Source organism: Pseudopodoces humilis, chromosome 14 (assembly GCF_049639895.1).
Source record: "Pseudopodoces humilis isolate 2021_Gansu_Grassland_sample_001 chromosome 14, ASM4963989v1, whole genome shotgun sequence".
Taxonomy (NCBI): Eukaryota; Metazoa; Chordata; class Aves; order Passeriformes; family Paridae; genus Pseudopodoces; species Pseudopodoces humilis.
Window position 1 is genome coordinate 2,784,170 of NC_142213.1, and position 72,089 is coordinate 2,856,258.

The following is a 72,089-nucleotide window of genomic DNA, read 5'->3' on the forward strand; positions in this document are numbered from 1 at the left end:
CCCTTAAATTACTTTTTTTTTTTTTTTTCTTTTGTCTGCCTAAATCTCCTTTACCCTTTTTAGTTTATTAATATACCCCACCTAGATACAAACCATTCTTGTCTTATTAGATACCCTGATTTCCTTTTCCCACAGTATGGGACAATTTTACTTTACAACACATATTTCTGCTATTATAGACAGCATTAGATCCTACAAAGATTCATGGGAACTTGAAGCAGGAACTGAGGCAGAAATCAATATTGTCCCAGCGAATTCTTTATCCCTCATATTTAGCCTAAAACAATCCCAGAGATTTAAGAGTCTCAAATGCAAAAAGCTTTTTCTGCAACACATCATCTCCATGTTTCCTCAATAAATTAAAAAGCTGAATGATATTTTATAGGGGGTTATTTGGTAGAAATACAGGGATGTTCCTTGATTTGCCTCTTTCCATGATTTTAAGGAGGAGCAAATGTCCCATATCCTAGGACAAGAATAAACTCTTTTCATAAATTACAAATAAATAGCTGGGTCACATTCTGAATAGATTTCTGAGGCTGAAATCCCTGCTTGAGAAACAGATTCCAAGATCATTCACCAAATGGTTGGAGCTTCACACATCTGGAATTTAAAGGTTTTAATGTCTCTTCTCCATAAATTTTAGCCACCTCAAGGTTTTTCCACCACAAGTACAACTTTCCTGACATGTTTTAGTGCTTGAGGTTAAAAATCACACTTTGGCTCTGCTCTGTCAGGGTCAGATTTGTGGAGGGTAATTGTGTTGGACAAGATATCTTTGAGATTGCTTCAAAATCTGTCACTTGGGGGGAAGAAATAAGACTTTTCCACAGGGCCTTTGAAGAGGAAGCTTTTCAAGTGAGCAAAAAGGGCTGGCTCAGCTTGCAACAGGGGGAAGAAAAAGTGAGGCTAAATGACCTAAACAGCATCTCAGCCCTTTGCAATACGGCACTTTCTGCAGCCAGATTAAGTGAGCAGATTAAAGTCCTTGCCAGGGTTAAGACCAGTCACCTCAAGAATCGAGCAAAAAATCTGTGGGTGAGCCAATTTTCTCAGAAATCTCCAGAGATTTGCTTTAGGAATGATTTTTCCATTCCTCTTAGCACTCCGTGGCAGTTTCACAAAGCTCCTCAGACCTTTCAACATCCAGCTTTAAAGGGTGGTATTTCCTATTTTGGCTGGTCGAGAGCTCATCTATGCATCTCTGAACACGTGCAAAAGGTCTTTTGCCAAATCTTCCTTTTCTCTGCCTCTCCCTTCACGGGGTTTAATGGACAGAAGGAATGGCCGTGCTCCATTTGCCACCTTTGCTTTTTTCAGCACTTTTTGTGCTCATCCTGTGAGGCTGCAGCCACTTCAGTCAAAGCAAGAAGGGGAACCACTGGCATCTTAGCCCATGGTTCCAACACCTGAGCTCTTGGCAGGAAATAAAAATCCAGGTTTTGCCTCTAAAGAGCAGGATTGCTCTTAGTGGAACTGGGTTCCAAGAAAAACCTGAGGTATGGTCTTTCTGGAGGGAAGCATTCCAGAATTATTGTCTCTGAGTCTGTTTAGGGTCAAATTAAGAGCTGTCATAAAATACAGAGTTGGCAGGGAGATACCCAGTGCCTTGTGCTTCCAGCCTGTCTCACAGGTGGGATGAGCTCAGAGATGCTTCTTGAAATAACTTTATTAAATATATATATATATATATATATAAAAACCCTATGATTATCTCCTGGCTGTGTGGGGTTTTTAAAGCTCTCTCCTCCCTTTGCTGTGCTGTGGGATGCTCGTGAGCTGCAGCTGCTTTTGCCTTTGCACGCTGGTGTCCCTGCCATGCTCTCGTGTCTGAAGGTGAGCTATCCCAGGCAGATGCTCAGTGTCAGGAGGAGTGACAGCTCCGTGGCAGGAGCCCAAGAGCCCTGGGCTGAGCAGAAAGAGCCCCTCTGTTTGTTTATTTGGTTCTGGCACGTCGCTGAACACGGATCAGATCCCGCTCCATTGTGCTCCTCCTGGCCTTGGCTCGCAGGATTTGGATGTGATGGCCCAGGCCAGGAGGTTTCAGAGAAGCTCCCTGCGTGTCTCCTCAGCTCAGAGAGATCCTCAGCTGCTCCTGCAGTCCTTGTGAAGCTGTGATGTTAACCTCCATGTCCTGGCCACGTCCCAATGTAAGTAATTACAAACTGCCTATCTTATTTCAGCCTCCTATGTCAACTCCATGGAGTGTTCTTTGGCTCTGATGATTTTTTCTCCATTTTTCCTAAGCTCTTGCATAGCACTGCTTTGTTGAATTACCCTTCTTCCACCTGTGGTGGTTGTCCAGTATGGGATCCAAACTTTGCCCCAGAAAGAAATGAAGGGCAGATAAGTTTCCCAAAATCCTCCCTGCACATAATGCTCTCCAGACAGTGGAAACATGAATTCTGCATGAGGCCTGTGCCTCCTGACAGGGGATGGATGGGAGCAGGAAGCTGGCTGCCCTGTTCCATCTATTTCCAGTTGATGGATGGCTCTGCAGCACCGTTGGCAAAAGCCATCCTTCAGGGTGTGTCACAGCCCAGAGCTGTCCCAGACCTGCACACATCTCACAGGGGGTAAAACCTCTCCCCTCCCCTGTGGTGAAACCCACAGAGCTCCTGGCAGAAAGGGAGCAGGAGGACACTCAAATGAGTTGTGTTTTATCACCAGCTGCTTCTCACCATCCACAGAGGTACAACGTGGCAGTGGAGGTAAACTGTCTTCTGAGTCACCCAAAAATCAGGATAAACACCCCTGTTTGCTGACAAAGGAACTTTCCACTGCCCTTTCTGCCCTGCAAACTGAATTCTGCCTTCCCAGCCCGCCAGTCTGCCTTATCAGCCCCCGATCACACAGTGCTCTCAACTCCAGATTTCCCCCAGGACTTAACATCCCTGACCCTTGGCCAGACAGTGCAGGAAACACGCCATAAAAAAGTTTAGTGGGTCTAGGAGCAAGCCCAGTAAATGCAGGGACATTTGTGCACCCTGAGAAAAACCACAGGCGCAGCTGCCCAAAGCCAAGACATTTACTCACCTTGGGATATTTATTATTCCTTTCTTCCAACCTGCTTCCTCGCTGCCATCTGTCTCTGAGGACAGGAGGAGCGCATTCCAGATTATCCCTGATGCTTAAAACGTGGGAAGGCAATGATATAAATGGCAAACTAGGTGCTCAGAGGTCATGGGCTCTGCTGCACATCTCTGCTGGCCTCTCTGCCTCCCACTGACTCCTAGCTTTGGAGCATTTCCATTGGATTTATTTTGAAATGAAGGAATGCTACTTCAGACACATATTTAATGAAAAAAAAAAACCTCCTGCATTTCTTATGTTATAGGAGAAGGGCTTGAGGTGGGTGATGTGGCAGGATTCAGAGCTCCTGGGGATTTGCAGCCCTGCTGTGACAATTTACATCCAAGTACATCAAAATCCTTGGGAGGTTTCTGTGACTGCAGATCTTGTGTCTGCTTCATTCACTTCTCTGCTCTTTTTTTCTGATTGCTGTGAATCAGAGCCCCTAACACAGTGTTAGAGCAGATTTGCTTGAAGAAAAGGGTGAATTTCTATTTTGAGTTTCTGTTTTTAAAAATGCATCCTGAGCAGTTGAACACATCTACCACAGGTGTGAAAATAGGCAAATGCACAACACATAAAGGGTGAATAAAGAGTTTTGCAGTCAGAACAGGCAGCTGTAATCTTTTGGGGAATAAAAGATTCCTCTGAACCCCCTTGCCTTGCTGTGACCCTTTGAACTAGGACAGAGTGTCATTTGTGGGAGATCCTACAGCCAGAGCAGGCTGCCCATTAATAACTCTGAAGCTTCAACACTGGAGGGACAAATGTTGCAAGCTTGATTTTTTTTTGCAGTTGCACATTTTTGTCGTGTAAGGCGCTGTGAAAAAGCAGTAAGTGCCCATGTTTAGCACCAGAGGGAATGAGGAGTCTGAATCCTTCCTGTCCCCCAGGCAGGCCCCTCTCCACCCCCTGTCCCCGTCCACCAAAGGCCATCCACGTGAAATCTTACACTGAACCCGTTTCCTTTTTCCACCGCCACGGCCCTTGCCACATCAATGCAGCTCCCACCCTAGGATCTGGAAATTCTGTATCCCTTTTCAGTGATGGCCCCTTTGATTTTTCTTGGACCTGGCTGTGTTTTTAAGCCTTTCTAAGATAGCTGCCCAGGAGCAGGAAATTCTGTAGACCCCACTCTGTCTCAGGAAGAGGAGATGGAGCCAAACTCCTATTAGCTCTTCCTTTTCGTTTGTGACTGTTTGGAGGAGGGGAAAAAAAAAAAAAAATGAAAAAATCATCAGACACAAAAGATCACCAGGCCCAGGCATTTTTATGGAACTTCTTTATTCCTTTTCCTTTTCTTCCAGTGTTTAGCACAAAATGTTTCCACGCATGGCCCGTGCCCAGGTCGAGGGTATCTCTGTGGGAAAGCAGAGCAGTTGTTGGTTCTAGAGGAGTTTTCAGCCTCAGCAAGTGAATCAAATACCTGAATCAAATTATTATGTGCAGCTGTGAAAATTGTGATCCTGAAACCTGATTACAATCGCCCCCCTCCCTCCAAAGGTCAGTGACAATATACAAAAGACTTTCCCTTCTCCAATGTAAATATTTCATGAAACAAAGATGACTTTCTCCCTGAGCCTTGTGTTTCTCAGGGAATGGGGCTGGACGGTGCCAGCAGAGTTCAGAGCTCACGGGAGGTCAGGACAGAGATGCGCTGTTCTCTTGGTGATTGGTCACTGGTTTTTGGAAACATTTTTTTTTTTCCCTTGGCTGCTTGTCTCCCTCACCTCACAAACCATTTCAAGACAACGGGTGCTAATCCCTAAAGGGCTGTGAGATGTTTTGTTTTCTAACAAACAAACATTTCATTTGACCATGGCCCTCTCCGCAGCCGTTTTCCATGCAGTGAAAGCCACACGAGCCTCTAACTTCTGAGATTTTCACTTTTGTGTAGACAGGCACTGTTTTTTCCCTAAGCAAGGTACACTGTAGTGACATATATAGAGAATAAAGAGATCTACTCATTCTTTGACTGGTTGAAATTTTGTTTCTCCAGCCAACAACCCAGTGAAGAGGATGCAGAAAGAACCCAGGTCTCAAGGCTCCTCACAGTGAGATCCAACCTCGGTTTGCATCTGAAATCTTATTTCCCCATTTTCTGGAGTGGATGGATCTCCTTGTTGGAGTAGAAGTGATTCACACCAGTAAAGCACCACAGACTCAGCTTTTAAACCATGCAAGGGGCTATAAAAGGCAGTGGATGCAAATGTTTTCCGTCTGCAGAACATCTGCAGCAGCTGTGCTTTCCAGGCGGGCTTTGCTGACAAAATGTCAGCCTGGGCTCCTGCTCAGGCTGCCCCACAGGGAGTTTGGAGACCTGGGTTCAACCCTGTGCAAGGCACAGCCTCCCCAGGAGCCTCGGGGAACTGTCTGCGAGGACAGGAGTGGCGGATGGGGACACGGAGAGCCTGGCAGGGTGGGACCTGCTGGACGTGCTGGGTGTCCTCCCTGCCCTCCTTTGTCCCAGCTGCTGCCTGGGAGCGGCAGGATCTGGTGGGACACAGCAGGAACATGAGAGGGGCACGGTCAGCGTGGGCGAGCTGGGACGGACAGGATGAGGATCCTCCTGTCCTCTCCCACGGAGCTGTGGAGCACACAGGTAGCAGCAGCAGCACCTCCCCTGCCCTCAAGGCTTGCTTGTGCATGGGATGAAAGCCCCAAAGCTGCCTGTGAACTTGGGCCTTGGGATTGGCAATTTGCTGGGCTCCCTGCCAAGCCACGGGGCCAGATGTTCCCAGCGTCTTTGAAAACCACTGTCTCAGTCAGTAAACATCACATCAGCCCAAGCTCAAACCTGATTAAAGGAAACTTTGGATTTTCCACTTAATGAAGAAGGGGTGAAAGGTAGGAATGTACAAGGGATTGCTCTTAGCCAAAAATGAATCAAGCAAGTCAGTGTCTTTATTTGACTGACTACAACTACTGTGTAACTTCAGCCTCGGTGCAGCTTCAGTGTAACGTGGAGAGCCTAAAAAAATCTTGGGTTTCAGTCAGAGGATCCTCCCAGGGTTCATCTGGTTCCTGAGGCTTATAAATACCCACATTTCTTCAGGTAAGAATCCTAGGCTGGAAAATTGCACCAGAACAAGCTGTTTGTGGGAAATTCCTGCTCCTTATTGCGTCCATGGCTGATGATTGCTGGTGGTGTGACATTTCCACAATGCCCAAATGCATCCAAAGAAAGGTAACCAGGGATTTCAGAGTGGCACAAAGATCAACTGCTGCTCTCTTCTGAAAACCTGAATAAACCTGCAGATTGTTGGAGTTTTCTGCCCCCTGACTGTTCATGCTCTGCCTGTAACAGAACAAGACAAGCTGGACATCTTTTTGTGTCAGCACTGCACTAAGATGATGCTGTTGAGGCAGCAGGCTCCAAATTGTGGCTTTCTCATCTTTATTCCACAAAGTCTTCTAGAGATGCTGTGTTCCTGAAACACTCCCAGCAGCAGTAAACCAGAGTGCTTGCAAATAACACAGATTTAAGCTCATCTGAGCAGCTTTCTGCAATGATATTCCAAGTTTTAGGTTCCTAAAGGGAATTTTCTGGTGGTGTTTTGAAATGTATTTACAAATATATCCCAGACTTGGCAGTCTCTGTTTCTGAGAAGATCAAGAGAATTTCCTAGCTTTTTCCTGGGATGACAGCAAGTGGAAAGGAAGTGGATTTTGATGTTAATACTGCATGAACTCTCTGGGTGGATTTTGGTGTATGATAAGATGTAGGGCTTGGATGTGGATTTATGGTAACTGATCCCAGAGCACCCTGGCTTTGCACAGCCCAGGCTGTGGAGCAGCTCCTGTGGTGGTGAAGCTGATTTGATTTGAGAAGTTCCAGTACAAATCTTTATTTGCACAGCTCTAAGGGGACTCTGCTGCTAAGGGAGCTCTGGAATCATCCCGGCAAAAAAAATCCCCAAAACTCAGAAGTGTCTCTGTTAAAGCCAGACCTTCTCACTGATTTTTCAGTGCAAGGGATACCACTGAGGAAAATACGTGTGGTGTCCCACCTGTTGGCAGGTACCAGATTTATTTGGGAATTGCTCCGCCGGGAAAGTGCAAGAACTGGGAAGAGAAAAGGTTGGGGATTACAGCTGTTTTATTTCTTTATAGAGATCATTGTATAGATTTGTGCTAGAAATGGGTGTTCAGTGTTGAATGGGGAGCAGGGGCAGCAGGGCTGGTGTAGAAAGGGCTTGGGAGGGGCAGTCACACTCCTCTGGCCGCTGGAGAAATCCCAGTGCCCAGCTGCAGGTTGTGTGCACAACAGCCAAGATCACGTCTGAACAGGGACTTAAAGCATAAAAAAATGTGAGGAATTTGCAACCATTTTCAAAGCTGGAGAAGTGGCCAAGTGGGTGTGTGTGTGTGCACAACCATTCAGACAGCGTTACCTACTGTTGTTATTGCTAGTTTTCAAAATATTTCTTCCTTTGGAAAAAAGGTATTCTCCAATAAAAGGAACCCAGGAATGGAGATATTGGGTAAATTGCAGAAGTGAGGAGTTAGGAACTCTACCAAATCTCATGGAAGCTGTAGGGGACTCCAGGGGGAGAATCCACATCCCCATGTCAGATAGTCCAGTGTGATACCCACCCCTATTAACTACTTCAATAGTAGAGCACGGCTGTAATTTATTTTACTGCAAGCAATAAGAAAAAAACATTCTGAGCCCTAAACAAAGTTTAAAGCAGATGAAGATCAGCTACTTGGTGAGAGTTAAAAATGACCGTAGGAGCATTCAGAGACATTCAACAAACCATTAAATGCTTTTGTTCCTGGCAGCCTGGACTGGCCAAGCCGATGGTAGAGGAGTAATTTATTGAACCACTTTGTCCTCCACATGCACATGTGTGATGTAAACAGAGAGATAATAAACAGCAGCTGGGGATCCCTTTTTCAGGCAAAAGGGAACTTGTTTGAAATTTTTCTTGCTCCCAACTGTAAAAATGTTTACTTTTTTTCAGGCTGGGACAATGGCCTGGGTATGGCAGAGCAGCGTTAATCACCCTGAGTGACAGAGATGAGAAAAGGGTGGGAGCTCCAGCGCTTTGTGATGGTTGAAAGCAATCCCTGGAAATCAGACAATGTCAGTGCAGTTTACTGCACGTTTTTATGTAAGTAGTCAACGCTGCTATTAACAGCTGGACTTCAAAGTTCAGATGGAGCAGGAGCCTCGAGGTCTGGGCAATGTTACTTTTCCCCCCTCCCCATCCTTGTAGTCATTAAGGAGAGCTGGTTTACACGAACATCAAGTGCTGATAAGGATGTCTGAGTATTGACACCAAAATTGCTCAGTAAAGAGAGCAATTTATAGGAAAGCCAAGTGTAAGACATTAGTCATGCACTATTAGGGGACAGCAAGGCTTTGCAGGAGGAGCTTTTGAACTCCATTGGACTTGAACTTAATAAAAAGCAAATTCCAAAGGAGAGGTTTGATTTGTGTTGACTAAACATGTTAAACCAATATTGCTCTGCAGGTAATAATAGCATTTCAATTAGCCTAATTCTGCTTTAATTGGAAATACAATTATTCTGAACAATCAGAGCTTAATTGCAGGCTTATAACCAGTAAGGAAGGCTGAAGGTTGAAAAGGGGTTATTCCCTAATATTTTATGTTCTGATAAATGAAAAATTGCAAAAGATTGCTGTGATTGCAGCAAGAAAATTGTGGTGTAATAGAAGTTGTAATATCACAGATTGTAATAGAAGTAATCATATAAAAATAGAAATTGTATGATAATAAAAATATTTTACAATTTTAGTTGGCATGTCAAGGCAAAGAATCCAATCCCGGGAACTGTGTCTGACTGACACTTCCTGATTTGCATGGTGCTGGCAATCCCATGGAAAATTTATTTTAAAATAACCTTCTACTGAGGACAAAAAAAGACAGCATAGAATTAAAGTCACATTTAATATTGAGATTTAAACCAACTCTGAGTACTTTTCACAGAACACACTATTAACTTGTAGAACTCATTGCCACGGGATTTTATGGAGACCAGAAGTAAAAATTAATTGAAAATGAAGAAACAACATCCATCACTGACTATTAAAGTCCAGATACAGACTCCAGAGCAGGAAACCTCATACCTGCTGATTGCCAGGAGTTGAGAAAGTCCAGAAGGGAAAGATCATTTAATATATCCTGCCCATTACAATTTTTTTGGGAAGGTATCTGCTAGTTCCTGGTAGAGCTGAGGCGACAACACAGCCAGGAATTTATTCTGACATGGAAAACCAGGTTACAATTTTCTATCTCTCGTGAGGGTTGGATTTGCCTCTTCCAGGCTGTGAAAGACAAGAGTGGAGTTTGTGTGTGATATAAATACAAGAGCCTGGACCAGCTCCTGTGGTAACATATATTCATGCAAACAGCAAAATCATCACTGAGTGCCTTAAATAGAATAAAAATCTTCTTGAGTCCATGTCTGGGTGTGGGAACACAGATGAATTTCGGCATGTGAGGGACTTTGGGCTGGGTACCACAGTGCTGGTGGTGGATGTCCCCGTCCCCAAGGTGCAGCCACAGAGCCAGGCTTGGATTCTCAGTGTGACAGCACCTGTTAATTGTCCAGTCAGGTATTACCTATTAAACATTTACTGCCTATTTCCTGTACATGTCTGGTGAGGCTCGCAGGAAATTTAGAACAAATTAAGCAGCAGCTGTAATCCCTCACACTCCCCGCAGCCCCAGAGATGATAAAATATTAGAAATCGATGTCACGAGCAGCAGCCACTCTTGAGGCAGCAAACTTCCACCACGTCCCCAGCCTGGGCTGCCCAGGAGGTGAAATTACTCAGCTGGTATCTCTCCTCTTGCGCTGCCTGTCTCTCCACCCACACTTTTGGTATGTTTGATGGGGCTCTTTCATCCCCCCCACTGTTCCCACACAATTTCACATGTGGTCTGAGCGGGGCACTTCCTGCCGTTAAAAAAAGCAAACCCAAGCCCCCTGCAGGAACAGCCTGCGTGCAGAACACCCAAGTTGACAGAGTGTGAGAGAGAAGGACTAATCCATACCAGATGAGCCCCAGCAATAGCCCTGCTGAGCCAGGCCAAACACAGAGCAGAAGACAGAACAATCCTTTTCTTTCCCCCCCCCTCCCCACCTCCTCCCTGCTCCCTCTTCAAGTGGACACTTCAAAACACTAGGAAAATATTCCAAGGAGCATGGCCCTAACTTTAAACCGATATTGTTTGGGTTAAGTTGCCTACCATGCAATGTTCTTTCTTCACTTTCAAAATAAACCCTAGGAAGCATTAATGCAAATACTGTATAAACACACATTCATTCCTACATTTTAAAATCTGCCCCAGCGCTCGGGCTTGGGTTGCTGTTTAATTTGATGCGAGAACCAGATGTATCTCGAAATTGCAGATCTTCACAACCTTCTTACATGTAAACAGGAGGAAATGTGATCCATATCTGAGACAGAGACCTCCAGAAAGCAGCCCCTGGAACCCAAGTGCTTGTCCTGCCTTTGGATGTGCTTATCACAGCTTCCATTCCATTCCAGCTTCCAAATATCAGATCAAAGAAAGGAAGTGCACCAGAGTCAGATTTTTGGACAAAGCTCAATAAGAGCCTTTGGATTTTAATTTTTTTTTCTCTACTTAATTAGTTTGGACCTCTTAAATAATTTATTTTTTAACGTTAGAATAGGCATATTGTAAGTTAACCCATATTTTCAGTCAAAGAAGGGAAAAAGAAAAATCTGATATTTAAATCTTACTGTGATGTGATTTTTAAATAGCATCAAATGGGTTTTGAATAAATACAAACACAAAATCTAAATACAAGCACATAAAATCTATATATTATATTTTGGCATTCAAATATCAAATCAAATATCAATATCAATATAAAATTATTCTTTCAACTTTCTTCTGGAGGACACTGCCCAAAGAAATTTAAGTTTATTAAAATAAATATGGTTTTGTCAAAACATTCTGGTTTTTAGGAATTCACTTTTAACCTAAATCTTCAAGCCTGGACTTTTTTTTTTTTTTGCAGACCCAAAGTGATGTATTTTGGGTATAAGACTTTATGAAAAAAGAATCACACCCACAAATGCAGTGGAAAGTGATCATTGGAAATTTTTTGGTTAAAAGGCATTTTTTTTATTGGAAGAAATCTCAAAAAAATCCCACTACCTTCCCATAATATGTTATAAATTAAATGCTCAGTTGGGCACTTGAAAATGCAATTTTTCAGCTGGTGGCTGAGGTGTGGTTTCCAAACCATTCCTCCCCACAGGCACCGTGGATGAGCTGGGTCCCCCTGGATGCCTTTGGGCACCCAGAGCTCCCCAGGGGAACATCTCAGGGTCTCATCTGGACCCTGCTGTGCTCACAAAGGAGCATTTTGGACCTCCCCAGGATATTTCCCTTTTTGAAGCCTCCATGTAAAGCAAATTCAGGGCTGTCAATAATACCTCAGAGAGCAGAGAGGGCTTTGAAGGATGCACCATCCCCTCGTGCCGGTACCTTGAGCATCGAGGGGAAAATTTAACCCACTCTGAAGAAAAACAGCTCCCAATTTCTGTAGTTCAGGAATTTCCCCTGTCTTGAGTACAGCTCCAACCTCTGGAAGAGGGATTTATTTCTCTCCATCCCTGGCAGGTCCTTGCTCCTACAGGCCTGACTCAGACTCCTTTTGGCCATGCCAAAAGTGATGCAGTCCCACTGATACCCTGAGGAGCTGGAACAGAGGCTAGGCGGAGTTAAGAGGAATAAAGGATATTTATTCAGGCTTTCAAAACCCCACCCTGGCACTACCGGTGCTGCAATCCTTGCCCTGCCTGGATGGCTCCGAGGTGGAAGCAAAAGGAGAGCCTGGTCATGAGATCTCATATTTTTATGAGATTTTACTCCATCTGCACACAGGAGTCCTGCTTGCCCACCCTCCTTTTCACGTTGTTTATACTTTGAGCCTGAAGTTTGAAAAAATTGTTCTTGAGTCCCCAACTGGAATAGGATTGTTGTGTCTTCATCCCCGCCTGGAAACATCCTGGTAACCCTGAATAAAAGCCGCACACCAAAGAGCAGAAAAAACAAAAATTTAAGGCATCACCACGGTGGCCAGAAGGAGCTAAATGCAGCCTGTTGGGTCACAGATCCACTTCCATAAGGAGTGCCTGGATATATATTTACACAATCCCACACCCGATGACAGCTCCAGGGCTATTACACCCCGACGAGCAAACAGCTCCCGTTAGAGCTCGGCTTCGCTCCCCGTTCCTCACAACAGGCACAGCAACCATCCAAAAGCTGCTTGCCTTTCCCTTTCACATCCCTTCTGTGCTCATGGCCAAAAGGAGGAGGAAAATTCCCCAAAGGAAGAGCAGAAGCAGAGAGAAATAGCATTAATCATGTGTGAGGACGCCTGGGAGATGATGTCAGCAGGCTCCCTCCTCCCTGAGAGGACGGGACACAAATCCACTCTCCGGTGCTGTTCATGGCAGAGAGATTTAATTCCTATTCTTGCTGTTTCAGTGCTGGTGACTCTCAGAGCAACCCTCCATCATCACTCCTTTCCTCCACTGGGACCTTTTCTCCCTCCTCTGGGCCCTCCTGGGCATGGGGGATGTCCACAGGGACAGGAGTGTCCCCGCTCACAGCCCCATCAAAGCCCTGCCGCTGGCACAGCAGAGGTTACCAAGGTCTGTCCCCAACAGGTGGCCTCTGTGGGTGACTGCTCATCCAGTTCTGCCTCAGCCAGGGTTTGGAGGTGAGGGAACAGCTGGGACGGGGAGGTTAAACAGAGGAGCTGGAGAAGATGGGACTGGCCCTTGTGTGAAGGAAAGCAATGATTTCAGTTTCACACCCAAAGGAAACAGGGTGATTCTGTTTCTTGCCCATCACGTCAAGGTGATAAAAAGACTGACAGACCCTAGGGATGATCTCCAGAAAGCTCAGGAAAGACATGAAAGATGTTGGTGCAGGATTCATCTCTGGATACCAAAGCACTGCTCCAAAAAATGATGTATTAAAGAGTAAAACCATGCAGACATTTACCTAAAAATACTTCCAATCATGAAAGTCCACTGGGGTTGTCCCAGGAAAAGTGTCTCAGTTGGAGTGGAAGAGGAGACAAACCTACGCCTACCCTTCCCACAAAATTGATCCACATGGGAGAACAGCCAAAAAATCTCAGTGGTTGCTGATTCTAGGAATAATGCCTCACAAGAAATCATGGACGAAACTTCCAGACAGGCATTATCACTGATTTTTTTTTCCACTTGTGATTAAAATGACTGGTTCCTGTATCTTCTTTCCCATCTCCTCTTTTTTACCCCCAAATCTGGGCATGCTCTTGCTCCTGAAAGCCCTGAAGACAGCAGTGCGGTCACTGTATGTGACTCACCACAACATGAGCCATACCTATGGCCAGATCTCTCACTGCCCAAGTTTCGAGATTATGAGAGGACATAAATCACTCAAACAAACAGGAGCAGATTTGTACCCTGAAATTTGGGCACTGAAAAACCAGTCAGCTAAAAAATATTACATATATGTATACATACCTTGGGTCCCACTTCTCTTACCATTGTTTATTGTGCTATCCCACTTTTATGTAAAGAAGGAAAAAGGTCACTGGCAGTAGCTCTTTCCTCTGAACAAAACCCCTATTCTCCATTTTTAAAGCCTGCAGCTGAATAAACGAGAGAACCTGGCCTTTCTTTCCAGGCAGGGGCTGTCAATATTATATGATGCTGGAGAAGTGAGGCAAGGAATGAAACACCAAGATTTTCTGTTTCAAATACCAAATGTCTGAAGCCAGTGTTAGGCTGTGCCAACACACTGAGGAATGAGTGAAATGTGAAATATGATCTCCCTAAGACGCTGCAAGACACAGAGGCTGGATTCTCAGAGCGTTGCTATTAAAAGCCCATTTGAAACTCTGGGTTCTCCTCTGGGAGGATAACAAGAAAAAGAAGAATTTGCTGGTAAAAATTATGTTTAATTCCATGGTTAGGCTGCCCGGGCAAGAATATCAGGAACAATAATATATTCTTGGGGTTTCTCCCTTGTGGGGCTTTCTGCAAGACTTTTGTTGTTATTGGTTCTTGGGGCAGGGGTTGCCTTTCTCCCTTGGGTGCATGAATGGCCGAAATGTCATTAGTTGCAATAATTAATCTTTGCTTCTGTGCAGTTTGGAGAAGCAGAGGCTTTATTGAATAGCCTTCTATTTAAATGTAAGCCAGATGCCGCTCTTGTAGCCATCACAAACACAAACTATTAGTTTTAGTTCAGGTCACGGCCAGTTGAGTTATTTGAACTTCTGTAAATGGTTGTGCCTCCCAGCTCTCTTGCTGGGGCACCGAGTCTAAATAAGGCAGAAAATGGTCATTTTTAAACCAAACTTTAAAGCCAGTGCAGAGCTGTGTTATTAAAACTGGAGTAAAATTTTCAGTTCCATAGCAGTAAGATATAAGTTTCTTTTATTAACTTCTCATGTTTTCTCTCAGCACCGGTGTCTGCAGCACGTTTGTATCCATGGGCAGGTGGAGCCAGCCTTTGTGGTACAAATATTCCCTCTGGAGGCAGGAGAACATTTTTTGGGAGCTGATACTCATCATGAGCAAAGCCCACTCAGCTGCAGACCTGGCAGGTCCCTCACTGCATTTACACTCACATTTTACACAGGCATTGTTTAAAATCCTTATTTCTGACATTCGCAGACCCAACTCTAATTAATAAAACCACTTTTGCTGGTCAAAGACCTGCTCCAACTGCTCTGGGTGGAGCTTGGGAAGACTCTGAGTCTCTGCCACTCCTCTGAGAGCTTCAGTGAGAAGCAAACTTGGTCTGCAAAGAGCAGCAGCTCCAGCCAGACGCAGACAAGTGGTGGGAGATGTTTGCAGGACAACCACTGTGCGCAAACATGATCCGTGGTGCGTCCACAAAAATATTCAGGGTCCACCAGGCTGGAGCTGAGCTCAGCAACCCAGATTGAATAAAGCAGATGCCTCATGTCCAGAACTCTATCCATATCCATGTATCTGGATATTGTCATCTCAGGAATGACATAAAGGAACCTCTTCCTGGCTGGTTCTGCCAGCAGTGACACAGCGTGCGCGGAGGATCTGGCTCTGCCATCGGCGGGGCTCAAAGCAGCTCCAGTATTTTCCAATTTCCTGATGGATTCCATGGAACGCCAGCGGAGTTTAACTTTCTAAGGAGATCATTAAAAGTGCTGGCAAGGCGGTGTCGATCATGTCACTGGGTTAGTTGCTGCATCACTGTAATTGCTATTAATCAAGAGCATCTTGAAGCCGTTGTGCTCAGCTAACAGGTTCCAAATGGCTTCACACTGAAGTGAAAACAGAGACTTCTTTTCCCCCTCCTCTTCTCCTTTTCTCACTTTATTCTACATATTAAAAGATCTGCTTTCTGGATCCTGATATCAGATAATCTGGGTGTAATTAATGCCTGAGAACATTTGTTCCCTGCTTTACTTTTATAAAAAGGAAGTGTGATATTCAGATTGCTCCTGTTAGAAAGAAAATATATAAAATTTTAAAGTCAATACTTGGTGGAGTAGAACCTGTATGGGTGTGAAATTCTATGAAGGATGGTAAGAAAAAGAAGCCCAGGGACTTTATCCCAAAAGCAGATCAAAATCCTAGTGTTCAAACAGCAACTTAATTACTGTAACCCATTATTGAGATGAAGTGATTTCATCCTTGCTGTCCCGTGAAACAAGACCCCCAGCTACTGCACGGAGAGGAACAGATGGAGGGGTGTCAGGAATGATAAAAAGTCCCAGAGTATAAATGTAACAAATAGGTTTAGGGCAAGGAATGGCGCCGTGCGTATCATAAAACCCTGCCAGGCTTCTCATGTTCCGATAAATCTTGATTTTGTAACGGGATAACTTTGGAGCCCCCTGCCTTGGGTTTCACAAGTGATTAGATCACTGATGTATGGGGCAGGGGACGGCAGAAAGGAGGAAGGGACACCACTGGGAGGCCTTAAATGACCTCTGCTCGCTGCTGTTGGATACAGGAGAAAAGCCCATGGTGCAGGATTGTCATGATTTCATTGTTCATTTCGGGGTGGCCTCGTTCCAAGAAGAGTTTAACGGGAAACAAATTTGCTTCAGCAAGGGGACCTGTGGAGGAGCTGGAGGGGTGAGGAGCCCATCAGGAGGGTGGAGCAGCAGCTCTCATCTGCTGATTTCCCCCAAAATCATGCAGTTCACCCCCAAGCATGGCAGGGTGAGAAAAAGACTCGGACAGACCCAGGGGATGATCCCGAGGAAGCTCAGAAAAGACATGAAGGGTCCTCCAGCGGTGTGGTTGAATGCCAAAATGACTTTCCCATCATTCCTCGTAGGAATAACAGCATCTTCCCACATTCCTGGTGAGAGGAACACCATCCCAGCTCCACATTTGCAGTACCATTTATTCACTTTTACATCCCACTTTCAGCACCATGATTTTCCCATGCATTGCAAGAGTGAAACCTTTTCTCCAGCAAAAAAAAAAACCAACCTCTTGAGACAGTGATGTATAAACAAGAGAGGCCTCATTTTAACAAGCAAGAAAAACATTAAGATTCATTTTGGGCACAGCACACACCTATTCACCTTTCTTCCTGCTGCTTCTTTTAGCACAGAAAATACCCCCAGGCTCTTGAAATCCTCAAGGTATATTGGCATTGCCGAGGTCAGTAACTCGATCTGGGCGCTAAAAAGACACTAACAGTTCTGCAGGGTAAATGAAAGCTCATTAATGATTTTAGCAGATGAACCAGAGGACGAGGGGGAGGGTCAGCTGGTAAATCCCATACTACCCTACAAAAGATAACCTTTGACTTCTCCTGACTCTCTGAACTGCACTGCCAGCAAGCCCCAGAGTCCTTTTGGGACCAATAAATCCTGGGGTGCTCATATCAGAGATCCTTTACCCCGGCTGTAAAACATGAGAATCCAACACAACAGTTAAAAGTCATTGCTGATAAACTCTCTAGGCTTTGTTTACCACCAGGCTGGGATGTGGCACTGAACTCCTTTCCTTCAGAGGGGAAAAAATCCATTTCTGTGCTGGAATGGCAAAATAACCAAAACAGCACATCCGCAGGCCAAGCTCTGCCCTCAGATATGCAGCTTGGGAAGTCAGTGAGGATGAGGACAGGGTTTGACCCGAAGCCCCCTCAATCCATTTGTCCCTGGGACACTCTGCCAAAGGAAACTGTCCCCAGCCAGGCCTGAACATCCCACAGACAATGAATTCCTTCTAAAGGAAAAATAAAGACCTCAAGGAAGATGGGTTTGAGTTAGGCAAATCAAAAGATACTGATATCTTTATTCTGAGGAGCAGTCCACAGAGAGCATGGGATGGTGCTGTTTGGAAATTTGTGTTAAAAATGCATTTCTCTTCCCAGAACAACACTGGGATGTGATGCAACTCTTCAGACCAGTGGGTGCTTTCACAGCAGTAGCACAACCTTTGTCTGACAGGATGGTGAAAATGCTTCTTCAGGCTCTGGGTGGTTTTTGGCGGGAGCAGAAAAGATGCTTTGGGCTGAAGAGCCACCTCTTGTTCCTGGTCACCCTTCTCCCAAACTGCTCGTGCCTTTGAGGGCTGAACTCTTTCCCTGGCTTCTCTTCAAACAAACCAACAATCACTTCCCTTTCAGAACTGCCAGCTGCCATTCCCTGGGGTTTGGTGGACAGCACACAAAAAAATGCAAGGACAGTTCCATGTTCATGTCTGTGGTGATTGTCCAGGGCTGCTGTCCAGCTGTGTCCAGAGGAGCAGGGAATGTGGAACCAAACTCTGGCTGGGTTCAGGAGGGAGCACCACAAGACTGCTGTGGGAAGCTTTGGGAGCAGGCAGCTGGATTTAGCAACAAGATTACTTCAGCCTTGAGTCTTCTGCTCACATTTGGGGTTTTACAGTTATTTAATTGAATTGGAAACAGACACAAACACAAACCCAGATTCACACATGGCAGAGAGATTTTGCGATGGGTCATGCAAGGAATATTTCATTAATTGCTCCAGAATTCCTCTCCTTCCTCTTTCAAACACATTATTATAAGAGTGAAATAATTACTGCTGTGGAGGATGTTCTTTGTAGCTCTTTTATTTCACCCTTGCTGAAGAGTGATACACCTACTCCACTCAAACTAATATTTAAATGTTAAGAATGATGTTTGGCAAAGGCAAATAAGAGGTCAACAGCAGTAATTTCAGAGGTCTTGGCTGCTTTACATCATAATGTGCTTTTACAACTACTTCTGGCCTCAGTTTCCCCAAATTAGTGTTACCAGATCACCAGGGGCACTGCTCATGGAACAGGGGAAATAAAAATTTTGTTCAATATTACGCTGCTCAGTAATGATGGTAATGAAGAATTCTGGTTTATATCATATAAATATGCCAGAGTCTTGTCCGAATAATATTTTCCAATCGTTTTTCTTTCCATCTTCCTGCTGATTATGAACATATGCACCAAAATGGAATGAAGACATTATAGAAGAAAGTAAGTAGTAAGATCAAGGGTCATGAGTATTTGCTCTTGCACTGAACCTGAAAGGAAATCTTCCATAAAGAAGTTTTTCCTGAAAGGCCAGCGAGAAGCTAACAGGAGCATTAAGATGGAAGATAGGATACCTATAAAAAGTTATGTTACAAAAGAAGGATGTGGGAAGAAAGGAAAGTAGGGAAGGAAATGGCATTTTAAACCATATTAAAGTAAGAAGCGGGTTTCCTAATCCTGAAAGCCTTAATTAGCCCCTTTTAAAAAGTGAAGCAAAATAGATTAATCCCCAAACATTGCATTAAATTCACCACAGTTCCTGCCCTTCTATTTGTGTGGGTAGGAGCTTCACAAAAGAGCTCAGCAATAATAATCATAAAACAAGGACAGCAGCCCAAGACGCAGCGAGCAGCCCATCAGTAATAAAGTGGAGTGTGGAGCTCAGAGCAACACTCCAAAAACAAATTAGTTGGTGTGCACAGCCCAGCGCCGAAGGACAACCCAACAATAACAAACCAGTGTGTGCAACCCAAAGCACTCTGGAGCAACCCAACAAAAACAAACCAGCCTGAATGCCTGATGGGAGAGGAGAAATTCCACAAGGAAGTGGATTTCGGGCTGAATTTTCCAAGGGGTTATTATTATTAACAACAGGGAGTTAAATTGTTAATGTTTAAATTAAGAATAATACCAGAAGCTATTACCAGAATAATACTCAACCTTGCTGCCGCTGGCTTTGATGACTCTAGGAATGGGCCCAAAGTACCTTTAAGGGATTTAGCCAGTGAGGAGAACAAATTTTACCTGGAACTAATGAGCCCACCATGGAAAATGGAAATTCTGTTCATCTCTGCTGGATAATGTGAACTGGTCTTTACGGGGAGATGGAAACTGTTCAAGTCCTGGCACCAGGACTGCGCTCCCAGATGCTGCTGAGCTGGACCAGGGTGGGATCACCTAAAGTGAGGATGTTCTTCCACCTCGCTCTTTTCCTACTGTGATGAAATTCCCAGACTTCTCTTCAGATGGCATAAAAGGAGGATAAATCCTCTGTGGAGCTAACATAAATCATGCCCTAATGCATGTACCCCCCAGCCAGCATTCCCTCACAAACACACCCCATTCTGTGCATTATGGTGTAAATATATTATGGCTCCTTTTTCAAGCCCAAATCCATCATCAAGGTCTCCCTGGGCAGAACTCTCTGTGTCAAAGCCTGTTCCTGAGCAGAATCTGACTCCTGAGGTCCTGAGCACAGCCCCAAGGCTCAGACACAGCCAGGCCCTTCAAACTTCACAGCTTGAGCTCCTCTCTGACAGAGTTTACACCTCCCAAAAGCAAGTTTTGGACAGCAGGCATCCCTCAGAAGGGATCCTTGGGAGAGCACATGGTTAACTGGACACCAGGTGATATCCAGCCAGGAATATACTTTAATAAGAAAATATGTCAATTTTTCCCTTTCTGTCCTGTTTTGGTGAGAATAAGAAGTCCAGATCCATGACTTTCCCCAGAGCAGGTCTATAAAATAACCCCTGTTGTCAGTCTGGGCTTGATGGGGAAGAGGTTGGACGGTGTCACTCGAAGATGAGACCCAAAATCCCCTGACTGTCCACACAACACAGGCATTCTCCTCTTTTTGTCTCCTCTGACCAAGGGGTTTGGGAAAACATCCCTATACAGAGAACCTTCTGCTGATGGGAAAGACAAGTTTTGGATTATGAAGGCAAGGCAAATTTTACAGAGATTTTGTGGGAACTTTCTTTTTCCCTTGGAAAGACATAATCCCTAATGTTGTAATCTGTGGTTTGGCTCCCACGTCCATTTTGCCCAGTGATTGCTGCAGAGTGAGCCTTGATTCAGACCAGTTTAGCTGGAACCAGAATACAGCTGAAGGTGTTTGGAAGTTACTTTCTATCTTCAACACTCCAGAGACCTGGCTGGGAATGTTGCAAATAGATCAAGGAAATTAAAAAGAACATTGGGGTCACTACTAGAGGTCAAGAGAGAAAAGGAAGAGTTGACCCTGATTAATCAGAAACACGATGCTGTTGAGAAGAGAAAATATTTTGGGGTTTAGACTCCTGGCAAACAACAGCAAAATATCAACAACTGCCATTGGATGGATTTTTTTCCTTCCAACCAAACCAGAGGAAATTCCTGAACTGACAATGAACAGGAACAATGAGTGAGTCAGTACCCCCAGTGCCAGAAATTCTCTGGATTTCCTAGCCAGACTGATGTCTTTGGAAGGTCAGAGAGATACATTTCTATAAAACTTGGGGGTTGAGTATAAGCCAAGTCAAGACAGAGATAATGAAGGCAGAAATACTCCAGCTACCCATAAAACATCAGATCTTTGGGGAGAGAGAGAAGACACACTTTCTCCCTCACTCTTTCCCAAATTTTTTGCTCATTTATAACATTATGTTGCTTTCAGTTTTATTTGAAAGATGCTCAGATGCTGTCTCTGATGACAACCTTGTAAAACCACCTAAAAAGAGCTGTGGGAGGATAATGCTAAGAAATCCTATTAGTATTTTAATCCTGTCTATTCTGATTCCAAGATTTTTTTTTAAATTTTGTAGAATGGGGCCCTGGCAATACCTGACACCAAAGAGCCAGAAGTAATGTAATATTGCTTTTTTTTTTTTCCAGGAGTGTTTATGCCTTGCCATGGTACATCCTAGATCTATTCATGTTTATCTCTAATCTTCATCAACATAATTGTGGAAAAAAATCCCAGAATGTAGCGTTATTCTCAAAACCAGACCAGGTACAACCACATATTGAAATAAGTCTAATCAGCATAATTGGCATCAGGGTCCAAATTTCATCCATCTGGTGGCTGATGCTGAGTTTGGGTGGGCCAGTTTCTGTTCTGCACCCAAAGATGCCACAGATCCGTGGTGACACGCTGCCACCGGCTCAGGAAGTGCTCCATAAATGATGTAAGCCCAGAGATGATGGAAGCGAGGGAGAAATGAGCAGCCAGAGGAGAATGTGATTTTTAAATCCTAATGGGATCCTGTGCTCTTCGCAGAACATTCCTGCCATACGTTACTCATCTGTTTACTTGCTAGTAATTTAAATGCAAAACTGTGAACAATATCTCTGGGACTTTTTTCCCCCCTGGTAGCTGTAAAGTTCCTAAAATCCCAGTTCCCAGTCCCAATGTCACACTGTTAATATTATTACTAGGCACTCACACGATAGATAGAAGCTCTGAAGATATCCAGACGCACCAAACAGATACAAAATGTGATATTATTACTGGCATGCTCCAGATCTCATTATTTTCAGCAAGTATCAATGGAGAAGTGACCTGCTTGCAATGTGAACACGACCAGAAACCACAGCCCCAGGCCCTCTTTTCAAACTGTAATTTCCTAATCTCACACTACCGAACCCAAACACGCAAATATGCAACAATGGATGGAAAGAGAAGAAGGTTTCGCTGTATAAGTGTTGGATTAGGAAAGGAATGGCTGGAAAACCTAAATTGTAGTAGGAGAACATTCCAGCTGAGGGATCTGATGACACTGGAGCTGCTCTCTGCTCCTGTGGTTTGCAGTACCACCAGATGGATAACCCTGGGCTGGAACCCAACCCGTGGCTTGTTTTCCCCCAGCACAATCAGCACAGCCGCTGTTCTGCTTAGATAAAGATGAAAAGTGTAACCTGGGAAAAACAAGGGGGGTTTTTATTGTTATTATTTGTTTCTCTCTGCAGTTTCAAAGGCTGCAGCGGGAGCAGAAGGCATCCTCTGGACCACGCCGCCAGGAACTGCGAGTTGATACAGATGTATTGATTTAATCAGCCTGGATGACAGCATTTATTTATGCAAAACATCTGTGACACAAACGTGGCACTTTGAAGGTACGGTGATATGTGCTTGGTCCTGCCTGGCACGTTAAAATGTCTGATAAGGGCACCCAGCCAGCTTGGAAGAGCCGATTTTAGGGTGTTATTTGCTTTATGTGTCACCTATATTCATGTTATGCAGGATAACTCACAGGCCAGGAGGCTCTAAAAGCTTTTTTGCAGTAAATTTTAGATAATTAACTCAAAATTGCCTCCCAGCACACCAGACTGACATGGGCAAACAAGCCAGAAAGAACAAATATTATAGGAAAAAATAAGAGGAAATATTAAAGCATGTGTTCTCTGGTCTCCATTAGACAGAAATTAAAACATTTTTAATCCGTGGGAAGGCAAAATTTGTCTGCAAATTGGAGAGATTACATGATGGAAGACAATGTGAGATTGTCATCTCTTCAGCAGCAGCATGAGAAAATATTTGGAGTTCCTACGTACACCAGCAAAAGTTTACATGATAAATCAGTAGCTTGAGTGCTTCCAGAATCCTGGTACAGATGAATGTGTTGAAACTATTGTTTCTGTTGTCTTTTTAATGCTACTGGGAAGCTTTTTGTGGTAAAGCAACAGTTATTGCCAGCTACATTATTACAGTCTCAGTCTAACATCTGCAATTACTAGGGAGTAAACGGTTCGCATCCCATATGAAATATAAAAAAAAATGAGGAACAGATTTCGCTATTATTCTCCCTCTCTGCGAATTCTGTGACATTTTTTACTGTTTAATCGTGCCTGGGCAGTTGAAAGGTCTGGGAGCAAAGGAAGCCAAAGGGCTCATTTACAATTAGTGATGGCTAAGCATAAAAAAAAAAGAAAAGAAGAAAAGAAAAAAAAAGAAAAGAAGAAAATTTAAAAAAAGGAAAAAAAAAGAAGGAGGCGGGTGGGAGAATTTGGTGGTTCAGAAAAATTTGAGATGATAATCAGGAATCTATGGAAAATCTCTCTAGATGTCACATGTTATTGGTTTCATCTTCTGTATCCTGCTGATCCCAAGGTGCTGCTTCTCCCTGTCCATGTGGATCTCCCTCTCCACCCTCTCAACTGCACCATCCACCACCCCACACTGCATGTTTTCTCCCTCACACAGAGCTGGAAGGAGATCCCACCATAAAGATCCACCCAGTTTGCTCATTTCCTTGTTTCAAAGCTCTCCTTTAACATTTTCTTCTGCCACAGTGCCTACAAGGAACAATAAATTCCATAAAAAGTTGCATTTCCTGGCATGAGGAAATAATTTTGCCAATATTTATGAGCAGTATTGACTTTGGTGTGCAAAGGGCACCAGCTACGCCAAAATTTGATCTCTTGCCCCATTTTAGGTGCTTTTAGGATGAATTCTGCTACGCAAGATGTCCAAGAAAATGGTCCTTGTAATCCCTTATCCTTGCTGGGATGTTTTGGGCATTCCAACGAGGCACATGGAGCTTGCTCCCAGTTCTCCTGGCACAGCACGTCCTTGAGGCAAGGCTTCATTTGTGGGGAAGCCCAAGCCAAGCAGGGTGGATTCCAGCCCTTAAAAAATATATGAAAAAACTACTTTTATGGAGCTGCCAAGATGTGTTGCTTCTGTGTTTCCATGGCAACCTTGGGCAGGCGTTGGCCGACGCGCCCTTGCTGCGATGCTGCGAGCCCCGATTCCATCCTGGATATTTCCAGTGCCAAAAGCTACTCCAGAAGTAGCCAGTGCAGGCCTTAACACACACTGGATTTCCAAAATGCTTTCATGTCTTCAAAACACCATGCAAACAGGAGCTAATTAGACTTTAATTAATCTCTTGACAGGTAAAAGGTATCTCATTTTGCTTTTTGCTCATTCATGGCCAATGGCAATCATCTGAGACCCCAACCAAAACACTTTCAGGGTAAACAGACTCTGATTTGCTGCATACATTTAGCTAAGAGCTGAGTGAACACTTTTTTTTGTAAATGTATTTACTTATATATTTTTTTTTTTTAAAAAAAATAAGGTTTCCCCCTTTTTTATTTTTTTCTTCCCTGCACAAAGATAAATAAATAGCAAGCTGGAACGAAATGAGAGAATATATGTAAAACAGAGGGGAAAGGTTAAATACCAAAGTGTAATTGGGCATTAAAACAAAAGTCCATTCTTGGGGTGTAAACGAAGTGTCCAACCCTTTCATCAAAAGTGTTTACAGCTTATTTTTGTAATGTGAGTCTAAGTGGATAATGTAGCACACAGCAAGGGGCTGTGCATAAATACCGCCCTGTTTGTGATTTTAAAAATCATAACAGCCTTTGAAATATGAAAATCCTGAGTCTTGATACAATCCATATTATTGAACTGATGCCAGCCTCCTCCATGGATTTGATTAGCTTGCAGCAATCCAGGGATTTGATAGAGACCTGATTTAAAGCACAGCCTTCGTAGGGTGGTGATGAAGTGACACAAACTGTGCAAAGATGAAAAAAGGTGAGAATTGCTCCCTCATTCTCTGCTGTAGCTTCCATGGAAGTGCTCAGTCTTCCAGTTCATTGGAGAATCAGCTCGTTTAAGACCAAAGAGATGATTCCAGAACCAAGATGGGTCTGAGAAACTGGATTTTCAAATTCAAAACTTCATCTTGCAAGATGAGCAAGAAAACATCCTGGTGGCTGTAGGAGATCTGAGCTCTCACCTGCCTGCCTGCTTTTTTAGTTTTAATCCAACAAGTTAAAAGCTGCTTTCCCTTTTTTATGGCCAAACCCAAATCATGGCACAACAGCTTTGTCAAAGACCTCTTCTTGCTCTGCCCTTGGAAACATCCAGGGTCAGGTCCAGCTGAAGATGCCAGGTTGGATGGGGCTTGGAGCAACCTGCTCTAGTGGAAGGTGTCCCTGCCCACTGTGGTGGGGTTGGGACAAAGTGATCTTTATGGTCCCTTGCAATCCAAACCATTCTGTGATGCTCTGTCCCTGCTTGTTGCATGGGGTTTGGGCTAGATGACCTTTAAGGTCCCTTCCAAATCAAGCTTTTCCATAATTCTAGGACTCTGGGATTCTAGGATTCCATCTGCTGCATGATTCCTGTTTGAAAAAAACCACCAAGGACACCTCAATTAGATTTCACACTGGAGCATAGGACTTGCTCTCAGCCCCCACCGATGGAAGTGGTTTTGTGAAGGGAACGTGGATCCCAGTGCCAGGGAGGAATTCCAAGTTACACTGCCTCTGCCAGCTCTAAACATCTCCCAGCAGGAGAGCTGGGCCTTTTGGTGGTGTGGACATTCCCCAGTCCGTATGGACTCCACCTGTGGTTTGGGTGTACCACAAAGACAACACGGGAATTCTCGCCCACATTTGGGCACCTCGCTGGGAATTCTGGTCAAAAACCACTTCAAGAAAGCTGGGCCTGGCTCAGCTGGTCCTCCATGGGCAGCTGTTTGTGCTGGGAATGTAAATGACGCTCCTTCCCCCTTTATCACACCTTGTGCTCTCCGGGCTGCAGCACGTCGGGGGGGGCTGTTCTGGCAGGGCTTGCTGAGAAATATTTTGAAAACCTGGAAAGATGGAAGACTCGGCCCTAAGCCTTCAGAAACCCATGTTCTTTTGTGACTGAGCTTTCTGGATGCACTCACTGCATTTTTAACAACGAGACTGCTGGCAGAGCTTTCTAAAATCGTTGGTTTCCTGCACCAGAAAACAAAGAGAGCCAAACCCTTTCCATTGAGCTCAATTGTTCTTGTTCCTTGCTTTGCTGCAGGAAGCACAAGGAGCCAATATCTTTAATAACTGGGATCCAAGCAGCTTTCTCACATCTCCTTGATGTTTTTTTCAGATCAATTTATATAAAACATTTTGCAAATTCTGGTCAAATTTACCATTAGGAACAATTCCCGTTATTCATTCAACATTTTCCTTTGTTTAATTTAATGGCATTTCTCCGAAATTTCTTCTTATGCCAACCAAAAAAATGTTTTTCCTTTCCTAGTGATTTACAGACCTCATATACATGCAGACTGTTATCATATCCTCCCTTAGCCATAAATTGGCCAATTTAGCCATATTTAGGTATTTTAATCTTTTCTTGTAAGCCATTCCCCTTTGGCTCTTCATTATTTTTATTACTTTTTAAAAATTATTTTTCTCTTTCCTTCCCTCCTCTCTCCCAGACCTCTCTCTGGGGTATTGATTCCTTGCTGAGGTTCCCTGAGTGGAGCAGCATTCAAGAAATAAGATGACCACCATGGGGATAGTTTGGAAAGCTGTTATCTCTGTGGTTGATTCAGCTCTATCTTTCCTTCTGGAGACTCAAAAGGACAAGTTTTCCACTGCCACATCCTAGAACCACCAGAGATCAAATGTTCTCCTCAGTGGTGGTCACACACCCCTTCATGCAGGGAGACTTTTTCTGCTGGAGGTGACTTATCCTGAGTTATTGAGGCTTTGCCAGTAATTCATCTCCTGTGTTTTCCCCGGGTGTTTCCCCCCATCTGCAAGTCCAATGCACATTTTGTTTTCTGAGTCCTCCAACACATCCATAAAGAAATTAGATAAAGTCAGGCTTAGCTCTCTTTCCTCTCCAACCAGCACCTCCTTCATCTCTTCAAATGTGACAAATCAAACTCTCTCCTGGTTTGTGGTATTCCAGCCAATGCAGAGACCACAGACAAGTACTCATATCCAGGCCAGACTGAGACAAGCTTTCAAATCTGATTTTATGGGACTATCAAACACTTCACTAAAACACAGAGATATTTGCCCAGAAACCATCGTAGCTGTTTTAATCTTCCTGCTCAGGCAATCAGAGTTGGAGGAGCTGCTCACAAGATTGTGAATATCTCTTGTGGAGGTCTCCGCTGGTTGAGAGCCAAAAGAAATGTTTTTAACTGAGCTTTCCTCCCTACTTAAAATGCCCTGAGCTCCAAGAGCTGTATCAGCACACCAGATTTGTTTGGTAGTCGGAGGAAATCTGGGCACAGATGTCTACATGGTTGGACATCAAGTCCCTATGCCAGTCTTGGTTCCAACAACCTGTGCAGGGCCACCAAGAGACAAACAGAGGTAGCTGATGCACAGCAGGGCAATGAGGGGGTTGATTTTGGTGACCAGGATCACTTTATTTTGCATCTGAATATCACCCGTGTGCAGTGATAAATCACTGCTTTGAAAGCTGAATTATGCTCTGATGTGGGGTCTCCAAACACAGGTGAGATCTTCCTTCACGTGCTGGCCCAACACGGTGTTAGTGCATAAAAAAAGGGGACAAACTCTTTGGTTTGGTGTACACAAGAAGCAAATAAACTCTATTCCACCCCAGATAAAAATGAGTACGCTTGCTGTCATTTACATTTTACAACAACCCTCCCTTAAGGCTTCAGTTCCTTCAGCTGAGGTTCCTGTTGAGACCCTTCTCTTGGCCTGGAGATCCAGCTGTGGACTCGATGTCCACCCATGAAGGTGGACCTACATGTGATCCTGTCACCTGTGGGCTGCCCTGGGTCACCTCAACCCAGAGCAAAGGAAATAAGAACTGGGAAGGGAGAAGCTCAAGACCTGAGGCCTCTCTGTGCTGGCTTGTCATCACCTGACTTAATAGTTAACGTTATTATTACATTTAAGAGAGAACATAAGGAATGCATTTGTCTGGAATTACTTATCACTTGGAAGTCTGGGCTCACAAGGAGATATGAACAGCTTTAGCAGGTCAGGCTGGAAGCCCACGCCAAACAACCTCCTATCTGCAACAGTAGTGAGAGCCCAGCAAAGAGTACAAATGTAGGTCAGTCCTAGAGCGATACTTCCCCCCAAATACTTGCCCAGCTTACAGTGGTTTCTGGCTCAGGCACTTTCTGAACCAGACATGGAGCCTTTCTGTTTAATACAAAACCCAGATGGATTTTAAAAACTTCTGATGAGTTTTTCTTTCCTGAATGCATCCAGTAAACTTTTAACACTCCCAGGATCCTGTGGCAAGGAGTTCCACGGGATGACGAAGCACGGTGTGGAGGGTTGCTCCTGCTCCATTGGAACCGCCAGCCACCGGCTTCGTTTCATGCTTCTGAGTTCTGTGTTAGAGGCAGAAACAGCAAACAGCTGCTTGCTATTCTCTCCTTGTCATTCCTAATTCCTGAGGAGGCCATCAGATCCTCTCACTCATCTCTCCTCTGGCTGAAGAAACAGAATCCATTTAATTGTTCTCACACTGAGGATTAAACCTTTGATTATGCTTGGCACCATCCTCTACGTGTGTTCTAGTTTGACTGGTCTCTTTAGGAGCTGGGAGTTTTCAGGTATTCCAGGTGGAAATGCACCAAAGTTTATAAAATAACACATTTTTTTTCTTTCTTTATCTCTCTCTCTCTCTCTTCTTCATTTCTTAATAATTTCTAATATTCACTCGTCTTCCTGAGAGCCACAAGTCCAAACTATTTCCATGGATATATTTCCATGGAGCTCCCTTTGAGCTCTATCTCTCCTCAATGATTAAAGTTAGTTTAGAGTGTAAGAGTCAGGGTTACTTCAGAGGATTTCCAGGACCCTCCTCCCCTGTGTGCATCACTTGGCATTTATCTATCCTGAATTTCACCTGATGTTTTCTCACTCAGCCATGGACTTCCAGATGGATTTTTGGCATCTCATCACAGTCACCTTTCATCTTTAGCCCCTGAATAATTCAGTATTATCAGCAGGGTGGACTCATCAGTCTGTCTCCTCCTTGTATGAAGATTCCTTCTCCATTTTTCCGTAGTTTGACACTGGATCCAAATCCATCTGTCAAGTGGAGTGACCCATACTGAACTGTGCCGTTAGTGACAGCTGAAACGCCCTGGAAAACATCTTTCCCTGCTAGGATGAGTGATGTGGGAAGAGAAGTAGAAAGAAATTTCCTCTTATTCCTGGAAATAAATGACAATTGTTCTAAAAGTCTGCAGACGTCTGGCTATTACATCATCTGAGGCTCTGGAGCTTCCAGCTAACAGTCCCTTAACAAAGGAGATGCATTTCCTTCAAGGAATTCCACCATTTACACATCTGATATTAATTCTTATTGGGCAAAAACAAGAATAGGCACAAGTGACTTTTCCAGTTGATGTTTACTTTTTCCCAGGCCACAAAACATCCATTGACTGTGAAACTTCAATTTGCTGCATAACAAATGCCTGCTTTCGTAATAGGTTAATAAAGCTGTTTCACAAATAACAGCACGAGAAGCTACAGATGTTGACCTAAGGGAAAAAAAAATAAATACAAGCAACATTCGGGTTTAATTTGATTATTTATTAAATATTTATCGCAGTATCTGGGGATGGAAGGAATTTCATTCTGCCCAGCTGATCATTCTGAGCTGTTGAAGTCAGCAAAGGATGGCTGGCAAGAGGGAGATCTTGCACCTTCGGGGAGTTCTAAATTGCACTTTGAGGCTGCACTTTGGTTCTTTGCTCCTATTTCCCCATCCTTGAGGCGAGAAGGGTGTTTCTTTGCCGCTTACATGGGAGAAAACTTGAATTTGGAAAGTGTGGAAAGCACAGAAATCTGGATTTTCAGTTGCCCTGTCCAATCTTGGTGGTTATGAATGAAAGGAGCCAGGAGAAAACCCTTGACCCTGAGGTGTGAGGGCTTGTAGCTCTTGGGATGATCCCTGGGATCCAGGCATTCCCTGGGAGCACTGCTCACATCCCCATGCTCACCCAGCCCACCTCCTGCAGATTTTCTGGATGGGCAGAAAATGTGGCTGAGCACAGAAGGGAATATTTGGGCTGGGAAAAAGGAATTAGATGTTGATTGCTGTGTAAATATTTCCCCCTCGGAAGCGAGCAGGTCTGTGTTTGGGCAGGATCAGATACTCTCTGCTCACAGTTTGAGGCACATCATGAGTTATTTTGTGTTCCTGCCATTGGGAACATGATTTCCCTGCAGCCTATTGCAAAGGGCCAGCTGAGGTAAAGGGCAGGGAAAGGCGTTGGGATGCAGATGCCCTATGGTCACAGCCTGTTGTCCAGCTGGAAAATCCCTATTTTCTGCTATAACACAACCCAGCCATCAGCTATTTCCCAGGGCAACTGCTGGGTGGAAAGGGCAGGGACATCTGGATATGACCAGGGAAGTTCTCTCTGCCATGCTCCATGACTCCTTGCTCCTTTATGGAGTCTGAAAAGCTGAGATTTGAGCTTTATTCCTGCCTGGGAAAACTTTATTCTTTCTCTTTCTCCATATTCAGTAGAGTAATAAAGTCAGGACAGGAGGAATTTGGTCAATGTTGTGTTCTGTCCCTACCACACATTCCAGTGCCCTGCATTTAAGGGCTGTGTTTTGGAAATAAACCTTTTTTTCCTATCATTTATCCAAATCCTCCTATTTTTCCTAAGCAGCATCTGTTACAGGGAGAAGTCAGTGGGTGTCAGTGTCATTCAGGATCAGACCAGGACAAGCAGGGCTCTCCTACGTCAGAGCTTTCCAGGGTTTTACCACATTTGGATGCAGCGTGGAGCAGGGATCTGGCGTGGACCGTTCTTCCGCATCTTCTGTTGGTGTCACTGAGATAGAAAACAGAAAGCATCAGCTTGCAATAAATTCCCAGATGTGCTAAGTACCACACAATGGAAATCCTTTCAGCAAACTGGCAGGAGGAAGAGACTTCACTGGGAGCGGGGAAGGGCGGCTGCATCTCTGCTGAATTTGGCAGATTGGGTTTTACAGCTGCTCCCCAAACTATTACAAGCTCATTTATCTGCTGATCCCCCATCCTTGTCCTGCCCCTGCCATGGACAGACCTCAGGGTAAGGAGCTTCATCCTCTCCATTCATCCTCTAACAGTTGTTAGCTGTGGTAGCAACACCAGTGCTGAGGGCTGTTTCTGAGAGTTTAAGGCTTTGGGCAGATATTGTAACAAAAGTCTTTATGCTCATGTGAGGGCAGTTTTTTTAAACCACCCCCCCCCCCAAAAAAAAAATCAGATATTTGGCATTTTCTGAGTTGCTACCCTCCAGAAAGAACAGCAGCTGCCTGGGTCAGGATCCAGTGTACTGGACAAAGGGAAGAGAAAGGACATAGCTGTGGCTCCAAGCCTGCTGGAAGCATTTCCATGCCATGCTGAACCCTTGGCTGCTCTGCCCTCAGCAGATGTGAGGCTGCTCTACCCACAGATGTGTTTGTTATGGCCACAGATTACTTTCTCCTGAGCATGAAACCCCAGAGATAAAAAGGCCTTTATTTACAAGTGGTGGAGCAGAGAGGTTGCAAACTGTATCCCTGATTTCTGTATCCCTGATTTCTGTCCAGGGGTGGCAGCGGATTGGGAAGTCAGTGGTATTGGAAATCATCCATCGCATTTTGCCCCTGGCACTTCTGGGTTGTTTTGCGCTCTTTGCACTGGGCTCTGTGAATTCCTCCTGCAGAGAAAGAAGAGAAATTAAGTAGAATTCAGCTTTTCACTTCTCCCAGGCAAGCTTGATTGTTAAATTCTTTTGTGGGGTGGTTCATTTAACTTGAAAAGTTTTGGGCCATGGATCAGGGACAGTGCCAGCTCCTCTGGCACAACAGGAGGAGATCCCCATGTACCCCCATCTGTCCAGACTGGAAAATCCCAGATTTCTGGCCTCATAAATGGCATTATTTGCAAATAACTGCACCCACTGTTTCTTTTTTTTGGGGGGGTGGCATTTCAAGTTTCATTTTTAAAACTTCCTGACTGAAAAGTGACCTGAAGGAGGTTCCTTTCACAAGTCCAGACTCCAATTACTCCTACAAACTTCTTCCATGTAGAAATAAGGGAAAGGCTGAGAAGGGAGGCTGTGAATGCCTGTAAAGTCAGAATAGCAGCATCAGTAAGAGCTCTTAAATCAGGAGGACTTGCTGCCCTGGCCCCCAGGAGAGAATGTTCCTGGGAATGCCACGTTCCCAGCAGGAACAGCCTCATTTGCATTATGGCAGGACGTGGAGACCCAGGTTGGGTTGGAAGTGTTGAGCAAAGCTGGAGTGACAAGATGGGCCTTGTTTCCAGACCCTGCTTAGACTGAGCTGACCCTTTCCAGACCCTCCTCCCCGCTGCCAATGGAAGCTTTGTGGGACGGCACACGGAAGGAGGCAAGGAATAAAAGAGAGAAAAGGAGGCAAAAAGCATTTGAACCTCCCCTGACTCCAGAATTCCTGTAATTCCCTCAGACTTCTCTGTTTTTTAATAGAGCTGGTGAAATTTCAGGCTATTCTGATAATTATCAAATTGTGGAATGGGCTCTTTTATGAATAATAACTGTGTCTATTTTTAAAAAATAAGAAAATCAGAGTCAGGTTGAAAACTTGTTGTTTTTCTACACAAACACAATGCCAAAGCACAGAGTTGTTAACACAGGGGTGAGAAATCAGCTGACACGGGCTGTGTTAGCCACAAACCACTGATAAATCCAAAATACATGGAGGAAAATATCATTATCAGGCCAAACTACACTCTCCAACTACAGGCTAAATTATTCCATGATTCCTGATTTTGCAAGATGATAAAATTCATGTTCTTATGAAAGTTCAGGCTTGTAAGGAGCCCAGTGCTCAGCTCCAAATCCCTTTACAGCAGATAGAAATGACTCATTAACTCCAACACGGCTTGGATCAGGCTCCTCTCTGGGAAACTCCTTCAAAAATGATGGGAGTTTGCATATGGACAATCCTCAGAAATAATCTCAGTGTTTTGTTTGCACACTCGTGTGAGAACTGAAAAGCAGGGAAGCCGATTTTCCCCGGGAGATAGAAAAACAAGGAGAAAATTATATCCTAATGGAGTAATTAATCCTCCTTGTGGGATGAACATTTCAAATCAGAGGAACAATTTATTGTAGGAAATTATTTTAGGAGTACAAATCCCACTAGAGATAATAAGATTTCACTTTGAGTTTAACAATATTCCTTTAAAAGCGCCTCTTCTGCTGATAAAGCTGCTCTTACAACGTTTGTGTATTTGGTATAAAAAGAGGAATGGTAATCAGCTCTACTCATTAAGACAGAAAATATTATGCATTTCAACAAATAATTGAATATATTTTCTTTGTGTTCAGCTTGAAGGTTATTTAACAATCATTTTAACTACAGGAAATTATAAGTAAGATTATTTTTTCTAGGGTTTGGGTTTTTTTTTTTTTGGTAAAACAAAATAAAAAGTAAGATACATATCTTTTGCTGCAAGAACTATGCCATTAAATACGGCAATGTTTTACAAATTGCAGACAACTAAAAGTAAGTTAATAATAAAATATAAATATAGAGCTAAAAGTTTCCCCTTTTCATGAATAAGTCTAATGTCATATATATGAATATTTAATCAGTATTAATGATTTTTTATAGTACTGTACTGTGATTTTAGAGTGGAACTGATATCTACAGCCTTGATGGGAATATAATCCCTTCAGTAGTGTTTGTATCACTCTAAAACACTGGTTTTAAATGCTATTTCATCCTGAGAAGAATATTTTATAATGTTAGATTTCCATATATCTTGTGGCTCTTAATGTGTTCTGTGATTTACGACCTATTTTGTTTTTCAGATCAGGAGTTCTGCGCTTCAAAGAAATATTTTGCCAACGTTGTTATTCCCTTCTAAAACTCCATTTCAGTGGTAATGTATTTTTAAAGAGTGAAGCCCAAGAACAGAAATAGCACGGATTTTTTTTGAAATCTATACAGCCTTGTATAGTTTTCACGTACAGCCTAACATTCATCATCATCTCCCTGCTGCTTTAGAACCACCAAATGTTATTATTCCCTTCTTTTTCTGCTAGCTAGGAATATTAATGAGATATCATTTCCCTGCTTTTGTAAAAATCTCTCTCCTGTTGCTTGTTCAGAGGATGAAAACTCCAAAGTCAGTGAGGAGCGAGACCACTGCTGAAACCCCATCCGCTGAACCCAGCTTTGTAAACTCACAAACCACACTTCACATTTCACCCCTTTTCCCTGCCTTTGCCTTTTCTGCTGCCCCCAAATTCCAGAAGCCAAAATTCCCCCCATCCCACCCGTTTTGCTGTCAGAGTATCCAACACTTTACTGCGGCAGGTCAGCAAAATCACCAGAAACAAACAATCGGGCAAACTGATTAAACCCCAGCAAAAAAAGAGAAAAAACCTTCTTAGACATCAGATTTCCTGAGCTTTTCCCCCTCTCTCGCTGCTCTACTTACTGTAATTACTTCTGGGGCCATTCCTTCCTATTCCACGGGATAAACTGGAATATTCTGCTCGGCAGTTTTGTCTCAAGCTCTTTAAACACCAGAGACTTTAGAAGCAAACAACCTTTTTTTTTTTTTTTTTTTTTTCCTGCCTGTTATGAAATTTTAATGATCTTCCAAGGCTCTCGAAATCAAACCAACTTTCTTCCCTCCCCCTGCCCCAACAGCTTGGCTCCTTTGTGCCTTTTGTTACAGAACTGTGCCCAAACTAAATATACCAAACCAGGAGGGAGCTCCAGCTCTAAAACAGGGGTTAAAGTGGCCCTCGTTTTCCTGCGCCTCTTCCCACTCCTGGAAAATGCAGGATTTTGCTTGGGGAGGGTTGGAAAAAGCAGGTTGGCGAGTGGAAAGTGGAGCAGGGATGCAGGCTCTGGGCAGAGAGTCCTCAAAAGGGGTTTCATGGAGGGGATGTGGGCCAAACAGCTTTGTGATGGATGTGTTTATCCTTAAAACTAAGGTCCCATTCAGCGCCGGGATGGCCGGGACTGGGCGGGAGAAGTGCCTGGCCTGCAGGACACGGGGATGTGTTTAGGAGCCTTGTTCATGCATTCCTTCAAGTGCCAGGGCAAGGGTTTCTCTTAAAGGTGATCTGCAGACCTTAAGGATCACCAGGAAGGATCCCAGAAGGATTTTATTTCGCTGGGAGAGAGGAAATTCTCCCTCCAAAACCTTCCTGATCTCTGGGCATGGCTGGGCTCAAAGGGCTGCAATGACAGGGGAGCTACGAGGTGACAAAAAAATGCTGTAAAATAAGGAAAATGCCTGGTTACATCCAGTTAAAATAAGGAAATAAATAAATAAGGAAAATGCCAATTACATCCCTGCTGCTGGAATGTATTTTCTCAGCCCAGTACTTGTCTGGAGATTTGGGAGCCCTAAACTCTCCCAAAGGTATCTTTGCACCTTTTGTCAGTCCCCTTCACCCCAATAACTCCAAATCCACAGTACCTGACTCCTCTTAACACCTCCTGCTCCCAGCCCTGCACTGCTCAGGCACAGATGGAAATTACAGCCTTTCTGGACATTCCCTAATTGATGCCAAGTGCTTTTAGTCAGGTTGGAGAGAGCTGGCTGGGAATCCCTAAAATGCTGTTTTGTACCCCTGAGATACCCCAAACACCCATTCCAAGTGGAGTTAGAAGGTTGCAGCCCAAATTTCACCTCAAAATTTGGTGTGTGGAGAGCACCAGAACCAAACATGACCTGGCTGAAGCCTGGTAGAGCTTAACCCCACTGGTACAGCCCATGGAGCCCTCTGTGCTTCCAAAGGCAGAATTTAGAGGATGATGATGAGCAGAACTCGGGAGGATGAATAGAGATGTGGAATGGGTGGCAGGAATTTTACAGCTTTGAAGGGAGTTTTGTTGTCTCAAGACAAGGAGATCTGACATAACTGCACTTGGCTCCAGAGGAGGGAGATGCAATTAGTGGATTGTCCTACTGGATTGGTGGCTGTCCTGTCCCCATTTTATTGTCCTCATCAGTCCATTGGGATGTGGATGGAGGAGAAGAGACAGCCCTAAGAAAAGTCCAAGGAAAGCATTTGGGGTAAGAAGCAGAGGAGGAGTTCAGGGTGACACTGAAGGTCATGGGGTGCAGACTGGGGATTTGGGGGTGTTCAGGAAGCCCCTGCTGCCAACAGCTCAGGGACAGCAAGTGCTGCATCCCCATAAAGGCAGGAAGGGGCTGCACTTCCCAACTGCCCTCAGCCCTCCTCATTTAGGATTGAAGCCTCTGGAAGGGGCCGGTGCAGGGCTGAGCACGGCCAAGGGCCGGCCTGGGAACGGGCTGCGGGTTGGGATTCGCACAGCCCAGTCACTCACTCCCACGGCCCTGGGCAGCATTGTTCTCTAAAAGCAGACATGTTTCCTTCCAAGGAGCAGACATGGAAAGAAAAACACACACAAAAACAAATCATCTCGTCCTTCCTTCTCCGGATGGCGCGCAGCCCGCTCCCGCTTGTCACTGAGGCTTGAGGTGGACACGATCCCAGTCTGGCAGGGGCGATAGGGGGGATGAAGAAGTCATCTCTCAAGTCCTTTTTCCCTGGAAAATCCCCTCCTGATGATGGCAGACCTAACTAAGCTTTCTCCCCAACTCCTCCTACGATCATCCCCCTGCTGCCAGCCCATCCCAGCACCTCCCAGCTGCAGGCATGGGGTACTTTGGGGGTTTTCCACGTGTCCAACCCTTTCTGCTCTGTTGGGAAGGACCTGAATTAGCTCATGGTGCTGTCAGTCTTCCCCAGTGTTCACCCAGTGCACTTCCCCTCCTTTCTGTAAGCTCTGGAGCTTCCTTAATGTTTTTCAGGGGTTTGGGGCTGCAGAGTTTTGGCTGGGAAGAAATCACTGTAGCAAGAAGAAGCAGACATGGGTTATTTCATCCCTGCTCCTGGGCTGCATCCAGTCCTCATGGCCTAAAGGCATTGGGCACTGGGTAAAGCTGTGGAGACACAAAAATCCTGAGTGTTTTGTAGGGGATAAACCCATCCTTTGCCATGGGATCGCCATCACTTTTCGCCCTGCCTCTGTTATCTGTCCCTCATCATGTATTTTTTTAAGCTTTCTCCACTCACAAAATATTCAGTAGATCATAACAGGCTGAAAACACAGTTGGGCATCTGTCCTGCTGCTGGGGCTCTTGGCTGCATTTTGGTCATTAAACACGCCTGGCTCTACACAACCTGACAAATACAGGGTGAACTTTACCCCCGGGTCTGCCACTTTCACACAACAAGGGCACATATTCCACAGCTGGGGAGCTGTTATTCGGCTCGGACTGTACCACAGGTCAGAATTTATGGCTTTGTTATTATTATGTTTGTGAGCTTTACAGCCACACGGGTCCCGCGGGAACTCGCAGCACTTTCGCTTGGCCGTGTCAGTCAGACATTCATAACCCACCAAAAAGGAAGCATTGAAAATGCTGGGAATATCCTGTCTAACACTGTCTCTCATCTCTCTGACCCTCAGGTAAGGGCCAGACTTTGTTTGCACCCAACAGCGGAGGAAGCTGATAAAGGGAATTAGAGGAACATGGAGGGGGAGTGAAAGGCAATGAACACTCAGCAGCGCTGCTGCCAGACACCTCTGCTGCCCTGTTTGTTCCCTCTAATGACACATGTCCCAAATTTCCTGATCATAACAGTCATCATGTTGCTCTTGGTGTTTTATTGCCCTCTGATGTCGAGCCAGCAGCTTCACAATGGGAGTTAACCTGGTGTTAATGAGTTTAACCACTCCAGTTCATCTGCTGACTCCCCAGAGCGTTAATGGCTTTGGGGGGGACACAGAGAGGGGTTGTCACTCGGGGACAATCTGTAAACACACCACACTCTGCCCAGATTTCCCTCTGAGCCACCACAGCCATGCTGGCAACTCAAGAGCTTTGTCTTTTGGCTCGTGGATGCTCGTGCTTTGGCGGGGAAGGTGGCACTGGTGGGGTAAAATATCCGGGTGGGAGATTTCCCTCGTGAATGCCATGGAGAGATGATAACGAGCCTCTGTCAGGCTTCCTTGTGGGGACTGCAGGGAGCAAACTTCTCTGCTGATACGTGGGTTGTAGGGTTGGTGGCGTGGGGACATCCTCTCCCAGAGCAGGACCAAGCCATCCAGTGAATTTAGCTGCCAAAAATGCTCCTTTTAGGGCATCTGAGCCCCCTGCAGCATCAAGGTCCTTCCCAAAAACCACAGACTCTTCAGAAAAGTCAAAATATTCCAAACAACAGAAGTCCTCACCCCCAAGGAGCACCAGCATCTCCTACCACCCACAGCCAAGAGCTGACACTAAATTTACAAGATGTATATAATAATAAAAAACATGTAAGTCCCTGATATACAGTGCTGAGGTTTTCTGTAGCATACAATAAACTTTCTAACCACCTTTTTTATTTTATATTTTTTTTTTCCCTCCTGGCTGAAGGAATGATTCCATTTTGCACCTGTCCACAGAATACATCATCTTAATTCAGCATACCTCAGCTCCTGCTGGGCAAGGGCAACTGGATACCCTCAGGCAAAGGCCAAACCAGGAATCCTTTAACCTAATAAGGCAGACAAGGCTACAAAGGCATCTACAATTCCCTTGGATTTTCCTCCAGGGAGGCAGGTGCTGTCTGTCCTTGAGGAGCACAAACATCTGACATGGCCGTGACTCTGTCGTGCCTTTCCTGCCCTGCTGTGTGTTCCTGCACAGTTCCTGAGATCACAGAGTCATGGATCCTGGAATGGTTTGGGTGGGAAGGCACCTAAAAAGATCAGTGTGTTCCTGCCATGGCAGGGACACCTTCCACTGTCCCAGGTTACTCCAAGCTCCAGCCAACCTGGCCTTGGGCACTTCCAGGGATCCAGGGGCAGCCACAGCTTCACTGGGCACCTGTGCCAGAGCCTCACAGGGATGAATTTCTTCCTGATATCCAGTCAAGATCTACCCTCTCACATTTTGAAACTGATATCAACTGAATTATCTGCACATGCTCTCGTCTCAGGTCCCTCTCCAGGTTTCAGTTGCCCAATTTTTGGCAGCAGCTGCCCAGAGCACTTGCAATGGCTGGATGGGTGTAACCACCACCTGCCTTCCACCTGCAGATCTCTGTGTCCTCCCCTTGTGCTGGGGATGGCCCTAAAGTCCATGTGCTGGATGATCAGGGGGGCTGAGCGCCCACCAAAAATGATGGATAAGAACAGGGAACTGGGAGTGATCCTCCTGTCCCTCCTGCAAATTCCCAGTGTCACATGAGAGGGAGAGGAGCACCCCATGGGGAATGGTGCTGCTGCCAAAATGGAAAATTGGCTGTGGGCTCAGGGCAGTTTTGGTGGGAGAACAGAAGAGATGCAGTGTCTCCAGGACCTGCAGGCTCTCCCACATGCGCCGGCAATTCGCACTCGGGCTTTTACGAGGTGAGAGGAGCTGCTTGGAAGGATTTTTCCCCAACTTGCTGGGGAGGCTCAGGCAAAGCCCTCCTGGTGAGGGCAGGCTCTCAGCCCAGGTGTGAGCGACAGCAGTCAGGAGATCCTGGAGTCTGCACATGCCAGCCTGGAGAATGGGCACGGGAAAAGGTCAGAAATGCCATATCTGCTTTATTAAAATATTAAAAAGATAAAACAGCCCTCTGCTCCAGTATGTAAGTGCTTTGCTGCACTAGGAGAAAATCCCTCTTCCACAAGCTTCTGAATGAGGGAAGAAATTGAAAAGGTAAAAAAAAAAAAAAAAAAAAAAAAAAAAGAATAAAAGAAAGATGGAGATAAACTTCAGCTGCAGTGCTGTGGGCAGAGGGTGAACAAATGCAATCTGCTTTTGTGGCACTCAGCAGAAAGGCAGAGCCGAGCAGGAAGAAAGGAGGATCTGATTTCACATCTCGCCTTAATGAGCCCAGCATCGCACGTGCCTTTCACAAGGAGAAAATGCTCTGTAGGCTCTGGGATGGCTGCCTGTGGATTTGTGCACACGTGGGATAGAGCTGAGTCGAGCTGTGCTCTTTAAGCCCAGCTCCCCACTCGGGCATGTAAATTAATCCTTGTGGGCGCTTGGATTTGCACTTCACACTCTCAGCGAAATGTTAGACATTTGTGAGCTGCGTGAGAGGGAGAAAAAGCAGCTTTTTGCCTGGCAGCCAGGGTGACCTGGCCTTATTTTGGTCCTGGCACCCTCCAGACCCACTCACATTTTTTTTTTTTTTATTCCTCATTACATCCTGCATGAATTCCTTCTGGTCTGAGAGTTTCCATTCTTGATCTCTGTCCAAAGGTGAGCGTTCTCTGTTGAAAGTTTGTTCTAAATTGATTTAACTATTTTTAAAAGTTACTCACTGCTGGATAAATATCCCTTTCCCCCTGCAAATGTGTTTCCCTGATTTTCTCTTCCAAAGGGAGCAGCAGGGACATAGTAAAACATTTTAGGAAGAATAGTCTGGTTGATACCAAGGGAGCCAGATGAAAGAGAAACAGAGAAAGCAAACAGGGTATTTATGGCAGCTCTAGAGAGCTGTCTGTATGTAGACATTAAAAATAGCCCAAAAATAACAATATTGGCTCTCTGGTCTATCCTCAAACACAGAGAACAACCTTTGAAAGAGTTGGATGGGCACCCAAAACTTGTGGGGGTAACTGGATTGACAGGTGAAAGGAAATAATCCTGAGCACGTCCTTAACCTGCCTAAAAGGCAGTTTAACTTGTGCACACCCTGGAATAACACACACTGCTCTGGTTTTAGCTGGAACTTAATGATTCACTCCACATTTCCTTGGAGAAAGCTCGCAGTTCTTCAGGGCAAAGAAAAACGTGGCTAAATTAGGCAGCTCCCGTGCTTTATCCTGCTGCAAATCTCGAGTTGCTCCCTGTCCTTTTGAAGAAGTGAGTCAATAATATAGTTCTACAAGAAAAAAAAAAGTGCTGTACTTTCAATTTACTAAATAAACACAAGAAAAAAAAAGCATGAAAGGGTCATGTAATTTGCAAGTGACTTAAAAATTAAAAATCCCGCTGTTTTTTCCATTTTCGGCATTGCTAATTTGCAGTGGGCAGATCTTGCTGCTTTAGCAATTTTCATCTCCAAAAGGGTCCTGCACTGCCCAAATGTTCATTTTTTCTGCCAAAATAATAAATAAACTGATCTTTCCCTTTTTGTGCGCAAGAATTTGTCACTGCTACAACCTGAGGTTTTCCAGTGTTGGTCAGAACCTCCTGAAGGGGAGAACTGCCTGAGATATATCTTCCCTAAAGGGTTTTCTGCTCTCTGCTCTTTTCTCCAGCAAATGTATCAGATCCTGCTTCAGAAAGTTGGCTGGAACAAGTAGGGCAGCGTTTCAGCATCCATTCTATTTTTCCAGCTGAATTTAAAGTTCTTTTTAGACATAAATGGCATCATTAACGACGATTTGTGGATCTGTTAAGATGTAGGTGGTCTGATGCCTTAAGTATGACTGTGCTTCATTGACTCCACCACTCTGAAAAGTGCTTCACCAGGAATTACCATCCAACTCCTCCTTTTATTTTCCTTTTTGTTTCCCAAAACAGCTGTGTCACAGATAGCCCTCCCCTTCCCTTGCTGCTCTGACCTCTTACTCTGCAATCCTCTTGGATTCCCTCCAGGGAAGGCAAATATTCCTTCCACCTTCCCCCAGAGCTGTATGTTCCTTTAACCTCGGAACAATCTTCGGCCACTAAAAATAGATGCCCAATTCCCAATTTTGCCGGCTCTTGTCGTGCCACCGCTGCTTTTTGACATTCTGTTCTCCTCAGTGGATCACATGCACCTGCCTCCTTGCCAGGACTGACAAAAAGCACAACATGCCACCAAAATTTTAAACAGGAATTCTGAGGACCAGACCAAAACAAAACAAAACAAAACAAAAAACCAAAAACAAATAAAAACCCAAACAAAAACCAACCAAACAAACAAAAAAAACACGGAAAAAAACACCCAAAAAACCCCAATGATGTGTTGAGAAGTTTTTCATAGAAAGACCAACAGAGAAAAACATTCACAGAACTATAGACTCGTAGAAACTCAAAATGGAAGATGGATTAGTTCATCCAGGCATTTTGTTTGCTGATTCAGAATAATCCCCTCTGCCACTGGCTGCCTTAAAAGCCCCAAATGAGAGATTTTTACCTGCATCCAAGATTATTCACAACCCAAGATGTCTCTGAGAATTTCTGACATGAAGAATGAATTCCTCCTCTCAGAACAGCGTCTTGTCCCTTCCCATCATGGATCTCCAATCTTTCCATCCCATCTTCATGCAAGGACTTGTGGTATTGAGACCTTCTCCATAAGAAATGTCTGGGTTTTTTTTTCCATAAATATTTGTTGGTTAATATACCTGCCTTGCATTTTATCAAAATTGAAGTACTCAATGATCTTAGATATGTTTTCCAAATTTAATGATTGTATGTTTCTGATTAGGATGAATTAACTTTCACCTTTCCAGTTGTCCCATGGTTTTAGCTTGTTGTGCAGCATAAGGTACCTCTAAACAATGCACATACACAGAGATAGCCCCAGAGAAAATCAAATCAATGAAGGGAAACACCCTGGATATTCCAGATTTGAGGCATGGACAGAAGGTGAAATATAATTTCAATATTATTGTCCCCTTTATCACCCCATCCCTGATTTCAAGCAGTCTCTTGGATTACATCAGTTGCTTGCATTTGGGAGAGATAAAATGCCTGTGTTGTTCAGCACAGTGAAAAGGGGGTGAAGAAAAAGAAATCTGAAAACTTAATGCAGAAAGCTCTGACAGGTTGGTGGTCTGGGGTGGTTGAATGATCCCTTTCTGGATTTTCTTGCTGCTGGGGGAAAATCCTTGGGGCTAAAGGAGAACAGCTCCAAACCAAACCATTTATATCAGTGTCCTGGTAGCACCATATATCACTTTGATTTGAGAACTGTCCTCACAATCCCTGCTTGTTCCTGATCAATACTTCACTATGAATAAAAGTGGACAGAACAAATGGGAAAGATTTATTAACCCTGCTGATATGTTAAAAGCATTCTGTCAAAGAATTTGAAAAATGCTTCTCATATTTAGCGCTCAGAGACAGAAAATCCCTTTTGAGTAAGGAAAGGTATGTAAAACACATCAGTACCTCAGTGTGGAAATCCAGACCTGGCTCACTCCATACATTACTGATGAATAGGTATTATTGAAAACTGCATGTGGTTCTTAGCAGGGAGAGCAGCTCCACACAAGAATGAGAAAGTAATTGTCAGCACTCAAGGAGAAACACTGGTCACATCTTTAAGGGGGTTGAGAGAATGGGAGGCTTTAAGATGGTAAAACACAAGATTAATGGAATTGGGAGAAGCTGTTGACAGAATTTCTTGAGGGGAATGAAATTGGAAAGCGATACTCGCTGGGACGCAGCCCTTGGAAATTTGCAGCAGTCTGAAGCTATACACAGATCTCCTCACTGTAATAAAAGTATGGTCTGGGACGAGCTGAGGGTTTGAACCGCATGTCAGAGTCACTGCTGGAGCGGGATTCCAAAAATCACGTTGCAGTGCAGCCAATGAATCCCAGACACGGGCACGGAACACTCAAGAAATGAACCCAGCATGATGCACTGCACTGCAGGAAAATCAGCACCTTCAGCACTGTCAGGGAGAGCAAAAACCAACCCCAACGTGCCACCTTCACCCAAAGCACTTCTCCAAAGTTGGGACAACACCTTGTGCAATCAGGCATGGCCGATTTGACGGAGAGGGAAGAATTTACCTCTGGCCAAATTGCTTCCCAGTTTGCGTTTTGGACCTTATGGATGGCATAAAGATGGGAGGCAGCCTAAAGCCCAGCTCAGAGCAGTGTGCTGCTGCTGGGATGGGGGAAACACAAGAAAATATATCAAGGAACACCCTGGTTTTAGATGCAGGGGATATTCTGGTCCTTTCTTTGCGATTTTGCAGGGCCGAGGAGCAGCACAGCTCAAACATGCAGCAAGTTCATGGCCAGGAGTTTGAAGGCAGGTTTTTCCCTCTGTGCCTGGCAAGGAGGCAGGGAATTTTATTGGAAGCAGACACAGTTTCCTCAGTTGCCTTTGTCAACTCCGAATTAGACTGTTCTTCTGGAGAACATCTTTAATCAGCTGGAAGCTGATCAACCCACTTCATGGTTGGGTTTTTCACTGGAACAATGTAGTAACACCAGAGCTGAGCTCCACTCAGAGTTCTGACATTTAAAACTCTAGATGGCTTCAGCAACGCACTTAAAAAATAAATTCAGAATAAAGAGGAATGAGTAGGGCTTTCTCCATAAAGAACCTCCAGCTTTGGAAATAACTGCCCCTACTCTGGATGGAAACAACTTCAGATGTGGAGAGGATATTGGAGTGAACAGAACTCTGCCATGAAGCTGTTTGGCAAAAGGGCGGTCAAGGTCTTGAGAGTGCAGTGCTCAAGGAAAGAAGACCCTTCCAAGAGCAGATCCCTCTCCTGGGATGCTGAGGGAATACCTCCTTGGAGCTAAATTTTCTAACTGAAGGGACAGCATCCACTGCAGATTGTAGGAGGTCTTCCCTGTGAGGTCTTCCAAATCCCTTGAGGCCATGTTGAGCCTACCCAGGCTGTGAAAGCCAAAACCATTTCAGGCAAGGCGAGTACAGCAGTAGGAAAGTCAGCTGGAAAGCTACTTTTAAAAAATTTCACAACAGAAAGTGAATCAAGTTTGGTCATTTCTTCCACAGCGCTAGCCTGGAATTATCAGGGATTATAACTTGATGCAACATGAAAGTTATCTCACTGTGTTTTGCGTATTTTTGTTCTCTTTGGGGAGTCGGGAGGAGAATTATGGAGAATACAGAAAAAGTGTAAAATAGTCATCAAACTTACAACAAGCTGCTTGGTTTCCTAGACAAAGTGACATTGGAATACTTCACATTAAATGGCATTTTAGGCCATACCCACAAGTATGTCTTTCCTGCCTGTTTCATTATAATCCAGCACCTAGGAATACTCAGCCAGCTGGATCATTCCCTGGGCAGACTATTCCAGTCAGTCCCTCAGAAAACAGATGTCAAATCCGGTGCTGGAAAGGCTCCTGAAGACCTCCCCACCACCACACTGAGAAGAAAAGGTTGTTTAGAACCTCACTGAAAAAGCAAAGGGGTTTTTGGTTTGTTTTTTTAGGGGGTGGGATTGTTTTCTGATTGGTTTTATACCTAGAACTAAAACCAGAGATGCAAAATCAGGGGCTGGAGGAGCATCTGAAGATTTGGACAAGGGGGTCTGAATCTCAGAACAGATATTAAATTTGGTTTCTAGCTCTCAGTGTAGACGAGAAAACATTCTCAGTGGAATATCAGATTATCAAGTGGCCCTGCATTCTTCACAACTCCTCATCACTGAGTCAAAATTGATTATTGTCAACATTTCAAGATCTTTTCTGAGAGAAGGGTGAGCTAATTCACACAGTAAGTTGTCAAAGTTGAGGGGAAAACCCTCTTCCATCTGCTCTCCCCAGTTGCTGGGGCTGCTGTGGTTCCACACAAGAAAATGTTGATCACGCTAGGTTTTTTTCCATACAACTCATTACTCCATTCAAAGCCTCGGATGGAAAGTACAGTGGGAATGATTCCAGGCTGTGCCTCAAAATGGAGTTGTTTTTGCAGGTCTCACCTCTTTTTTCACAGTAGTTGGAAGGGGCATGAACTTAGAGCAATCAGATGTCTAAAGACTTTATTGAACGGGGACAGTTTAAGGTTGCTTGGGTGTCCTGGATCCAAGACTTCTTAATCTTCTCAGAGCTTGACTTTACAACTGAAACATTTCTTTAAATGCTGATTTTCAGATGCGCTGCAGAGTTTAAAAAAGGCTGGCATTGTAGGAGATTTTAACTTGGAACTGTATAAGAAATGACAAAGGAAAAACAGCTATTTAGGATGATCTACAGAGATTAAATTGAGCAGTGGAAATTAGGATTGACTGTGAAGTTTACCTGACTTACAGTAGAGTATTTAAATAAAGCAGATGGCCCTTCACTGTAGGAAACATTTCTCCAATGATCCCATTAAAAGGCAGGAAGATGTGCCGTTCCTTCTTTCTCCTCCTCAGATAAATGATTGTATGCAGCGCTTTGACCCCCACACTCCACCCATAAAAGTGATTTTCATATCCTGGGCATTGAAGAGCATGGAAAGACATCAGGATGTGGCTCTGGAAGATTTATGAGGGCATTTAGTCAATCACCTCTACACCCTCAGTGAGCTGGGTTTGCCCCAGCACTGCCTGCCAGCTCCAACCAAACTAGTATTTGATCTGAAAATGCTGCAGCAAACCCCAACATTTGTGCGTGATTACCCAAATTACAAAGCCAGTTTGTAACATGCTCGTAACGAATTAAACGAAAAAACATGTACCATAATGAGATCTTTATTTCCCAACTTTTATTTTCTACAGCAAACGAATAAATTGAATGGTTTGAGCACCAAACCCTCCAGTCCACCTTGCCCTAAACAAACCACGGAGTGATTGCAGAAATGGAGAGGTAATTAACTGGGAGTTAGCTCAACCAGCTGCTCCCTGGATTACTGAACAGACTAAGCCTTTGGCAACTCGCTTTGGTAACACCCCTCAGCAATTTTCAGCGTGTCTTTTCTCAGAGCCTTTAACGTAGCCAAAACCCCAGGAATCCACAGGTTTTTAAATGATCAAATCCACAATTTTGCCTGCCTGTCATGTTCATGCTGCAGACTTAGCGGATCTCTCTGAATAAAGTTTGCAGCACGTCTTCTGGATTTGATTAGGAGCAAATCTGCACTTCATCTTAACTCCTCCACTTTTTCTGCCCTAGACCTGAGGAATGCAATATTGGCTTCTCCCTCAGCAACTCCCACGTTTGTAGCAAACATTATTGAGCTGGGTTTCTATCTGGAGTGTGCTATTTTAAAAGGTTCCAATTCCCACCTGAACACCATGGCATCTCCAGCATAAAAAAATCTGTATTAATGCATATATTTTACTATTAGTGATGTATCTACTTCATAGCTTGCCTGAAGCTTGGGAACCTATCATGCTCCAAACTGTGCTGCATTCATCACATTAATTAAAGACTAAATAAAGAAATACTGATGGCAAATTCCCTCCCTCCACACAGAATATGAAATGTAGATGATTAAGTAAAAAAAACTTTGCTCGTTTAAATTTATTTCCTTAGATTACCCAAGAGCTTTCCCATTTGCTTAGACATACAAAAGAATACATTCATTTTTTTTTTCTTTTATGGCATTTTATATATAATGTAATAAAAAAAAAACCAAAATAAATTGATTTGGAACTTTAAATGAATAACCTATGGCAAGCTAGTTTCTCCCTCTTGATTTTTCTTTTTAGTGTTTAGCAACGAACCCCAGTGTTCCAACAAATGCCCCTGTGAGTCTTTCAATGTTAAACTCCTCTCAGCAAGTCAAAGGAATGTTTTCCATGATTTCTGTGGCAATATATTTTGGTGACTCATGTAATCAGGGGTTTGAGAGGTTGTGTCATCCTCCATCCCTATATTTCACCTGTTATGTGATTGATCTTAATTAAACTTCCCTAATGAATCCCCATATCACAACCCATGTAAATCACATCTTATGTGCACGGGTGAGAAAATTTCCCACACAAAAGTTCCAGACATTGGCCGGGAAGGATTTCTTTGCTGGCTGTTGATAAGAGCCACTGGAAGTAAGTGGAAGGGGTTGAGAGGAGATATTAACAAAATGCAAACAGATAAGGAAAGAAAAATGGGATGTGTTTATCATTCCTGGCAGGGCTTCAGTGGTCTGTGCTGCAGGAGATGGTTCAGATTCCAGGGAAGCTACTGCATAGGTGTAGATTGCCCTGGAAAAACAGACTTGGAGCCTTTGATTTTGGTTGTCTCCACATCCAGAGCATCATCCACTTTTTCCTGCTGCAGGTGAACTCTCCAAAGCACGGTCCTGAAGCCAAACAGGTTTGGGAGCTCACTGCTCAAATTAGAACTGTGAGATTATGAACACTGAGAAAAGACCTGTACACAGCTTCAGGAGACTGAAAATGGTTTTAATTTTATTATTCAGCTGGTTTTGTGTTCCCAGTCCCTACTGCTTTTGGTTTACAAGCCCTGCTCATGGATCAGGATTTAACCACTAGGGATGGTAACATGGAGCAGAAGGTGACATCCAAGGAGTTTTCTGGCTGACAAACTCTTTTCCCCTTAATCTGAACTTGAAAGAAACTCAAGACATGCTGGCTTTCAACAAAGGTTTACTGTTCACAGAGATAAATTGATCAGTTTTTCCTCATTTGAGAGGTTTAGAAGAATTGAAAATGAGATAATTACTTTAAAACACTATTTATTTACAAATATCACTTCGGGAATCAGGAGGATTTGCTGGTGGATATTCAGGGTAAACTCCAATTTCCAATCATGCCAATGCCAAAACTGGTTAGTTACTTCACTGCAACCCCAAATTCATTGCTGTGCAGCTCAATCTGTTGGTATCAAAAAGTATGGAAAGATTTTGTGTAAATCTCAATTTACTTTTGGTACAAACGCCACATAACTTGGGTTTGTGTGCAAAAACGAAAGTGAAACCTCAGCTGAGTCCACATAACTTCCAACAATCCTGTTATTGGATTTTCAGTTTCCAGCAAGCCTAGAGCACTCAGCTGGAAGGTCACAAACCATTCTGATGAACCTTGATTGACTCTTCAGTTTCAAAAAAAGGAAAAAAAAGCTGAGACTGGGGCAATTTTTACCTGGTTTCCAGTTTCGTAGGTACAGCTGGTTGACATTTTTCAAATAAAACAAATCATGACCACTTGGCTTTGCTCCAAACATTCATATTTTTAATTCACCCCCCACCACCATTTTTCAACCTCACTACTTTCTTTGGAAAAAATTCAAAAAAATCCTTCAATATCAAAAGGGAAAAAAAAACAAAGGTCTTCTCAGTGGCCTACAAAATACATCTTTTGTTTATTTCTAGGCATTTTTTTTTGGTTGTTTTTGGACAGCCACAGCAAGTGTTTTGCCTGGTTACCTCAGATTGTTCTGTGCTTTAAATTTCCTTCCATTCATAGCAGAAACACTTTGGGTCTGATTTTCCAATGACAAAGCCAAAAATATTCTACTTCTGGTCACCATCTTCCAGGTTTTCTGGGGCAATAAAAAATGATTTATCATAAAACCAAACAGGCTGAAAAATGTTATCACACTTGTAAATGTCCCAGTAAATCTTTAAACTCTGCTTTTCACCCTCAGCTTCTAAGGAAGGCTTTTGTAAGCATCAGTCAAGAAGGTCACAGCAGATCATTGTATGCAGCTTAGGCAAAGATTAACTTCCACTTCTAGAGGAGCTCAGTTTAGGCTGTGTAATTGATGCTGTTAAAAATCCAAAATGTGCCATAAATCCCCCAGTCCAACCCTGAGAGAAAATGAGCTGAGTGACCACAGACGGTGGAGTGAAAGGTCCCTGTGTAGCACAGCTCCAGCCTTGTGGAGCTGCACATTGTCAGGAATGACCTCTCCTCCTCCCATGGTATGATTTCTCCTCATCCTCCTCCCGTTAATCTGCACATTTTGTGACCGAGCTCCTGGACCCCCCAACATGGGACTTGATTTGTCCTTCACTTGGGATATTTTTCACTTCCTGGGCACTTGGTAGAGGGTTGACACCTCAGTGAGTGTGTTCTCAAGCTGTTTTTAGCCAGAGACACAGAGCTTAAGCTTTTCAACAGCTGCTTTATCTCTGCTTCTCACCCCTACCCCCACCCCAATTTCAGGCTGAGATGAGCCTCCACCACCGACGCCCATGATATCTCACTCCAAGGTCCTGTCAGAGCCACAACCAAGGCCATAAATTTCCCAGCTGGGTCACAGTACTCCCTATTCATTTAGTGAAACATTATAAATGTGTCCAGGCTCTGGGTGAAACCCAATCCCTACATTCCCTGCCTGGCCGTTCCTGCGACTGATGGCAGGGTCATCTGGAATTGCCATCGCCTTATCTGATTGGAAACTCATCACCTGCGGTTTCCACACCCAGGGCTCGGGAATGCCTCGTAAAATCCAGCCCTCTTTCAGCTCTGCTGCTCGGGGATGGGAAGGGTCACAGGGGGCCTGGTCCTGCCTGGCCAGGGAGCAGCAGAGGTGAGCTGGCCCAGAGTGATGTTCTCCAACACATCTGAGGATGAAAGCTGTCACCCCAAGGCTGCAGTTTCAAGCTTGGCAAAGGCAGAGCTCTTGAGGATGGGGCCAACGAGCAGCTGTTGTGAGCAGCATCGTTTCACTGAGGCTCATAATTTATATTCTATTTATTTCATATGGGACTCTCACTGTGACCCTCATGAATATCATCTGGTAGTGGTTACATGACATAAGATGAGCCTTTCCTTTCTCTCATCTGGTCTGCGAGGGAAGCTGGATCTGAAATGCAGCAGAGATTTTTGGTTTGACAGGTGAAGGGTTCAGATTTTTTTTATTTTTTTTTTTTTTTTTTTAGTTTTTTGCTTCCATTTCACCCAGGGAAAAAGAAAAAGGCAGAAGGACTCACACCTCAGATGTCACGGTCTGAGTACAAAGGCCCACGGGGCAGCCCCGTTTTGAACTGTTCCACATAAACCCACAGTTAAACCCTTCAAATGTTTCAAACACCACCCGAGGCCCTGTGCAGGTGCAGAATTAACTCCAGGTATCAGCAGACTGAGCTGCCACCCTTCCACCCCCCAACTCAACTCTATCCATGGCAACTTCCATTCCCAGATATGAACCAGCAAGTGCCTCCGAGCTGTGTGCTAAATAAACGCAGCCCAGGAAAAGCTCAAACCAAAAGGCTTCACTTCCAGCCAACATTCCTTCCCCCGTGCCAGCCATTCATTCCTGCAATATTTAGTGGATTGCAAAGAGATTTTGGATTTCCTGTCAGGTTTCTGTCCTTCAGGGAGTTAATTATGACTTGGGACTCAAGGAATTGGGCTCTGCTGCACGTGTTGCTGCTCTGATTTATCATTGTGTCCTTGCTCCTCTCAGAGGTTCTGTTCAAGTCTCTGAGGAAAAAGATGAAACAGGGAATTCACTGAGCTGGAGTGGTTGATTGGGAGACAGGAGGGGACAGGAGGGCTGATAACTTGGTCTGGACTGGTGGATGCTTCTTACACAGCTCCAGGGAAAAGAAAGGGTTGGGAATGGAAAAAAACAGAGATTTTAGTTTCCTTTTAGTTCCCTCCACCTTGTATCCAGCTCCCATGGCAAAACTCAGTGTTCTTGGTGGGTGAGCCCTTCCCACGGAGCAGGGAGCAAGCAGGAGCAGGCTCCAGTCACCACCAGCTCCTGAGACACAGAGCAGCTCCTGGGATCGCTCCAGCCTCCCCTGCCTGACTCCCTGAACCCATTTCTGCCCTGCAGGGAGTACAAGGGGATGCACCTAACCCTGTTTTCCGTGAATTAGCACAGGTACTCCTGGCACTCACCACAGAACTCCTTGCCCAGGTATTTACCCAGCGTGGCAGGTGGGCTTTGCAGCCACGCTGAATTCCGTTCTACTCAGTGACTGCCGTGAATTCCTGCACTTAAATCTCCCTGTGAGGAACTTCCCCAGCTGCAAAATAGGGACAGTGTATCTCCCCAGTGCAGGGGTGAAAGGAAAATAAATACACTAAAGCTTCTAAGCAGCTTAGGTATTAAGAAAATGAGATACATCTGCGGGTAAAATTTACAGATAGGCCATTTGGATACAATCTGATTAGATTTATCCCCCAGTAAAACGGGGTAATTTCTGTAAGTTCAAGAATGTTGCTTCTCTCCCAGTGAAGCAAAAATCCCTGCCAGCTCCTAGGCTTAGGCTATGCCAGCCCTTGGGGAAACATCTCAATGAGGCAGGAACTTCATTCTCTTGCTTTCCACCCACGTTTGTGCCCATCCTTGGCCATTTTGGGGTGATTTCCCCTGTTCTGGGGTGGCAGCTCACTGCTGGCTCTTCACACTGCAGATCCCTTCAAGCCGCAGATGCTGGCTCTGGATCAGCTGTGGATTCACTGCAGCATTCCTGTCTCACTCCCCAGTTTGTGCTGGATCTCTGCTTGGTGGGGTATGACTGTGGGGTTTTTAGATCTGGCACAAAAATGAGGATAGAAAACTGTGGCTTGCTGTGTTGGTGAACCTAAGGTGTCATTGCAGGGCCTGTAAAAAAGATGACAATTAATAAAGGACCTCTAAAAACACTAGGACAGGGTCATCCCAGGGAGATAAAGTTTATTGTCAAGGCAATCTTTCTGAAAATACCGTTTTTCACAAGAGGAATAACCAATTCCCAGTGTTAGATTTTTCCTGGGTTTAGACCATGTTTAGCCAAAGTCATGCCCTGGGTTAAATGAACATCCATCAGATAAAATACAGGTGAACATTTTCATTTCCCTCTTTTCCTGGTGCTGATCACACCCCTCTGGCTCTCGACAGCCTTGCACCGTGGTGGCATTGCTGAAGCCTTGTTCCTACTACAATAATGGAATTTTTTTCAATTGTAAAATTTTACCTGTGCAGAGGACCTTCAAACTCATCCCCAGCCATGGGCAGGGACAGCTTCCACTCCCCCAGGGATGCTCCAAGCCCTGTCCAACCTGGCCTTGGACATTTCCAGGGGTGGAGCAGCCACAGCTTCTCTGGGCACCCTGTGCCAGGGCCTCTCCACCTTCACAGGGAAGATTTTTTATCTAATATCCCTTTTAACCCTGTCCTTTATCAGTTTGAATTCATTCTGCCTTACCCTGTCCCTCCAGACCATCGTAAATTGTCAGTCTCATATTTCTTGTCAGCTCCCTTCAGGTATCAGCCATCTCCCTCACCTTCAGTTTGAGGTCAGGCTTCACATTTGAAAAATAAAATTAAAAAAAAAAGCCCAAACCAGCAATGAGGGACCATTTCCCACCCCAATGAGCAGGTCTTTACACCTCCAAAATTCCTCTCCCACTTTTCAGCACGTACAAACCAGCTTTGCCATCCCAACCACAGCATCCCGTGTCATCCATACCAGGATTAGGGATTTGTGACAAATCACGGGGTTAAACTGTGAAATTCCTCCTCAGGAGGCACCAGCTTGGTCCAAAATTCCTCTGTCTGCAGCTGGGGAGGAATTTTGAGCAGCTCCCCTGGATCTGTTGGCCATCCCCAGCATGCTGCTCTTTCCTTACCCGTAATCATTTTTATTAGAACCCAAACAGCACTTCCTAAAGCACTTCTGTCATCTGAAGTCTTTGACCTGGTTGAAAAGTTTATTGTGAATATTATTTTCAGACCATTAGCAGAGGAATCATCATCTGTTTGGGGAAAGCAAGGTGCAATAAAGCAAAAAATTTAACCAGGGCTACTGAGAGACCCATTGTCAACACTGAGATTAAACTTCCAGCGTCAAAGACCACCTCTTTTGTCATGAGGCCGTGTAAAAAAAGAGATTGTAGCTGAAAGTGGGTTTGTGAGAGAGGCTGCTCCTTTTCTTAGACAATTTGTGTGTCCTTGGATCATCACAACGACAGCAAAAGGTCTCTGGAGGCCTCAACTCTGACAGCAGTGCTAGAAGGTTTGTGTGGTCTGGGAATAATCAACCTCAAGTCCAAAAATAATACAGTTTAAAGGATTATTCCCTAATTGTTTCACCCTCAGACAAAAGCCAAAAGAATGGTGCTGTCTCAAAGCCTCAGGCTAATGGCTTCATATTAGTGAGTTTAAATTGAAATTGTTCATTTTGCCAAGAAATTAGCTTAAAATTTCTTCCTCAATACCCGAGACCCAGCCTGGTGTGTGCCTTTTCCAGCCACACCAGCTTGATCAACAAGACCACATTTCTATTTCTGAAACCCTGCCTTGCTTTTGTCTTTCTCCCATCAAAGTGACTGCAAATGTTTGGTGCAGCACAAATTTAGGTCATAATTTGCTCCTCTGGCACGTTTTTTCTTGAGAAGGTGATTGAGCAAGTACAAGGCACTGATACACCCAGGAGATGTGCAGCTCCCTGGGAAAAGCAGCAGAAATTAACATTTTTTGCTTGAAAATTCCCAAGTGGGGAGGATTTTAATTTTTTCATGTCCCTGCCCTGTCAGTCATCCACAGCCAGGCTGAGTTACTCCACCTGCACCTGTCCCTGGGAGATTTGCCAGCATTCCCTTCCCTTTGGACACACAATTCCCTCAGAGAACAGCAGGGAAAGCCTTTCCATGGAGAAATCCAAAAGGCTCCTCAGGGTTTCTCAGCACCCAAAGGCTTCACTGAACTCCCACACTGTAATGAAGGAATTTTTAGCAACCCCTACATATAAAATTGAAGCAGGTGCTCTCAATAAAGAAAATTCTTAACCTTGTTCATATTTATTTCAGTTCCTCTCTGCCTGGGCATTAAGCTACCATTTCACTTTCAAGCTCTCCTGGCTTGCTGGAAAGCGTGAAGGATAACCTTTTTTCTCCCCTCCTTTTTTTTCCCCCTACATGAAAATACGGAAACAGATTTTAACATCAGCCCTGGAAGCAGCTTGGGTGATTTGCCAGCAGCCTTTTGAAACAAACTGCAAGGGCACCTAATTAAACAAACCTCCAGCATTTTTAAGCTCCTCTCTCCCAGAGTGAATAAAAGATGGATTTTGTCCTTTTGGAAGGTGGCATGAAGGAGGGGACTCAAACAGCCTGATCCTGGTTGTCTCCCAGATATGGATTTATTTCAGAGGTGAATTCCACCTGCAGAAATTATCCCTGATCCAGACCTCGATGGCAGCGTTGGAGATGCTGGTGATGGAGAAAGCTTTTAGATTTGGGTTATAGTAGGCACAGTGTGTGTTTAAATTGAGCAATTATTTTAAGCATGTCAGGTGCCCAGAGTCACATCTTTAAGAAAAAACAAACAAAACAGTTCCTTATCCTTCACCTTCTCAAAAAGAAGAAATTTTGTAGTGAATAAAACCCAACTTGACAAAACATTGGTACAAGGGTTGCAAATCAGCAGAGCCACATCCCCATTTCCATAATTCCTGGAGCCGCCGTATCTGCTAAACTGCTTGGGGGCACTGGACAAGTGTGGGGTGAAAAGGAAAGGGGGAAAAAAACTAATTAAAAAACAAAAAAGAAAAATAAGAAGGGCTGTCAGGGGAGAGGGAGACAAACAGCCCATTCATAAAGGCATCGGGGCTGCGCTTTCCGGCATTTCACGCTCGCCGAAGGAATCACCGGGAATGCTGGAGGGAGGCTCCGTGTTACCCATGGCAGGGGCTGGAACTCTCCTGCTGCTTAAAAAGAAAGGTTTGCTCCCACCCCACACCTCTCTCCTCATGAGGACCCCGATGAGAGATGTGCTGGGTGGGTTTTCCGAGGGGAAATTTGGTTTTCCAAGGGGAAACTTTGGTTTTCCAAGCATCCAGGGCATGTTTGCAGCAAAATCCTGCTGCTGTTTTTTGTTATTTATAAATCATTAGTGCAGAAAAAAAGAAAAGGGCAGAATTAAAATAACTTTTATTTATTTGAGGCGCTGTGTATGAACACTGAGCTTTCCCAGTGCAGCTTTCCTTACGGATTCCGCAGGCACTGGATTGAAGGAAAATATTTCTCTCTTAAAATGATTATTTGAAAGATTTCACAGGAATCTTTTCTCCTCTGGAATGGATGGGCAAATTCCCAAAGCCATACTATCAGCTGGGAAAGAGATGAATATCATTTGTGTCAAATAATTTACGAAAAGACTGTAAAAAATCTGCCAAAAGCATTGTCCTGTGAAATTATTCAACAGACTCCAATCACTGGTGGATCAGACAATAATCAAAATACTGCAATGATTTTCTCTGCCAAGGAAGCTGAATTTTTAAACAATTGGTTAAATGCTATTGAAAAAATAATCAGAAATTCTTTATCTGCATATATGAAACCTTCCACTTGTAGCAGAATTAACTTAATTCCCCAAACCCCACCAAATAGAAATATTCCTTAAGAAATTTAATAGAAGAAAAAATTGAGTAGTCCCACCTGAAACAGAGAGGACAAAGTGACAAAATTAGACAAGTTTAATTCAAAATTAAGAGTCTGTGCCACTGCCACATTATTTTATATATATTACATATATATTTCATCTTCATCCTATTGCAATATTACCTCGGCTTACAGATAACTTTTTTTTTCAGTATGTTAATTAAATATTAAAAAAGTTCTCACTAATAAGGACAGTAGAGGGAATATAAAGTAAAGATAAAATTTGGATAAGAATTGATTAAGTCTATAACTGTGAGGAAAACAATACTCAGAGGAGCAGGGGAAAATTCAAGTATCAGTGAATTCAGGAGATTTTAGTTACAAACATCCCATTAACAACACTGAAATTCAACAGTGACCATGAATCATTTTTCAGCTTCTTTTCTTGTATCAGAGAGTGAACTGCAAGTAAGAGAATCTATTTTATCCTTCCCTTTCATTTACAATTTTTCCCCTAACTCAACCCCAGTAAAACTATACTTTAATAAAGAATTATTTCATTTTGCTATTTCGTGCAAAGAGTATCTCAAAGGTCTGCCCACAGTATCTGACACTGAAACAACACTTGCAAGGTATCAACTATTTTGGTGTTGCTTTTTCTAGAGAAAAAGAATCCATGCCTTCAAATCCACCAATATAGAAACATCTCAGCTACACCAATTTTGGGGAAAAATGTTAACTCCTTAAATGTAACAATCAGTTTCTCAGTATTTGTGCATCTCATGAGGCTTCTTCATTTTCATGACTAGCTAAATCTTGCTTAATTGTGACTTTTTTTCTTTAACAGCAGCTACAATACTATGCTTGAGGAAAAGAATATCTTGAAATTATCCCTGAAAACTCAACGAACCCTTTGAATTTCACAGCTTAACTCTGAATAACCACTCCTGGGAAGCACCACGAGGCTTGTGTGATTTCATGGAGGGGGCAGCCTGGTCATCTATTTATAGCTTGGAGATGAACATTTGCTGACATCCACATGGAAACAATTGGGAATGCAAAGTGCCTCACGCTGGGTCACGGACTGACACACATTTGTTAATCCCCAGTTTTGCCCTCACCTGGAATTGGGAAGGAATGGTGCTCCCACTCGGGGCTAAGCATCTCCAGCAAGATGAGAGCAAATAAGACACTCAGTTAAAGAGGGAATTGTAAGAAAACATAATTAGGTTTAATTGTCGCGCAACGGTTTCATCAATGTGGTTGGTAATTAAGTGCAAATTATGCACATAATATATTACAGATGTGGAGCGCTACTTTGGAAACACAGAGGCTATTATGGGATGGAGGAGAGGTTGGAGGGAGGGGAAGAAATTTGTTAAAGTTGTGGTAGAAATGTTGGTGCCCCCAGAGTGAGGTTATAGATCTCGGTATGTCAGAGTAGTTTTAATTTTAGAGCTCGTCCTGTCGAGAACCTTCTTTGTTGCTGGGTTTTAAACCAGCAGAAAATGTAGGAAAACTCACTCAAGGCCTAAAATATGGGACATTGGGGAGATTTTTGATTGTTATTAGTTCCCTCAGAACTTGAGTAATGCTGTAAACACAATAAACTCGAGCTGAAAGAGTCACTCCAGTCCAACCCGCTGGGTTTATGTCTTCCCATATAACTTCCTCAAAACAAAAAAAAATTGCCTTTTTGGCTACAATTCCTCAAGTTAATCTCAATTTAGAGGAGACTTTTGTTCCTTTCTAAGCTAATCTTGCCTACTGCAAGATTTAAGACAAGAGGAAGATTATTAGACTGGACTATCTTGCTCTGTTTATGCTGCTGGCATCATATATAAAATAAATAAAATAAGTAAAATAAATATTATATAAATAAATCACAAATTCTAACCTCAACCATACTATGAAGGAAATAAAGAGCATTTTGGATAAGGTTTTATTTATTTTTTAATTCATCCTGGAAGTACAAAAAACTTCCTGGCAGTGGGGTATGTTACAATGAAGAAAAGATTTTTAGAAGCTCTGAAGAAATTTCATTACATTTAAAACATTTCAGAAGTATTTCAGAAGAAGCATGGTTCTGTTTTAAAGATCACTCTGAAGAGGTGGATAGGACTGTGTGAGCACACAGAGCTCACCCACTTTGCATCACTCATCTGCTTTATTTCAGCATTTGTGGATGCAGCATCCTTCATCTCATTGCTACTCCAAATTGCAGCTGGGTAATAGGATAAAAAGAAAATCTTTTACCGAACAGGACTGATTTTCAAATTATTTGAAGAAAAATTCAGTTCTCTTTCCTACTTTTGATCCCCTCAAGTTTGCCACTGACTACATGTTGAGAAAGTGAAGTTTGATAAATCCAGGTCTACCATTTATGTGGGGAAACTGAGGCACAGAAGGAAAAAATTGGTTGATTATGATTTCTTGAGGAGTAGAAAACTGATTCAGCAAACTTCAACTATTTGATTACCCACTATTTTCCCCTCTTTTAACCCAACCAAGCAGCACAAATACATAATTCCAATTCCATCATTGGGCAGACTTGTGATTTTAAGCCTTCTGTCAAGCTCCATAAGACTTTTTCACTGGAATATGAGGTGTGAACAAAAAAGAACTGTTAAAACAATTGGGGTCAGCACCTGCCCACTGGATACGAGAATTCCTGTGGACTTTAATGGCATTATTTGGGTGAGTAAAAAGAGCAGGGATACCCCATGGCTCCCTCATTTATTTCCAGCAAATGGGAACCTGGTGTTATATGACCAGAAGAAAATGAAAAAGAGGTGGTTGGAGTGTGGGAGCTCTCCAGTGATTTTTGTAAGCAGCTGAAAACCCCAGAATTCCCACAGAAATGTCTTGTTTACTGGCAAACCCTCCAAACTGAACACTTTTCCAATTTTTTAACAGCTCTTCTTTGGTTACTCCTGGTTTCTGAAAGTTGAAGCATCTTCAGATATATCCATATTTTTGTCCCCTTTGGTTTCCAACCACTTCTTCTCCACAGAACGCAGCAACTAAATCATCTTAGCAGAAATACAAATTTTAGCCAAAAAATTCAGCTAGGAATAAAAAGGCCTCTTTTTTTGTTCCAAAGAAACCCTGGAAGGCAGCTCCGCTCGTGACAATAATTGGAATATCAGACAGAGGATCAAGAAGAAGCGACCGCAGCCCAGCCCAGGTAGGGCTGTGCAGATGCTGTCACTAATGTCCCCCAGCCCTGGCAGGGAAAGGTCAGTGGGAATGGTGTCCCTGTGCCCTCCTCACTCCACAGGACAATCAGGTCCATATGTTCCTTGTGTTCCTGAGACGGCTGCGACTGCAGCAAGGTCAGCAATGCAGAATTATGGGCGGGAAAGTGGGAAAGGGAGAAAAGGTTTAAAAAAGGCCAAAAAGAGAGGCTTTCATTTTATATCCAATTTGTCTTTTTGCTTCGGAAAAGGGCACAGGGGTTGGAAATTATGATGGCTTTTTTTAAAATTTTATTAATGACAGGCTTTGTGGTTGCTAAGGGAACTTGACCCAAGCGGGGGGGAAAGGAATGGCCCAACGCTGCATTATCAGGATTAATCTGCTGCCTTGAAATTGTTGGATCTTTCTCCTCTGGCCTCACGAGTCCTTCCTGCTCTGTCTCTATCTCCACGACCACCTTGTTGACATGAGGCTCCCGCTTAATCCTTGGGAGGAAACCTAACCCTTGGCCTCGGAGAGCAGTCCCTGGGAGAGGGTAAGCAGAGTGCAGCCGTGCAGGAGGTGAACCCACCCCTCCTGAGCCGGGCTCCCGCCACACAATAAAGCAGCGAGAGCAGGGCCATGCTAATTTAACAGGGGGCTTGATTACACCCTGATAGGGCCCTGCTGCTGCCTTCCAACAGCTCCCTTTGTGGTATTAGCATTTATTACACCCCACATTATAAGGCACGGGGATTTGCTTCTGTAGGGCACTTTGGCTGAGCCGTGAATTGTAATGTTTTTTTTATTGCTCAATAAACGCCGTTCTCTCTTTCACTGCTGCTCCAGCCCCACTTTTTGAAGCCCGTTAAGCCTCTAACACAATAATCTCGCAGCCCAGCAATGAGAGATCACAGTTTATACCAAGTCCTGGTTACTTCTGAGGCCTTCTAGAGGCCAGATTCCAGGATAATTTGGTCTCTGAGATTTTTGCAATCCCAACCTAATTTTTTTTTTGGAGAGGCTTTGGCCTTCAGGATGGTGAGGTTCAGTGGGTTCTTCTCTTCGAGCAGAGGGTTCCATCTCTCCTGAACGAGAGAAGAAACCCAGTGTTGGCCTGAAGGACAGGGCTGTAGAACCTCTGGCATTTTGTTTTCCCATCTGTGTATGTCCACACGTGGCTTTGCATCCCATGATTTAACGCGCCTGCTCTGGCCGGGCAAAGTGCTGACAAGAACCCTGCGGGAATCTCCCACACATCCCTGCCAACAAACCCAAATCTCTTCCTGTGACATGCCCACCTCCAAGCTGGTGATCCCCTCTGAGGAGCCCAGCGCCTGCAGCACATTTATTGACGGAGTTATGAAGGGTTCAGCTGTCCCACCACGGTCAGGAACAAGATTTTCCAGTGTTGACTTCCCTTCCGCATTAATTAGCGCTTGGAAACTCCGTACATCAACACGCCGGACTCCTGCACTGGCCTCTCATCACCTCGGAGGGCTCCTGATGTGCCAGACCATTATCCCTCCTGCTGTAAGGGGATGCAGTGCTCACAAATGCACCTCTTTGCAATAATATTTTTTTTCAGCAGTAAAATGGAACTGTTTTAGGCGCTGGTTGTGTGAGGCAACCGATTAAGGGCTTAAAAACCCCACTGTGCAAGCTTTGAGGGCAAGACCAAACACTGCAGACAAGGCTGATAGTGAATACTAGAGCCTTTTAGCATAAAAGGATGGTTTTAAATTAAATTTCACATTTTGCACTCAAGGTTCAAAGTATCATTCAGGTTTTTTTTTTCCCTTTATTTTTTTAAATCACCAAAGAATCACAGATCTTTGGGTTAAATTGTGCCAGAATCTCCGATGGGATTTCTGTTTACAAAGATTTATTTATCAATGAATGGTCTGAGCTCTGTGCACTCCTGGAAACTCCTGCAAGCAGGTGGATCTGTCTCTGAATTTCTCCTTGAAGAATAATCTGTGTTTTTCCCTTCAGACTGGACTGTTACAATTCTCTTTCGTCCTCTTTATATCAGTCATTTTAAATAACTACTCTTGATCATCCATTCCCACATATTTGTAGATCATTTTAATGCCCCCATTGGTCAATGCCAAACATGACCACAGTGAGTAATTCTCATTTTTTCCCTTTTTTCAGTCCATGTAGTTATCCCAGCAGGAATCTTATCCATATGATCATGCTTTAGGATGCTGTCCCCCTCCTCTGCTGAGTGATCATGGTTTTGTTTTAATTAAATACTGGAAGTATAATGATAGAATTACTGAGCCATCTTCAGTGAAGTCCATAGCCATTTTCATATCCGCCATGATTCTGGTGGTTCTTCTTTCCCAGAGATTATCAGGATATTGTGTCTCTCTTTAACTGCCAATATACATGTATTTATATAAAATTCCACTGCCATGTTTTATGCTTTTCTTTAAAGAAGTTATATTGGGGAAAATATAAAACCAGCATTAGTATAATTCAGGAAAAAGAGAGAAGACTTAAGTTTCCATAACATGTTTTTGGCAGATGTAAATGGATTTAATTTTTAAAAAATATAAAAAATTGGTAAACCATAGTTATAGCAACAGCTTTTCTGCTTGCTTCTAAGATGATTTAGCTCTGTATAGAAAATTTTATCTTCAAACAGTGCAGGTGGCCCTGGTTCTCTGATTCCTAAATATCCCAAAGAGTCTTTAGGGGATGTTTGCTCTCATTTATTCCTCTAGAAATATTTATTTATTCATATCTCATTTATTCCCCTAGTGGTTTGAGTCTCTATGGATCTGATTAAACCCACAGAAGTCAGCTTTTACTTCCCTGGGTTTGAGTGAGGCCAAATTAATGTCGAGTTCTTCTTTTAGTGTCCAGACAAGTGAACCGGGTTTGGTCCAAGTCCATCCATAAATGTGACCTCATGGATCCCAGAACAGCAGCACTACAAACCCCTTGTGGCCAGAGCCAGGATAATATGATATATTATATTATATTATATATAAAAATATATATCTTATATATATATAGATCCAGAGCTCTTCCCCTTCCCAGGATCACGCACCTCTGTTAAATATTTTGTCCCACCAGCAAAGGGTTAATAAACACCCCTTTGGAAAAGAATCCCTTTGAATGTGGCCTGAGAGGGAGCTCAAATATTTTCTCAATGGAGAGTTAGCAGAGTTTTCTGTAGATCTGGGGTGAAAGAAAAGTCTCCAGAAAGTTTCAGAAGAAAGCTCCTTTGAAATGGCCCGACTGGTGTTATGATAAGCAGTTCGATAAGCCCACCCATGGAAAAGTTATTAGGAATTTATATCATATGGATCCCATTAACCTAAACGTTTGCTTTCAAAGTAAACTTCTCGGTACATGACTACCACTAAGTCCAAGCACTTCAGGTTGGGGGATTGTGTTTTTACAAAGGAATCGAGGGTTATCCAATCAATTAGCTGAATTCCCTGTGTAATTGTGCTTTAAATGAATCACCTGGTACTAATGAGGCTGCTTACCCATTAAAGGAAAAAAAAGGAAAAATAGCATTGCCTTTAAGGGAAACACTTTTAAATCTGTGGATAGAAATATCACACAGTTTATGGTTAATCTTTGGCACTCAGTGCCTTGGGAGATACCCAAAGCAGGTAGATTGAGAAGATCAGGCAGGAGGATTTTGGTTGGATGGCAGTCAAAATATCACTCAAGCTATTTTTAATTAATTATTACAAGACCATCTGAAATCATTACTGATATCAAAGCTGTATTTTTTAGGTCATAATAAAAATATAGGCTAAGAATAAGGCTGTAGGTTATTCTTCAGAGGCAGGAAGCAGAGCAGGAGCATGGAGCTGACAGAGAGAAGAGGAACTGGGATTCACTGAGGCCAAATGCCCAGTGCTGGTTGTGCAGAAATTCAGCTTTAGAACTTGGAAGAAAACCCAGTTATTTTCATCATCTTGCAGGCCACACTCTGCTGCACTTTGGAAGGGTTTAATGCATAGGCTTTTGAAATGAAACCATTTATCTTTGTGCTGTATTATTGCACGATTTAAACACATTAGAGCCCTTGCAGAAGCATAAAGGATTCCAGGCTAAAAGGGCTATTTTTCTATCCCAGGCAGGCAGCACGTAGCCATCAGTGGTTTAGTGAAGGATTTTATCATTAAGTTATATCGTGTTTCTAAATTAATTCACTTGAGCAAGAAGAGAAAGAGAAAAAAAAGCAATTAAGGCCCTGCTCCACACAGCAGAGTCCACAGGCAGGAGGCTGCAGCGAATTATCCAGAGCATATTTCTCCCAACCACAACTGGATTGGAGCAATTTACTGGATGTGAGCATTGAACGACAGCAGATCTGGATGACTAATGGGGGAGCACCCTCAGCCCTCCTTCCTCCTGCCCAGCAAACACTTGATTTTCCTGATGGGAAACGCTCCACACCTTGTCCTTGGTCCGCTTGGTCACGGTGGGATGGGTTGTAATGCCTTGGATGCAAAAAGGGCCTTCAGAGCAGATATTGAGCAGCTTGTTGGAATTATTGCTGGGCTATTTTTGGTTCGTTCAGGGGTCAGTGCCTTTCCGTGAGCAGGGAGTTATGAGACATTCCCCTGGACAAACAAAGAGATCATTGCTTGGCAAAATAAAAGAGTTCGCTCAGGAGCTGGCAAACCAGAGAAGGTTTTTGCTCTAATTCAGAGAAATTTCTGCTGCTTGTAGCTGGGATTTCTGGCTTGTGAAAAGAGTCTGACTGAACGTCTCCCCAGCTGTTTTCAGTGAGGTGGAAAAAAATGAGAAACACACAAGAAGTGCCCACTTTTGATCACCAAGGTGTTTTGATCTCATAAATTATGTCTGAAATTAGGCATGAACTGGAAAGTGTGAGTGTGTTTTCCCTCGGTCTGGGAGCTTCTTGTTTGGAGAGAAGGAGTGCTCTGCCTCCACCTTCATCAAATACCTTTTATTTTTCCACCTCTGCTTTCTAAGAAGGAGGTTTCTGCTGCCATTTATCAGAGGTGTCATGAGTGTAGGATGGAGAAGCACCACATTCCTCCTCTTTTCTTTCTCCTCTGGGACTTCCTCCATCTGAACCTCATGCTTAGCTTCAAAGAGACCTGAAAATGTTCCAGGCTATGGAGCAGGTTGACCTGCAACCTAATCTCATCCCAATTGTCATAACACTGCATTAGCCATGCGCAGCTCATGAATCCCAATAACGCAGAGTTAACGGGGAGGGCTTTGACAGTGCCAGGATTAGAAGGGCACACAATAAACAAAGAGTGTCTGAGCCGAGCAGTGAAAAATCACCAAGTGATGCTACAAATCTTGTGCTGGCATTTCCACGGGCCTCTGCTGCAGCCAGCGCTGGGGGAGCTCAGTTCCTTCCCGTGCTCCCTCTTCAGACTCACCTTAAGGCAAGGCATGGGAGAAGGGATGGTGTAGGAGCTCAGCCTGGTGTTAGGTGCAGCTGAAGGGACAGGTCAGACTCTCTGGGAGGATTTGAGAGGACTCTGAGGAATTATCTTCCCTCAAGCAGCAATTCCCTTCTCTAGAACCAGGATTTCTCACCAGCAAGGCTGGGAATTTGTGGCTTCTTAAGGAAGAGCAAAATCTGTCCATCCAAGACAAAGCACTGCCCTAAGCAAGCCACCAGGTTCAACTTATACAGAGCAAGGAGAAAAATCACCCCAGAATAAGGTGTTCCTTTGTTAAAGGTTTCAGAATATCTGACTGAAAGAATTTTCCTTGGAACTTCTACCACTCCTACACCAATGCATGGAAAAGTAGAAAAGCTGCAGAGAAACTTATTATCTTTTTACAAGAAAGCTTGTGGTGCTGAGTTGTGCATCTCTTAGATCCTGAAATAGATTTTAACATTGTTTTCTTAACCCTGGCATGGGAAAGAGTGGATTTTCCAACCTTCGTTAATGATGGACAAGCCTGAAGACTTTTGATAATTTACTTCACAATGGGTAAATAGCCAAAGTAACCTTATCTGAACCAGCCAGGGTCATTTGGTCTGAATAAAGAAGCTGAAAGACTCATGAGAATGGGATTTCTTACAAGATTTCCTTGATTTCCTCTTTCCAGTCGGAAAAGTGACACACAGAGGATATCCTATCTTTCTGTATTTCAGCACCTCTGCTTCTCCTCAGAGTTGGACTAAAAGCTGCAAAGTCATGTGAAAGTAGAGATTGGGAATCATGCCACTGACCTTTCTGGAAAGATTAAATGTGACTGTAGGTTTATCTTCATAATCACGTAGTGGTAGAGAAACAGCATTTCTTTGATGCGTTTTTCTTTTAAGTCTTTTAATTTCATTGGTGTTATTTATTCTCTTAACATATTTTGTTAGGCAATGGATCAGATCTGCCTTTATCCCCTGTGCTTTACAATATTTTCTGCTGGTAAAACTGGGGATTTCTTAGCTGAGGAGAAAGTTTAAATCCTCTTGGACTCACCCAGGGAGGTGATCTTAGAAAGATCTTAGGTTACAAGTTGAAAGAGTAAATCGTCAACTTGGAGGAACTAATCTTAAGTCTGAGTGAGCAAAGTGTGGTTTATTTTTCAAATGTGAACTTTTAGGATTGATGGAAACACCCCTTTGCTGCAAACCCTCTATTTTCCAACCGAAAAATAAAAACAGTGCAGGACCTGACTAATGGATACACACTATGGTAGAGGTCTGAGCTAAAAGAATAGAGAACCTGATGTCAGTAAAAGTCTGCACCTCCAGAAAATAAAAGCTTTAAATACTGTGTTTCAGAAATAGAAAAAAAAAAAAAAATAAAAAATAAAAAAAGGAAAAGTAGGAAAGAAAAACCCAAAGGAAGAGAAGGGCCATGATCCATGCTGATGCCTGCATTTCTGTTATTAGTAGTGGCCCTGTCCCAGCCAGGCATGAGTCACATGCAGAAATCAAAACTAAACCTTGAGCAATCCTTTGGGGGGCTGGGGGGAGGAAATTGCCACGTTTGGGTTTTCTCCAAGAGGAACAGAATGGTGGGATGTGGATCCTCCCATGCTCCAGGGCTTCCAGCAAAGCCTGCTCGCTGGGATTTTGCTTATGGCACCTGTCAGTGTGGCCAAAGGTCTTTGAAATGAGCAACTTCCATTGTCTTCCTTAGTTCTGGGCTTTTGCTCTTGTGAATATCTCCGCCCATAAACATGGATATCTCCCCCCATTCCTGCAAGGAGTCATCAGCAGTGTGATGGCTGTGAAGATTCATAAATTCTGCTTCAGGCAAATTGGTAAATGTCTACTTTCAAATTTTGTTTATTTTGTTTTGTTTTGTTTTTGCTTTTGTTTTGCTTTTGTTTTGTTTTTGTTTTGTTTTTTGTTTTGTTTTGTTTTTGTTTTTGTTTTATTTTGGTTTTTTGTTTTGGTTTTGATTTTGTTTTGGTTTGTTTTGGTTTTGTTTTGTTTTTGGTTTTGGTTTGGTTTGGTTTTGATTTTGGTTTTGGTTTTGTTTGGTTTTTTTTTATTATGTGTGGAACTGCTGGAGGCTAAACCCTTGGATGTGACATCTACCTTTTCCTGGGTCAAACTCAGCTCCTAATATTTGTGGATGCTCTGTTTTTCAGGCAGACCCCTGCTGGGCATATTAGTCTAAAACAGCTCTGCCTCCTCCCAGAAATAGTCAAGGCTCAGGTTAAACCTCATGTAGTAAATCCCAAAGGTTTCAGCCCTGGAGGATTCCATCCCCTGATACCTTCTCTCATCCATCCATTGCTTGGGGACCTGGTGAGTTCATTGCCCATTTTATGAGCTATTGAGTGGGGTGAACATGTGACTTGACTGCAATTGAGTTATAACTGCTGGAAAAATATTCTTATTTGGGTACCGTGTTTACTGGTTTCTCCAACTTTTATCAGGGTTTTTTTTTTGGTGGCTCTGCTGACTCAGAAATGGGAGAGGACACTGTGAATTAGGAACCGTAAAAGGGAGGAAAAGTAAATTAGCAAGGTTCTCTTCCTTCATTAATAAATATTTATGACTCCACCAATAGGTTCTCCTGCTTCAGCCCTGTGCAAACACTGTCTGCAGCAGAGGTAATGTTGACTTTAAGCAATGTGCTCTCAGATGCAGAATCTGTTCCTCAGTGCCTGCAGTGGGACTTAGCTCAGCTGAGTTCCTCACAGACGCTTTGATGCTTGGAATATATGTCCAGGTGCTTTTTAGGCAACTGGGAACCTGATTTATGCATTGTAATTCCCATGGAATCTCCTGGACATTTGTGGCATCAGTTTTGCAATCTTTTGCAACTTTACCTGAGCTAGTCAATAAATCGCCAAAAATCGCTCAAACTCCTTGACTCCTGTTCCCAACACAGATGTTTATTTAGGAGATTCCATCCCTTCAGGCTGTCCCTCTTCTTTCCTGGTGTTCCAAGCCCAAGTGACAGGAGGACTCTCCTCCTGCTTGGCACTCTGATTTGGACTGGGAAGAGGGATGTTTTTCCTGCGAGCGCTGGAGTTTCCGAAGGCGGCCGGTTGAGTTTGTTTATTTCCCCAGCATTTCAAAGCCTGCCCTGTCCTGTGGCTCCTCGGCTTTTGGGCATTTTTAGTGTCTGACAAAAGCATGGAGGAAAACCCTCCTGAGCACAGAGTGTTGCAACCTCCTACAGAGGAGTGGCCAACCCCCTCAGCCTCCCAGTGCCAGACCACGCCGCGCTGAGATGCTGGAATTTGTTCCTTCCTGGCACCGCTCAAGAAGGGCCAATTTCGTGGGAGAAGCTCTGTCTGTAAAGACTTCAGAATAGCCTGATTTTTATCAGAAATGACAACAAAAGAAGAGTAAGCCAAGGGTGCTCCAAAAGCTTCGTTTGTCTGCTGCCTCCCTCCACTCTCACCAACGTCACGGAGAGAATTTCCTTAGGATTTCTCCAGGAGACTCCCTATGGAAGAGTTTGTTCCTGTTGCTGCAAGTCCTTATGTTTCAAAGGGAAAACGAGTGGTTTTGGGTAAATTATTGACAAAGCAAAAGTGTGACTGCTTTGAGGTCGTTTCAGTGCATGAGGCTACATTCTTCCTCGCAGAGCTGGTGAAAGTAAACAACATTATTATAGATTTTGGTCATGCCCTGGCATCAGGCAGCGCAGTTTCTGTGTTTGCCATATGCTCGCACTGAACTGGAACAGCTCTGCGTACACAGGGAAATTGTTTCAAGAGCCAGCTCAGCCTCAGAACTCGCTGTCAAAGTTACGATGTACACGACGCGTTCTGCCAACCACAAAAGGGTTTTTGTTTGTCAAGTGAAATACCGTGCAATTTGGGATATCATTTATGAAAGCTTTTTTTTTTATTAATTTCATTTTATAGAGTTTTTTTCTTTTTTTTGTTGTGGTTTTTTTGTTGTTGTTTTTTGTTTTGTTTTGTTTTTTGGGTTATATTTTTTTGTTGTTGTTTTGTTTCCCTCCACAGGCCTGGAGACTGCGGTGTGGGATTAGTGGAGAGCATCCTGCAGCTTCCTGCGACAACCGTGGCTCCACGTGAGATGGGAGACGGAGGAGGCACAAGCCAAAACTTTAAACTGGGATTGCAGAAGGCGACTTGCTGAGCCAAGTAAAGAGAAGAGGGGAAAATTGACACCGCACAAGACATGGACAATTGTTGCCACCGGCCGGGAGGCCTTAAATTACAACTCCACTTTGTATATCCAAAAGCTTACACTTTCTATTTATATACCCCACTTCTTCTGCGCACCAAAAGTTGGATTTGGCAAATGCAGCTATTCCCCGCAGGCACATGGGTGGGGTTTGCTGCAGAGAAAATAAACTTGATTGTTGAAAACCTGTGTTTGCAATTACTCGGGGTTTCAATATTCTGAGGTCAAAATAGATCCTTTCAAATTCATAATGCTTTGAAACAGATTCGTGTTCATTCTGAAATGGTTACTGGATTAAAATGAAATATTGGGATATTTTTGGTAAGCCAGTTATGAAACTCTTCAATAGAAATTATGAAAATGTGGAAAGAAAGAAAGTATTGAAAGTGTTGGGGGTTAAAGAAGACTTCTTCTGTTAAAAATAATTAGTTCTAAAAATGACAGCTACCTGTATGAATCAGTTCAGCTGCGCTGAGGAACTGGCCAATACAGTTTTCCAATACAGGTTTCCAATACAGGTTTCCAATACATCTTTTGGGAGATTATTCTATGGTCTGAAAGATCTTTTCTTGGCAAAGGAGCGGGTATAAACAGTAAGAGACATTTTCTTTGGGGACTTTGGGGGACTGGATGAGAGTCTTAGTTCATAAATATTGTCTCAGAAAACTCTGTGACTGTCTTTGGACAAAAAGCCAGATTTTGCAGCACGTTTAATGTGCCTTAATTTCCTTAAGAGTGAGGAACACGGACTGGCATTTAAAAATAAATTATATATCCCACCAGGACTCAGACAAGGAGGTCTCCTAAGTCAGGAATAATCCTTAAATTCTAAAGCAGCCATTCAAGGAGACAAACTATTTTTAATCATTAATTTGCTATTTATATCTCAATGACATCTCCAGAGCATTTCAGCAGAGCTTCCACCTTGGACAACCAACTCGAGATAACTTTTGAATGGAGAAAGAGAACGGAGCCTTCAGGAGCAGGAATAAGCAAATTCAGAAAAAACAAACAAAAACAACCCTCCTAAGTAATTATTTAGGTCCTGGAGCTGTGGCAGTGCACTGCAAAAGAGCTTCAATAGGGCTGAGAGCCGCAGCCTTTCTCCTCCACCTCGGACTGGAGCTACATCTGGCATTTCCCCCCGTAGGAAAACAGTGAGGGGCTTGTTCCAAGGAAGGTGCAAGGAGGGGAGCCAGAGCCCGCTCTGCATGCTCCTTGCCTTGAAATATTCCTTCACTGCATGCCCACTTGAAGGCCCCTTTATGCTGAGGAAACTTAGTGTAAATAGGAATCAGGCTCAAAGAGCCTGGAGAGCCGGAGCACGAGAGTTCAAACCTTTTCAATTCCAGCCCTTTCAGACCAGAGCAGCCCTGAACCTCCAGCCAGGTCTCACCCCACTGTACAAAGTGTGCTCGTTAGGGCTGGCTGATGAACTCTGCTAATTACCTCGTGCTTGGGGCTGCCACGTTATGGATGGCAAGAGTTCCAGGGAGATGTTTTTGGAGAAGGGGAAGGGGCGTCTCTTAGCTCTCCTCAATTTCTTGAGAAGAAAAAGCTTTTATTTATTGTTTTTTTTAACCTTAAAGTGTTACTTCTAAATGGAGGCCAGAATTTAATTTCAGATAGTGTTACTCCACCTTGTGCAAGTGATTTCTCTTGACACTGCACTGACTGCCCGTGCACAAAAAGCCCTTTATGACTTACGCCAAAGAGCCTGAAGTATTTTTTGCCTCTCCAAAAATGACATTTCATTCCCCCTCAATTTTTTTCTTTTTTTTTTTTTCCTTTTTTTTTTTTTTTTATCACCTGAACATTGGCCTTAAAACCACAGCACGCAAAGGCCCCATGTGAAGTAGGGAAAGGCATTCAGCATCTGCTTATATCCCCAAACTGAAGCACCAGTGTGCCTAAAAAAGCTTGTATTTAAAGGCATTGCAGCTGCATCAGCTCATATTTCATCCAGCCACCAATTTCCTTTTCCCCCTGACAAACAGGCCTCAGAAAGAACCCAGGCCAGAAATTCTCCACGTTAGCGAAACATTTCCTCTTTCCCGTTCTCCCTTCCATTAATGTTATTATGCTGCTCCTGGGAAAAGATGACTTTTCCAATCCAGGCAGCATATTTCTCTCTTTTCTTTTCTTTCTGTCTGTTTTCTCCTTCTCCTGGCTAAGGGTAAGGGAAGAACAGGGGGAAAAGGAATATTGGGGTGAAAGGAAATAGAGCGTTTCTTCAGGAAGGACACACTAAAATGTGCCTCTGTTTCTGCACATGGATGCAGAGGGACAGCAATTCCTGGCTTTTCCTTCCTCTGGACGTGAGACACAAAGAGGGAAAAAGCCACAATGAGGGTGACAATGTTCAGGTGCTCAAACACCACCTTGGTGACAGCATCCACCGAGGGTCAAGAGCTCCCTATGGAATCAAAAACTGCTTCACTGGACTGATCCGGGGGTTAAACTCATCCCAGACCTGGCTGTGACTACTTAGAGTTTGTTAACAAGTCAAAATTTGCAGCTGTCAGGTTATTATTCTTTTTTTTCCCCAGGTGTCCAGCAGCTTTCATGGTGTGTGCAATCCCACTTCTGCATGTCCACCAAAGATCTCCATCCTCCCACCTTTCAGGACCAACCTTTTAACTCCTGGCTGATTGACTTATATCAGGACCAAAGTTCAACCTACACCAGACCAAAACCAGATCAGATACCAGAATGAGGAATTATCCTGGCTATCAGGAGAGCTGCGCTCGCATCAAATCTGATTTTACCATGTGCATCTCCACTCCAGCCTGCTTTTATTTTCCTTCTCTCCCAGGATGGAAAGGCAGAGCCCCAGAGGACAGAAAACATCTCATTGAAATGAGTGGCAAAGGGCAGCCAGGTCATAATTCCTGGCCTCAGAGCAAGCGTGGCGTGACTGAATCATAAACTTTCTGTTCTGCCCATAAAAAAGGTGAAACAGCAGCATCTGCTCACTGAAAAACCCTTCCAGAACTATTTTAAAGTCATTTTACCTTATTCTACGCTCAAGAAATCCATCCTTGAGGCAGCTTTTGTAAGTTCTTGTACAGAATTGTTTCTTCATTCTCATTGTGCCTAAAAGCCATGAAATAATCCGGGTTTGTTGTGTTCGTTTTCTTGAGAACTGAACCCAAAAATCAGGTAGATTTTATGAAAAAGTGGCTTACAAAAGGAGCAATTTTCCAGTAAAGAATGGGTTTGACAGAAAATTTCCTGCAGGTACTGGTTGTTTAATCATGTCCTCGTGGCTGGACCAGGAATTTTCAATCAATCCTATTTTATGTAGTGTTTTAGCACT

The 72,089-nt window shown here is 43.7% G+C and overlaps 1 long non-coding RNA gene across 1 annotated transcript; it reads right to left on the reverse strand.

Annotated features, from left to right (window-relative positions):
• Positions 1-29,774: 29,774 nt before the first annotated feature.
• On the reverse strand, positions 29,775-34,635 carry LOC148183123 (uncharacterized). Its single transcript, XR_015773805.1, has 3 exons — positions 34,551-34,635; positions 31,603-31,776; positions 29,775-30,921 (listed from the first exon to the last, which is right to left on the reverse strand). It is a non-coding gene; the product is annotated as an uncharacterized LOC148183123 (long non-coding RNA).
• Positions 34,636-72,089: the final 37,454 nt, after the last annotated feature.